At 43.5% G+C, this 72,089-nt stretch overlaps 3 protein-coding genes and 2 long non-coding RNA genes across 5 annotated transcripts; 1 reads left to right on the top strand and 4 right to left on the bottom strand.

Annotated features, from left to right (window-relative positions):
- Nucleotides 1-14,899: 14,899 nt before the first annotated feature.
- LOC148341682 (uncharacterized) lies at nucleotides 14,900-61,268 on the bottom strand (the record flags this gene model as incomplete). Its single annotated transcript, XM_088287918.1, has 2 exons — nucleotides 14,900-15,991; nucleotides 60,728-61,268. Coding segments are annotated over 2 exons (1,251 nt in total), but the record flags the coding sequence as incomplete, so codon positions are not given.
- On the top strand, nucleotides 23,407-32,266 carry LOC148341685 (uncharacterized). Its single transcript, XM_088283468.1, has 2 exons — nucleotides 23,407-23,413; nucleotides 30,821-32,266. Exons 1-2 carry the CDS (start codon nucleotides 23,407-23,409, stop codon nucleotides 32,116-32,118), a joined length of 1,305 nt encoding a protein of 434 aa, XP_088139594.1. The 3' UTR covers nucleotides 32,119-32,266.
- On the bottom strand, nucleotides 49,983-51,155 carry LOC148341684 (uncharacterized). The gene is made up of 2 exons (XR_015842059.1): nucleotides 50,393-51,155; nucleotides 49,983-50,060 (listed from the first exon to the last, which is right to left on the bottom strand). It is a non-coding gene; the product is annotated as an uncharacterized LOC148341684 (long non-coding RNA).
- On the bottom strand, nucleotides 56,677-57,224 carry LOC148341683 (uncharacterized). The gene is made up of 2 exons (XR_015842157.1): nucleotides 57,087-57,224; nucleotides 56,677-56,754 (listed from the first exon to the last, which is right to left on the bottom strand). It is a non-coding gene; the product is annotated as an uncharacterized LOC148341683 (long non-coding RNA).
- Nucleotides 61,269-63,445: 2,177 nt separating the features above from the next.
- On the bottom strand, nucleotides 63,446-67,742 carry LOC148341681 (uncharacterized). The gene is made up of 3 exons (XM_088287917.1): nucleotides 67,709-67,742; nucleotides 65,735-66,395; nucleotides 63,446-65,700 (listed from the first exon to the last, which is right to left on the bottom strand). The coding sequence occupies exons 1-3, from the start codon at nucleotides 67,740-67,742 to the stop codon at nucleotides 64,233-64,235; spliced, it is 2,163 nt and encodes a 720-aa protein (XP_088144043.1). The 3' UTR covers nucleotides 63,446-64,232.
- Between the last annotated feature and the right edge of the window lie 4,347 nt (nucleotides 67,743-72,089).

Below are 72,089 nucleotides of genomic sequence, written 5' to 3'. Positions count from 1 at the left end.
TATTTTTCCCTAAATTTCAATGTGAAATTGTGAGGAGACCTCCTCCAAGTGCGATTATTTTTCTCTTTCTCTCTATTTATCGACACCGAGGAACTTCTAATACACTCTACCGTGCTGTCGGTTTGAACGAGTTACGACCTAATTTCTTCTTTTTGTAACTCCCTAAACAACACGATCCGGTTTAGACGTACCGCAGGACGTTCTAATAGATACTACCGCGCTATCCGTAATGTTCAGTTGAGATGTTTAACACTGTTTAAACGAGTTACGGCCTAATACTATTTGTAACTCCTTGAATAACGCGATCCGGTTTTTTTTTCTTCTTTCTTCCTTGTCAGACGGACCGCAGAACCGCAAATCAATGCTACCATGCTCTCCGTAAGGGAGATCCAGCCTCCCGAGAAGTCCAGCTTCCCTTCAGCGCAATGAGTTATGGCCTAATTATTTTTCTAGAACTCCTTAGACGAGCACGATCCAGTTTCTTTTCTTTTCAACCGAACTACTGCAAAACGGCCGGCGCGCTTCCTTACTCAGCTTTTTCACTCCCTCACATAAATCACCCCTTACGAATTGTTTTAAAATTTAAAATGGTGGTACAAAATAATTTGAAAAACCATACCTGGCTTCCTCCGGATCCGCCTGGTCCGACAGGGAACCGACATCCGGGCAGACGGCCGCACCGGAGCTCAGAGGCCCGCTTTCAAATGGTGAAGCGCTGACGTCAGATTCGTTGGCCCCCGAAATATCCAGCGACGATCGCCCGTCCGGGTGTGGCTCCCGGGTTGACCGGCACCAATAAATGTCAGGTTTAAAAGGGTCCTGACGCCTTCATTAGACTGAATTAAAATACAGAGAACCAGAGAAGGTTTTGTCTTTTCTCCATCGCGATGGGAGGAGAAGCCAGGAGATGAAGTAGACGTCTTGCCAGTTCACTCTCCCGCACTCTCACTGACTTCTTCGCCCAACCCTTTGGACTTTTATTCAAAGGAAAACGAAACTTATGGAAAGTGAAACTTATACAAGCGTGTGGGTGTGCCAGTTGTGCGCATGTGTGCTGAAGCAATGATGTGCGTGTCTGTGAGTGTGTGTGTAATTATCATTGATACAAATAGTGTATAAAAACATGATTAAAAATACACAAACTATTTACATACTCTCACAGGAATTAGGCGATGGTGATTCACCTGGAAGTGGCTGTTCTGAATTTACACCAACTGACCGGTACAAGATCGAAGGCTCATCCTCGGATATGCTGCCATGGAGATTACGGCCCTGGATGAGGACGCACTCCACTGAAGTCATCTTCCTGCAGCACTTCTTTTGATTGACTCTCACATTATCTCATCTAACATTGTATAGCATCATCTTATGTGTCAAATGTTGCCCAGTTGGCATCCATTGCAGCCTGGAAGGGGGATTCCCCCATCTGTGGTCCCTTCTCTAGGTTTCTCACTTTTCCCCTAATGAGGTTTTTTGAGTTTTTCCTTGCCCTCCTGGGGGTTAAGATCAGTGGATGTCGATTGTGGTTATGTAAAGCCCTTTGAGACTGTCTGTGATTTAGGGCGATACAAATAAAATTGACTTGACTTGTTGCATATGCATTCCCATCACGCTAGTCTTTGGGATTTCCCTCCAAAAGTCCCCCAGAGGGAGAGCAGATGCGTCTCCCCGTTGATACGACCAGTCTACGAGTGACCACCTTAAATTACTCTCATACCCTGGAAGGTCACTGACCTGGCGAGAGAATTGCCCCCACCATAAACAATGCTCAGGCCTATTTTCTATCTCTTTTAATCAGAAAGTGAAATGTTAAATGTATGTGAGGGGATATTTGAAGACTTTGAGTTTTGTTCAATGGACCATACATATACGAGCCAGCCAAACACACCGAGAAAACCAGCGCTGACTACAGTCGCCATCAAGTTGCCAACTCCTGACATACCAAAACCTTTGAGAGAAACTGAGCCGATTTGCGTTTCTCTTTCTTGTTCTTTTTATAGTTCAACTTCTAGTTCAGATTTTCACCTTTTCACACTGCGGAATGAAGGCCAGTTGAGCAAGTGGAACAAGTGATTTTATTGATGACTGTGGAAGGTACCGATTTCATAAGCAGTTTCTTCTCACACCTTTTCCATTAAGTACGATTAAAAAGACAACTGAAAAGAATAATGTTAACAAATGTTGTTCCAGGCAAAGGCAATTAACTTTATTTACATGTTTGAAGTAAACACACAAAAAAAACTCATCATCACTCAGACACAAAGGTTCTTCTGGCAATGATCACATTGGCTTAGTGTCAATAAAAGAGCTTTGCAAAACTAAATTTATCATATTTCATTCAAAATCACATTTACATCTTACCACAAAGAGTCAGTTCCTTCAGTTTTTTGTTGACTTTTTTTTAAGCTTCAAGGATCGCTGCTTTTCTCACCAGCACAATCGTGTCTCTTAGCACTCCGTTTAGTGGAGAATTTTTTAGCACAAACGCTGCAATTGAATGGCTTGTCTCCACTGTGCGTTCTTGTGTGGCTTCGTAAACTTGACTTTACAGAGAAGAATTTTCCACAAACTGAGCAGGAAAAAGGTTTTTCACCACTGTGTGTTGTTGTGTGTTTTGTTAAACTTATCTTATGAGAGAAACTCTTGCCACAAACTGAGCAGGAAAAAGGTTTTTCTCCAGTGTGTGTTCTTGTGTGGATTGTTAAATGTGCCTTTTGAGAGAAGCTTTTGCCACAAACTGAGCAGGAAAAAGGTTTTTCACCACTGTGTGTTCTTGTGTGTCTTGTTAAAGTTGACTTATACAGGAAGCTTTGGCCACAAACTGAGCAGGTAAAAGGTTTTTCACCACTGTGTGTTCTTGTGTGTTCTGTTAAATATGTCTTTCTTGAGAAGAATTTTCCACAAACTGAGCAGGAAAAAGGTTTTTCACCACTGTGTGTTGTTGTGTGTTTTGTTAAACTTATCTTATGAGAGAAACTCTTGCCACAAACTGAGCAGGAAAAAGGTTTTTCTCCAGTGTGTGTTCTTGTGTGGATTGTTAAATGTGCCTTTTGAGAGAAGCTTTTGCCACAAACTGAGCAGGAAAAAGGTTTTTCACCACTGTGTGTTCTTCTATGTTTTGTTAAAGTTGACTTATCAAAGAAGCTTCTGCCACAAACTGAGCAGGAAAAAGGTTTTTCTCCAGTGTGTGTTCTTGTGTGCCTTACTAAAGACTTTGGAGAGAAGCATTTACTGCAAACTGAGCAAGAAAAAAGTTTTTCTCCACTGTGTGTTCTTGTGTGGTTTGTTAAATGCGACTTTTGAGAGAAACTCTTGCCACAAATTGAGCAGGAAAATGTTTTTTCTCCAGTGTGTGTTTTTGTGTGCCCTTTTAAAGACAACTTTGAAGTTAATGAGTCAGTGTGACATGCCCTTTCACCTTTGGCTTGCCCATCATCATCATCATCTTCATCATCATCATAAGTATCATCATCGTGATGAGCATCTGATAATGTGTCCTCATTATGTACTTGTGATGGTCTCCATTGGTCTTCATCACCTTCTGCTGTCACGTGACTACTTGAGATGCTGCTTGGAGGCTCCGCCCCTCTGTTGTCCTCACTCTCATCTTTGTTTTCATCTTCAGTCTTGATTGGGACACCGTTCACTGGTGACTTGTTGATCTCCTCCTCTTCCTCCTCCTTTTTGATGTGAGTCAAGTCTGGCTCCTCTTTCACAGAACAGAGATCGTATTCACTGACGTCTGTCGGACACAAAAAGACAAACACACATTTGGTTTGGTCAAGTCAAAGCTCATGCGGTGACTTTGTCTTATATTGTTTCTACTGTGCTACCTTGACTTGTGCCTGCCGCATACGGAGCAATGCGTGCGACCCCAACTTGGACCGGACTATGGGGGCATTTCACAAAATTACGTCCGACGATGTAAACCTCCTTTTAGCAGCACAACAGTGATAAACGAGCATTTAAAAAGGAAGCACGTTGCGGCTGATGCCCGATTTCATTCCTGAATTAGTCACAGACGTTTCTGGAAGCGAGCTGAAGTTAGCACACACAGGCTATTGTGTGCGTCTGATGGAACACCTGTTGTGGGACCCTAACTTATTAATGGGGGCCACTGGGGGCCATCGCAACATAATGTCATTGATAGAAAAGAAATCCTTCAAGTGAAATATGTTTACAAGTATTTCATTTTGCATTTAGAGATAGTTTCATCGTGGGTACTTTTTGCTTCCATTATAATCTGAATACCAAAAAGAATTAAAGGGGCCCTGGCATCAGAGTCGCTATTTATTGCATGATTTACGTTTGTTTGGTTTTTTTTACCCAAAATGACATTTATCCTGCTAGTACATTCCGACATTCCCCTTTTTCCTTTTTTTTAAATAAAATTTCTGTTTCTAAATCAAATTTAAAACAAAATTATGTTTGAAGAGACAAAATCCCTTCACATAAGCATTAAGCAACAACACTTTCACTCTGACTTTCATGTTGACATATTTGAATAATGACTGTTTATATTAAACTTATCCAATACATATTCAAATTAGACTAAGATACACCATAATATTATTAGAGTTCACTGAATTATTTTGTAACTGCAATGACGTATAACAGCCATAGAGTGTAAGTAATGAGTAACAAAGTAACACATCATTGTCATTTGGATAAATTACCAGGAACTTTGAGTTGTGGGGGAGATGCAAACCACCTGGGCCACAGGAACTTTATTACCAGGAACTAAATGTTCCTGGACTTGTTGGTAGAAAAGGGGGTTGTGACGTTCTCCCTTTTTAAGCCCATAGTAAGCCAAAGATGCAGATGCATTCCTTGCAGCATGCGCTTGATCACTGATGAGATCCGTGCAACCCTGGATGGATGCATTCAATGTATTTTAAATGATTGGATGGGGTAAAACTACGCACATATGCACAAAACAGTGCAGAGCCACCGGAGGTTCATTGACTCTCACCCGACGAAGCCAGTACAAAGTTAATAAATAAATAAATAAATAAGACCAATACGTACTTGATTTTTTTTTTTAAAAACTTAATATTTTGTGTTTTATCCACTAAAATTGATCAACCGCCATTGATGTTTTCGCCGCAGTGTGCACATTTTTTAGAGTCGGGCAGAATTCCTTCCGTAAGGAATTGCTTGAACAAGATATAAAAAACAGAAAATGTAAAATGTTAAACGAGTTCAAATTTTATACTGGGAAAACATGGAGTTTACCCCCACTATTGGTTATTCTTTGGCATTTATTTTCTGCACTGATTTCATTTGGCATAAACAAATGTTCAGCAAACCGACAAGTAAAAGGCAATATTTAAAAATAAAACGGCAATAACCTTGAACGCATTTCCCCAAACAACTTAATGTTGTGATGCATATTTCTGATGAAAGAAAGTCGTTCGAAACAAAACAAATGAGAGTAAGACGTGTACAAACCTGCTTTGAGTGGCACAACACGAGGCTGGTTGCAACCTTCGCCCAACAGTTGAAGACGTTGCTCGTTCTCTTCTTTTATTTCACAAAGTTCCTCTTTGTACTTGGGTGTCGTTCTTGCACACATTTTCAAATGATAATTCCAAAAAATCCGCACTCGATCTCTGCTTGGCGATGAGTCATGTGCCTCTTTTCGTTAGCGGCTAGCTAGCTAACAAGCTAAGCTAACTACGCCGAAAAGCATCAACGCGCGAAGATGAGGTTATCGGGACACAAAGACTTAATGAATTATGTCGTAGTCCTTTAGAGTAGCACTGGACATGCTTTGAGAAAATTACAGTCAGTTCCACACTAAATCAGAAGAATTTAGCGGTGGGATTTTTTGTTCCGGTGTGGACGGGTCGGTGGATGTGGTCGAAGTCCTTCGGAAGCTGCGCGCTTGCTATGACGTCATGCTTTATTAAGCGCGTATTTTTCAAATATATTTCTTTGCTTCTGTGTTTGTTTTTTACACCTGGCTGTTCTATTTTAATATATATTTTTTATATAATATTTTATTTCGGTTGATTAAAAAAATGTAACAAAATAACTAAATTCACGCCACATTGGTGAGTCATCTCTCGCGTCACTTCCGCCTATGCCCCGAGAAGCCGCCGCTGCAACAGCAGTGGGACGTTTACGATTCTCTGACCGATGCTGCGGTTCACTCGGGCTGCAAGATTGTATGAATATAATGTCTGCATATACTAGAAGTGCTTCTCAATTATTTCACACCCGCCCCTACCAAGAAGAAAAAGATTCGCTATCGCCCACCACCAATTTTTTTTCTGTCTTTGTATATTGATGTTAGATTGTCAATAAAATATCCCTTAACTAAGCTAAATTGATAAGAAATACAATTTCGAGAACGATTATCGCAAGCATCTCGAAACTCAGTACTTTGTTGTCCAAATATTGATGAGATTGTGGCGGACATTAGGACCATGCCTCTCACCCAGCAGGCATCCCGTTTGGGGGCGTATTCATGTTAATGTTTGTTGGCGCGAATTTGTGTTTGTGCGTTATTCTGTTGTTGGCAGTCTTGGAATAAAGACGTGTTCACAGTCAGTCGTGTGTGCTCATTTCAACTGCCACATTGGTGACCCCGACGCTGAGTATGTTTCAAGTCGTAGATGAAGAGGTGTCTTCCTCGGCCATGCCGCCCCAACTCCCTCATCTTGCAGCCGTCACCGCTACCGTGAGGCTACCGGAGTTCTGGCAGAGCGATCCGGCTTCGTGGTTCCAGCATGTGGAAGCGCTTTTCCACCTTCGTGGAATCACCTCCGATGACCCGAAGTACTACATGGTCGTGGCGTCCCTCGACCAACTGACTACACGTCGTGTTATGCAGCTATTGCGAGCACCTCCACATGGCGGGAAATACGATGCGCTCAAACAGCTTCTGCTGAGGAGGTTCTGTTTGTCGGACTCAGAGAGGGCAGATAGGCTCCTTTCCCTGCCCGGTTTGGGCGATGGCACGGCAGTGGATCTCATGGACAATATGCTGTCGCTCTTGGGTTCGGATGAGGGCGGTTTTATTTTCCCGCACATTTTCCTGCGACAGCTACCATCTCCGGTGCGCGCAGTGTTGGCTAACTCCGCTTGTCTGGCGACCGGCGATCATCGAGGTTTGGCTGAGGAAGCGGATCGAGTTCTGCTGGCTACGAGACGGTTCGCCGTGCAAAGTGTGGCGACCGATTCCACCCTTGGGACGACACCGGACGTGGATCCGTCAACGGTGGCCGCGGTGGTCGTTCGAAAGCGTTGTGGGAAGGTTCTCTGCTTCTTCCATCAGCGGTTTGGCGCCAGGGCTCGGCGTTGTGTTCCCCCCTGCACCTACGAAACTCCGGGAAACTCCAACGCCGGCGTTCAGTAGTGGCTGTGGGCGCCGGCAAAGAGAGCGAGCTGCTTTTCCTTACAGACTCGTCCTCTGGACGACGTTTCCTGGTGGACTGCGGGTCGCAAGTCAGCCTGCTTACACCCTCCGCCGTGGACAAGGCGGGCGGCGTTTGTGGACCACCCCTGTGTGCGGCTAACGGCTCGCCCATCATCAGCTTTGGTTCCAGGTCGGTGACTCTGTGCTTCCATGGACGTGATTTCCAGTGGAACTTTCTTGTTGCCGCAATCACGGTTCCCATTATCGGCGCGGATTTTCTGTGTGCACATGGACTGCTCGTTGATGTCGCAAACCGCCGTTTGATTGACGCTGTTTCTTTTGCTACTTTTCCGTGTGAGGCTGGGGGACTCGGGCCATTAACGCATGCGAATTATTTGGCATCGGGTGACATTTATCAGCGCCTGCTGACAGACTTTCCCTCCCTAACGACTCCAGCCTTTTCCACCGCATGCACTAAACACGGGGTGGAGCATTTCATACCCACGGTCGGCCCGCCTGTTTTTGCTCGCGCGCGTCGCCTTGACGCGGCCAAATTGGCGATAGCAAAAGGGGAGTTTGCTACAATGGAGCGTTTGGGGATTGTGAGGCGTTCTAACAGTCCGTGGGCCTCGCCTTTACACATGGTGCCTAAAAGGGATGGTTCCTGGCGGCCTTGTGGTGATTTTCGTCGCCTTAACAATGTGACTACGCATGACCGTTACCCCATTCCACACATTCAAGACTTTTCCACCCGTTTGGCGGGCACCACCATTTTTTCAAAAATGGACTTGGTCCGTGGTTACCACCAGGTGCCTGTGCAGGCGGAAGATGTGCCCAAAACCGCGGTGATAACCCCGTTCGGTCTTTTTGAATTCTTGCGCATGCCTTTTGGACTGAAGGGGGCAGCACAGACTTTTCAAAGATTGATGGACTCTGTGTTGCGCAACCTCGACTTTGTGTTTGTTTATCTTGACGATATTCTGGTGGCCAGTCCTTCACCAGAGGAACATCTGTCGCACTTAACAGAGGTTTTCAAGCGTCTTGATTCGCATGGTCTGATCGTTAACCCAGCGAAATGTCAATTTGGTCTGGCTGAGATTGATTTCTTAGGCCACCGGATTTCAGCACAGGGCGCGGTCCCCTTGCCCGCCAAGGTGAAGGCAGTGGTGGATTTCCCCCGCCCGGCCTCAATTAAGGCGCTGCAGGAGTTTTTGGGCATGGTTAATTTTTATAACCGGTTTCTCCCGCGTGCGGCCCACCTCCTGCTTCCTCTTTACAATGCCTTGAAAAATAAGAAAGCTAATGATACTGTCGAGTGGTCTGCACGGCGGGAACAGGCTTTTCAACAAACTAAGGACGCCCTGGCGAGTGCGACTCTCCTGGTCCACCCGATTGCGACTGCGCAAGTTGCCTTAACTACAGATGCTTCTGATATAGCTGTTGGGGCAGTGGTTGAGCAGCTCGTGGCAAATGTGTGGCAGCCTCTTGCGTTTTTCAGTCGTAAGCTGCGGGATAACGAACGCAAGTATAGTGTTTTCGACCGAGAGTTGTTGGCTTTGTACCTTGCGACGCGCCACTTTCGCTTCCTTCTTGAAGGACGCCGTTTCACGGCTTACGTGGATCATAAGCCACTTACGTTTGCGATGTCAAAGGTTACTGAACCATGGTCGGCCCGTCAGCAGCGGCACTTGGTGGCCGTTTCAGAGTTTACGACGGACGTTCGGCACGTGGCCGGTAAGTGTAACCCTGTGGCTGATTGTTTATCGCGCGCGATCGTGTGTCCAGTCCAGCTCGGGGTTGATTTTTCGGAAATGGCTGCCGACCAGTCCGTTGATCCTGACATCCGCAACCTCAAGGCAGTGAGTACGGCTCTTCAGCTTGAGGAGGTGGTGTTGCGGGGCGGTCGCACTGCTCTCCTCTGCGATGTGTCCACGGGCCGCCCTCGTCCTGTGGTTCCGTTGGAATGGCGTCGCCGGATTTTTGATTCGATCCACTCCCTGTCACACCCTGGCGTCCGTGCATCGGTCAAGCTGGTTGGGGCAAAGTTTGTCTGGCCCAGGCTTCGTAAGGACGTCAGGATGTGGGCAGCGGCCTGTGTAGCATGTCAGCGTGCCAAAGTCCACCGACACACCAGGTCGAGCCTTGAACCTTTTCCGATTCCGGCCAGGAGGTTCGACCATGTGCATGTGGACTTGGTAGGTCCCCTTCCCCCTTCGCAAGGTTTTACTCACCTACTCACTATGGTGGACCGGACGACTAGGTGGCCAGAGGCGGTTCCTCTGTCCTCCACGACCTCGGTGGATATAGCCCGTGCGTTTCTGTCGTCCTGGGTCGCGCGTTTCGGCACGCCGTCCGATATCACCTCGGACAGGGGCCCCCAGTTTGTATCTGAGCTCTGGTCAGCCTTGGCAGTATCGTTGGGTGTGCGCGTGCACCGCACTACTGCCTACCATCCGCAGGCTAACGGTTTGTGCGAACGTTTTCACCGGTCACTTAAAGCTGCGCTGCGAGCTGCGTTATCGGACGGTAACTGGGTCGACCGTCTGCCATGGATTTTGCTCGGCTTACGTTCAGCGCCGAAGGAGGATCTTAACGCCGCTCCTGCTGAGTTGGTGCTCGGTCAGCCGCTTCGCGTACCTGGTGAATTTCTGCCAGACGGTTTGGACGCTCCGCCCTTTTCCTTTTTGTCGGGGGGGCCCCTGAGCCCTGCACCGGTTCACCACTGTGTTCCCAAGGTATTCGTGCCGTCCGCGCTTATGTCAGCCCGTTTTGTTTTTGTGCGCCACGATGCCCACCGCTCGCCCTTGCAGCCACCGTATGACGGCCCGTTTAGGGTGCTGGAGCGCGGCAATAAGAGTTTTGTGCTTGATATGGGTGGGCGAAGGGAGTGCGTCTCGGTAGATAGGCTAAAACCAGCTCATTTGGTTGCAGGCGATGTGCTGTTGCCGGCCCACGTCCCTCGCCGCGGTCGCCCTCCAAAGTCCACGCCCTCACTTCCGCGCGACGACGTTGTGTGTCGTGCTCCCGCTCCCGTCTCGCCTGACCCCCCTGCCCACCGGGTTTCAACTGCACCACTAAAGGATGGCCTGCGTAGTCGTTGTGGCAGGCCGGTGAAGCCCCCGGTGAGGTTTTCGTTCTGAGCGACCTTCTGGGTGTTCGGGGGGGGGGCTGTGTGGCGGACATTAGGACCATGCCTCTCACCCAGCAGGCATCCCGTTTGGGGGCGTATTCATGTTAATGTTTGTTGGCGCGAATTTGTGTTTGTGCGTTATTCTGTTGTTGGCAGTCTTGGAATAAAGACGTGTTCACAGTCAGTCGTGTGTGCTCATTTCAACTGCCACAACCAAACACATTTATGAATACCAAAATCCATGCGATGCATCTAATTTGAAATACTTAGCACCTGCCATGTCACTCAGGATTTTTTCACGCTTGGGAATCTGATAATGTTCTCTTATATGAAACAAATCAGTGCCTACCTTCTGCCAGGGAGTTGTGGGAAGGTCAGCTACCAGCATTGGCTCTTTGACTTGTTTGTGTTGATGTTTTTGGCAAACTTGGCATTTTTAAATCATTTCTTCTCTGTCTTTGTTAATGCCCGGCCAGGAGATGGCTTCTCGTGCTCTTCTCTTACATTTCTCCACTCCCAGGTGTCCTTCGTGAAGACGCTGAAGCATGTCCTTGTGCATAGCTTGTGGAACTACAATCCTGTCCGTCCTCAGCAGGAGGCCGTCCGCCATGCACAACTCCGCTCTCATCGGGTAAAACTGAGGGCAGTTCCCTTTTGACCATCCATTGTTCATACATGGTGACACTTTGTTCAAGACTGGGTCCTTAGCCGTCTCTGCAACAATTTGTTGCAGCATAGCGTCAGTAGCAGGAAGCGCGGCTGTGACCATGTTGATGTGAGCCTCAGCCTCCTCCGCCGTAACGCAGTCCTTGATGTCACTGTTAGGGTGCGACGCTCGGGATAACGCATCAGCAAGCACTATGTATTTTCCAGGCGTGTATATTAGCTCAAAATCATAGCGCTGCAATGTCATCATGCGTTGAATTCTGGGCGTCATGTCAGTGAGATTTTTCTTCCTAATTGAAATCAGTGGCTTATGATCAGTCTCTGCGATGAATGTGGGCAGTCCATAAACATACGTGTGAAATTTGCCACATCCAAACACTAGACCCAGTGACTCTTTTTCGATCTGAGCAGAGCGTTTTTCAGTCTCTGACATTGACCTGGATGCATAGGCTACAGGTTGCCATGTGTCTCTCGCCTTTTGCAGCCGTACGGCACCTAGCCCATCTGTCGACGCATCCGTGGAAATTTTGGTTGGTTTTGATGGATCAAAGTAGGCAAGGACTGGCTCAGCTGTCACAGTTCTCTTTAGATCTTGCCATTCTTTGTCATGTTTTGTTGTCCACTCAAAGACTACGTTGTGATGCAGCAGCAAACTTAGGGACTGTCCTTGAAGAGAGGTTTGGAATGAACTTGCCCCGGAAGTTGATCATCCCCATTGCTCGCAGAAGTCCTTTTTTCTCAGTTCGAACTGGCATGTCCAGTATTGCTTGCACTTTGGTTCTGTCTGGCACCAATCCATCTGCTGTGAGCTTGTCTCCCAAGAATGTCAATTCTGTAACTCCAAACAGACATTTCAGAAATCAGAAATCCCTTTGTTGACATTGTACTCAACTGTGCAACGAGATTAGAGATTTCTCTCGTTTTAGTTTAAGTCCATTCATTTTAACTCTTTGTAGCAGTTCCTCGAGTCTCTCATTGTGTTCTTGTTCCGTGTTTCCCCAAACAACCAAATCATCAATGAACACACAGGTTCCTTCCAGACCTTCTATGATTGACTCCATAGCTCTGTGAAAGAACTCAGGCGCAGACTTTATGCCAAATGGCAGTCTCAGAAAACAGAAACGCCCAAATGGTGTGTTGAAGGTGGTGTACCTGCAGCTTTCGGTGTCCAGCTTCACCTGCCAAAATCCATGCGATACATCTCATTTGCTAAAGTACTTCGCACCTGCCATGTCACTCAGGATTTCTTCACGCTTGGGAATCTGATAATGTTCGTTTTTAATGTTCTCATTCAGATCTTTGGGGTCGAGGCAAACACGCAACTCTGGGGAGTTTCTCTTTTTAACACATGTGATGGAATTTACCCAGTCGGTGGGTTCTTCCACCTTCTCTATGACTCCAATCTGGGTCATTCTGCTCAGTTCCTTTTATAATCTTTCTTTGAGAGGGGCTGGAACTCTTCTCGGGGCATGTACTACAGGTTTAGCATCTTCCTTGAGCTGTATTTTGTAAGTGTAAGGTAGCGTCCCTTGTCCTTTGAAGACAGAAAAGTATATGTTCACTATACTCTTACTACCTTCACTCTGCAACATTTTGTTGTTCTTATTGACATCCTTGCTGGTGATTTGGTAAATTCTTTTTATCAATCCAAGATCTTCAGATGTCTTGTCTCCAATAATTGACTCCAGTCTACTTGGCACAATTGTGAACGTTAATTTGTGTTGTCTTCCCTTTGCTGTCACTTTTAGCCTACAACATCCCTTTGTTTTTATTGGCTGATTGTTGTCGGTTTTCAATTTCACGGCCTTGTTAGACGGTTGCGACAGCCAATCAGATCACGAGTTGGTTACAGTGAGCCTTTTCGCTGGCCTTATGCTGAGGGTGAGGAACGCGTTTTGTGATTGGATACTCACTCGTGAGGGGGCAGCGCGATGCCGAATCGACACACCCAAAAGTCGTAATTGGCGGCCGTTCGAAAATCTAAAATATATTCTTGCTTTTTTTTTAACCACAATGGCCGAAGGAGGGAAAAGTGTGGATTTAATTGCAGATACACTTGCAAAGACATTTTCAAGTCTGACCTTTCAAAGAGAAGCTATATCGTCGAACACTTACTCAGTGGTGCGTAAGTGTGTTTCTGGATATTATTTGTCCAGCCGTGGTGTCATAAATGATGGTATTTTGATGGGGATTTATTCAAGTAGGACAAAGAAGGACTTCACTGAAGGCACAGGTATGAAATGCACTGAAGTAACTTAAAAATTAAAAGTAAAAAACTTATGATTGTTTAAGAATGTGCAAGCAAGAACTCAATCTGATCGAAATGTTGTGCTTTAAGAAATGTTGATAAATAAGGATATTTTCCAGGAGGTATTTATTTCTTTGTTGTTTATTCATTCAATTCTATACTTATTTCAATATTTGAGTATTATTTTTCTTTCAATATGTCGTATATTTTGTCTTTGAAGTGTGGGTCCTTGCTGCCTTCCGGAGAGGCAGCCGAGCAAGGCTGGATTGGTGATGGAAAATAACTGGTTCGAAAAAGATTTTATTCTCGTCACATGCTGATGTCAAAAGAAGTCTCCCCAAAAACGTGCGAGCCCCCTCTCAGACATTCCCTTCTTATGGGGAAGGCCCAAATAGGACATGAATATCTAATTTTCCCTTGTTGCGTATGCATTCCCATCACGCTAGTCTTTGGGATTTCCCTCCAAAAGTCCCCCAGATGCATCTCTCCGTTGATACGACCAGTCTACTCGTGACCACCTTAAATTACTTCCATACCCTCAGAGGTCACTGACCTGGCGAGAGAATTGCCCCCACCATAAACAATGCTCAGGCCTATTTTCTCTCAGGGCAGTATCTGGAACTTCAGAACCAAGACTGGTCACTTCTGTGAGCTCCAGTCCCTTCATAGTTTCATAAAGAGAATTACTTCCCATGTCTAGATTAGGCCATTTAAAAATCGACGACTTTTTTTCATTTATTTCAATGTATATTCAAGCTTGCTTATGTAATACTACAATATTTATTCAATTATTTTAATGTTAAATTATATCAATATTAATTTAAACCTTTTTATTTCACTCTTGAATATTTCTTAACATTTTTGTTCATCTGAATATGTATGCAATTTAAATTATTCCATCCATCCAGGCATTTTGTGCCGCTCATCCGGGGTCGGGTTATTGAATTAATTAAATACATAAGTATTTTTTATATTTCAATATTTATTTCAAGAATAGGACTCTTCTCAATGAGTTCAATATTTATAAAATGTTTCTATATTTCTTATTAATTGCATTAAGTCTGTATGTCGTTGCTAATTTTACATTTTAATATTTCCCGATTTCATTATATAAGCAATCCAAAGTATAAAAAATATAATAAAGCATGAAAAAAAATATTTGGTATATTTGACAAAAGTGAGATTCTGCTTAGCAACAAACCCCAAACGCTTGATAGAACTCAACCGAGAAAGTGTATTTAGCCAGTCAGAAATTTATTCAGAAAGCGAAATATTAAATGTATCTGAGGGGATATTTGAAGAGTTTGAGTTTTGTTCAATGGACAATTCATATACGAGGCAGCCAAACACAGCGAGAAAACCAGCGCTGACTCCAGTCGCCATCAGATTGCCAACTCCTGACATTCCAAAACCTTTGAGAGAAACTGAGACGATTTGCGTTTCGCTTTCTGGTTCTTTTTATAGTTCAACTTCGAGATCTGTTTTTCACCTTTTCACACAGCGTAATGAAGGCCAGTTGAGCAAGTGGAACAAGTGATTTTATTGATGATTCTGGAAGGCACCGATTTCATAAGCACCGTTTTTTCTCACACTTTTTCCATTAGGTACGATTAAAAAGACAACTGAAAAGCATAAGGTTAACAAATGTTGTCCTAGGCAAAGGCAATTAATTTCATTGATAATGTTTGGTATAAAAACAAAAAAACTCATCATCACTCAGAGACAATGGTTATTCTGGCACTGGTCACATTGGCTTAATGTCAATAAAAAAAGGTTTTCAAAATTAAATTCATCATATTTTATTCAAAATCACATTTACATCTTACCACAAATAGTCAGTTCCTTCTGTTTTTTTTTTTGTCTTTTTTTAAGCTTCAAGGATCACAGCAGTTCTCGCCAGCACAATCGTGTCTCTCAGCTCCCTGTTTAGTGGCAAATTTTTTAGAACAAACGCTGCAACTGAATGGCTTGTCTCCAGTGTGTGTTGTTGTGTGGATTGTTAAATAATAATTTTGGGAGAAACTCTTTCCACAAACTGAGCAAGAAAAAGGTTTTTCTCCAGTGTGTGTTCTTGTGTGACAAGTTAAACTTGACTTGACAGAGAAGCTTTTGCCGCAAACTGAGCAGGAAAAAGGTTTTTCTCCACTGTGCGTTCTTGTGTGGATTGTTAAACTTGAATTTCGAGAGAAGCTTTTACCACAAACTGAGCAAGAAAAAGGGTTTTCTCCAGTGTGTGTTCTTGCGTGACAAGCTAAACTTGACTTTTCAGAGAAGCATCTACCACACACTGAGCAGGAAAAAGGTTTTTCTCCACTGTGCGTTCTTGTGTGGATTGTTAAACTTGAATTTTGAGAGAAGCTTTTACCACAAACTGAGCAAGTAAAAGGTTTTTCTCCAGTGTGTGTTCTTATGTGTTCTGTTAAATTTGCCTTTTGAGAGAAGCATTTTCCACAAACTGAGCAAGAAAAAGGGTTTTCTCCACTATGTATTCTTGTGTGCCTTACTAAATAAGACTTTCGAGAGAAGCTTTTGCCACAAACTGAGCAGGAAAAAGGTTTTTCACCACTGTGTGTTTTTCTGTGCCCTTTTAAAGACAGCTTTGAAGTGAATGAGTCAGTGTGACATGCCCTTTCACCTTTGGCTTGCCCATCATCATCATCGTCGTCATGAGCGTCTGATGTGTCCTCATTATGTGCTTGTGATGGCCCCCAGTGGTCTTCATCACCTTCTGCTGTTACGTGATGACTTGAGCTGGTGCTTGTAGGCTCCGCCCCTCTGTTGTCCTCACTCTCATCCTTGTTTTCATCTTCAGTCTTTATAGGGACAACGTTCACTGGTGACTTGTTGATCTCCTCCTCCTCCTTTTTGATGTGAGTCAAGTCTGGCTCGTCTTTCACAGAAAGGAGATCGTTTTCACTGACATCTATAGGACACAGAAAGACAAATTTGGTTTGGTCAAGTCAAACCTCAGGCGGCGACTTTGTCTTATTTTCTACCGTGCTATCTTGACTTGTGCCTGCCGCATACGGAGCAATGCGTGCAACCCCAACTTGGACCGGACCATGGGGGCATTTCACAAAATTACGTCCTCCGATGTAAACCTCCCTTTAGCAGCACAACCGTGATAAACGAGCATTTAAAAAGGAAGCACGTTGCGGCTGATGCCCGATTTTATTCCTGACATAGTCACAGACGTTTCTGGAATATGAATTCAAATTCAATTAAGATACACCATATTATTTTTTTAGAGTTCACTGAATTATTTTGGAACTGAAATGATGCTTAACAGCCATAGGGTGTCAGTAATGAGTAACAAAGTAACACAAGACCTCCCACTGATACATCATCATTGTCATTTGCATAAATTATCAAGAACTTTGAGTTGTGGGGGAGATCCAAACCACCTGGGCCACAGGAACTTTATTACCAGAAACTAAATGTTCCTGGACTTGTTGGTGGAAAAGGGGGTTGTGACGTTCTCCATTTTTAAGCCCAAAGTAAGCCAAAGATGCAGATGCATTCCTTGCAGCATGCGCTTGTTCACCGATGAGATCCGTGCAACCCTGGATGGATGCATTCAATGTATTTTAAATGTTTGGATGAGGTGAAACGATGCACACGTGCACAAAACAGTGCAGGGCCACCCGAGGTTCATTGACCAAGCCAGTACAAAGTTCATAAATAATGTACAATACGTACTTGTTTTTTTAAAAAACTTAATATTTTGTGTTTTATTCACTAAAATTCATCAACCGCCTTTAATGTTTTCGCCGCAGTGTGCACATTTTTTAGAGTCAGGCAGAATAAGTAAGGCAGTCATTAAGGAATTGCTTGAACAAGATATAAAATCCAGAAAATGTAAAATGATAAATAATCAGTTCAAATTTGATACTGGTAAAAAACACAGAGTTTACCCCCCACTATTGTTTTTTCTTTGGTATTTATTTCCTGCACTGATTTCATTGGGCATAAACAAATGTTCAGCAAACCGACAAGTAAAAGGCAACATTTAAAAATAAAATGGCAATAACCTTGAACGCATTTCCCCAAATAACTTAATGTTGTGATGCATATTTTTAACGATAGAAAGTCTTTTTTTACAAAGCAAATAAGAGTAAGACGTGTACAAACCTGCTTTGTGTAGCACAACACGAGGTTGGTTGCTAAATTCGTCCAGCAGTTGAAGATGTTGCTCGTTCTCTTCTTTTATTCCATAAAGTTCCTCTTTGTACTTGGGTGTCGTTCTTTCACACATTTTCAAATGATAATTCCAAAAAATCCGCACTCAATCTCTGCTTGGCGATGAGTCATGCGCCTCTTTTCGTTAGCGGCTAGCTAGCTAACAAGCTAAGCTAACTACGCCGAAAAGCATCAACGCGCGAAGATGAGATTATCGGGACACAAAGACTTAATAAATTATGTCGTAGTCCTTAAGAGTAGCACTGGATCTCCTGTGAGAAAATTACAGTCAGTTCTACACTAAATCAGAAGAATTTGGCAGTGGGTGTTTTTGTTCCGATGTGGACGGGTCGGTGCATGAGGTCGAGGTCCTTCGGAAGCTGCGCGCTTGCTTATGACGTCATGATTTAAAAACGTATTTTTCAAATATATTTCTTTGCCTCTGTGTTTGTTTTTACAGCTGGCTGTTCCTTTTTTTAATATATATTCTATATAATATTTTGATTCGGTTGATAATTTTTCTTTTGAACAAAATTACTGCATACCACCATGATGGCGCGTTGGCCTCTACGTCACTTCCGGCTATGCTCTGAGAAGCCTCTGCTGCTCCAGCAGTGGGACGTTTACGTTTCTCCTCCCGAACTTGCAACAATCCTGTGGTTCACTCGGGCTGAAAATTGTATGAATATAATGTCTGCATATACTAGCAGTGATTCTCAATTATTTCACTCCCGCCCCTACCAAGAAGAAAAAAGATTCACGCCCCCCCCACCACCATTTTTCCTCTTTGAATATTGATGTCAGATTGTCAATAAAATATCCCTTAACTAAGCTAAATTGATAAGAAATATAATTTTGATAACTATTGTAATGATAGACGTTATATCATTGGTCACTAGTTGGCAGTATTGCCTGATATGTGTGTTTTGGTTACCAGACGAACAAGCGTGTGTGCATATAGACGAGTATGCGAGTCAGTTAATAAAGAGACACAAGCTTGCAGCATCACGTTACCTGCGTGACTTTACAACTATTATCGTAAGAATCTCGAAACTCAGTACTCTCTGGTGCAAATATTGATGAGATGATAAATATTTACGAATACGTTTTTTGTCACAAACTTTATTAACATGAACAAACCAAACACAGTTATTAATACGTACATAATATAGAAAAGACAAAAAGAAGAGTCTGGGCGATTTTGAACAAAAATTCTATATAAATTACAAAGCCACAACTTTAGTATGTTTAACAAACATTTTTTTTTTTGATTCATGGTTACTATTTGGCAGTCGGAACAAACATGTTTCGTTCTGTTCTGTCATATGACTATACAGAATGGACGGTTCGAGCTCTTTCATTTGCTCACTGAATCTTTATTGTAACATCAACTACACGGCTCTCAAACACTACACTTCTGCCCTGCTGGCGCGGTGTCCGTCAACTAAAACAGTCCCCCTGGGAACACCCACCCACAAACTAACAATCCCATTGTTACGTCTTTTTTTTTTTTTTCTTTTAAGTCAACTTCTTTAATTGACAGCAACATATTACAGCATCGAAGACTATGAATTTAAATGTAATCACAACTAAAGAATACACGTTACTCTCATTAACTCTCACATTTTTTCCTTTTTTTTTTTTTCCTTAACTGACAAGCAACCCTAGACTCATGCAAAGTTCCAAAACAAACATCACTCCGTGAAGTCCTCCAGATATCGAGGTCTAATGACCCGACGGCCAGACCTGGTCGTCACAGCCGCTTGGTCACCAGCACGGCACAGTTCCGACCCCACCTCAGCCGTACTCTCCACAGTCTCAGCTTTTTTAGGCGAGGCCGGTGGGCAAAGGTCACGCCTGAGGTGACGTCGATTCCTCCGCAACACACCACCCGACTCCATCTCCACTTCATACGACCTGTGGCTCGCAGGTTTCAGCACCGTCGCCTTCCGCCAGACTCCATGTCGCTGAAACGGCTGAACTCTCACGGTGTCTCCTTTCTCAAGGATGTCCAGGTCTTTCGCAGTGCGGTTGTAGTATCTCTCCTGTCTCTGACTGTTCTTCCACAGGCCTTCTGCATTTTTGATCAACTCCGGCTCTAAAAGAGCGTCCCTGATTGGAAGAAGCGTCCGAGTCCGCCTACTCAGAAGTCTCTGTGCTGGGCTTGTACCCAAGCCTTGGGTCGGTGTATTTCGGTGGTCCAATATAGCCACGTATGCATCCTGGTTCGCAGCCGCCGCTTTCATCATCAGTCGCTTGGCAGTTTTCACTGCTGACTCGGCCTTCCCGTTGCTCTGGGCATATCCTGGCGACGACGTCCTATGTTCAAACTCCCACTTTTCACTAAACAGACGAAACTCTTTGGAGGAGAATTGTGGTCCGTTATCTGACACTACCACGTCCGGTATGCCCTGCCTTGCAAAATGTGCTTTCAATCTCCTAATCACAGCGCTGCTTGTCGTATCGGGCAAGTAATCCACTTCCCAAAAGTTGGAGTAGTAGTCCACTGTAATCAGGTAGTTTCTATCATGAAAGGAAAACAAGTCCATCCCTAACTTGGCCCAGGGTCTACACACCATATCATGTGGACATAGTGTCTCTTTCTGTTGCTTGGGGTCCATGGACCTACAGATGTCACACTTGGAGACAAAGGTCTTAATGTGCTCATTCATCCCTTGCCAGTACACGCACTCCCTTGCTCTCCTTAGACAACCTTCCACTCCTAAATGAGAAGAGTGTACACGGCGTGTAATGTCAGTCCCGAGTGAATCTGGTATCACAGCTCTCTCTCCTTTAAACACGATACCATTTTGGAAGCTAAGTTCCTCCTGGAATGAGTAATAGTGTTGAATGTCCGTGGGTATATCCTTTTTGCATTTTGGCCACCCTGACAGAATCATGCCAATTACTCTCTGCAGCTTCCAATCCACTGACGTAGCCTTCCTAATGGAGCTCAGTCTCTCCAGCGAAATAGGTAGGTAGTCTACCATGTTTACGGTTTCTATCTCTGACTCCATGTCCCCTTTAGTGTCCTCTGGCAAGTATGCCCTACTGAGTGTGTCAGCCAGCAACATATGACGGCCTGGTACATAGGTCACTTCCATGTTATATTTCTGTAATCGGAGTAACATCCTCTGTAGTCTCTTTGGTGCACTCAAAAGTGGCTTCTTGTGAATATTTTCCAACGGTTTGTGGTCACTCTGTACCGTCACCTGCCTGCCAAATGTGTATTGGTGAAACTTCTCCATCCCATAGACTATAGCCAAGCATTCCTTCTCTATCTGGGCATAGCCCCTTTCTGTCTGTGTCAAGGCCCGGCTCCCATATGCTACAGGCTTACCTCCTTGTGTCAGAGCAGCCCCCAGCCCAGTCTCTGATGCATCACATTGAAGTGTCAACTCCTCGTCTTGATTGTAATACTTCAAAATGGGTGCACTGGCAATTTTGTGTTTCAGTCTATTAAACGCTTCCTCCTGTGTGTCAGTCCACTCCCACACATTCTCTTTGTGTGTAAGTTGGCGTAATATTTCACAATCATCAGACAAGTGGTCATAAAACTTGGACAAGTAATTTATCATCCCAACCAGTCTCTGTACTGCCTTGACATCCGTCGGCCTCGGCATCTCTTGGATTGCACGCACCTTCTCCGGGTCTATCTGCAGTCCCTCAGCTGTCAACAAATGTCCAATATACGGCACGGCCTGTCGCCGTAGTTTTATCTTCTCAAAGTTCAATTTGATGTTTCGCATTCTACATCTGTTTAGGAAGCACCTGAGTTTGTTGTCGTGGTCTCTACTTGCTTCTTCCAGCGATGTCCCTTCACCCGTGATCAACACATCATCAGCGATGATGTATATTCCCGGTATTCCTTCTAGCGCTTGTATGAGTCTTCTTTGGAATACTTCCGGCGCTGGACTTATTCCCATCGGCATTCTCAGCCAACGGTACCGACCAAAAGGAGTGGCAAACGTGGTGAGGTAGCTTGACTCCTCCCCCAATTTAACATGCCAGAAGCCATGCTTCACATCACACACTGTGAACATTTTCGCCTTTGCCATTTCCGGAAGTATATCCTCAATCGTCGGAAGAGGGAAGTGGCTTCTTTTCAGCGCTCGATTGAGTGGTTTTGGGTCTATGCAGATTCTCGGTTTTCCATTGCGTTTCATCACTGTCACCATGCTACTTATCCAGTCAGTGCTACACTCAACCGGTGCGATAATGCCTCTTCTCTCAAGATCTTTTAATTCCTCTTTCAGTGGAGACATCAGTGAAACGGGTACTCTGCGTTTCGGCAGTTTAACAGGCGGCACTTCACTGTTTATTTCAATGTTATACTCGCCCTCCAAACAGCCATCACCAGTGAACACATCGCCAAACTCAGTCTTTATTTTCTCCAACGTTATGCAATCCTGTTGTCCTTCTTCTTTGACCTGTTCCAATTCTTTTTTCACAATGTCATCAATGGTAAGGATGTTCTCGTAGTGTACTTTAATTAGTTTCATGGCCTCACTGGCCTTCCGGCCCAATATGGGGATTTTGTCCACTTGGTCCACCACGAGAAACTCCAACCTGTACAATTTGTTGTTTCGAGGGTTTCTCACTTTAACCCTACATTTCCCCAACGGACACAACCTGGATTTATTATACATGACCAGCACTTTCTCTGTGTGCTCCAGTTGTGTGTCTGAGTTTAGGAGGTTTATTGGGATTATGTTACAGGTCGCCCCACAATCTATCTGAAAGTTCACATGTGTCCCGTTTACCAGCATCCTTGCAAAGAGTTGCTGTCCCTTGTTGAGTCGCTCATTCACTTGGTGAACTATTTCATTGTTCCCCTTGCCATTTATCACTGCAATTGTCATTATATCCTCATATGTTTCTCCATCCTCTTCCGTGACAGCATTCACTGGTTTACATTTCCCTCCTTGTCCTATTTTCGATTTGCACTTCACAGCGAAATGATTTTCTTTCCCACACTTTTTACATTTCCTTCCAAAAGCTGGGCATTTTGTCTTACTTCGCTCATGCTTTCGTCCACAAAACCTACAATCGACTACATCACCGTTGCTTTTCCTTGCATCTTGTTTCACTGTATGTATTTCCTCCACAGTGTGTCCTTCCAGTGTCCTGCTGTTTTCTTTTGACAGTTCAGCAGCTCTACATATTAGTAGGCATTTCTCCAGTGTCAGTCTATCTTCCCTGAGGAGTCTCTCTCTCATGGCTGAGCTATTGGTGCCACACACAATGCGATCTCTAATTAGCGAGTCTTTTATGTCTCCAAAGTTGCATCCATTGGCTAGCACTCTCAGGTCCGTAAAATATTTGTCAATGGTTTCATCCGTGCCTTGGTTTCGCACAAAAAACTTGTATCTCTCGACAGTCTCATTCACTTTCGGTGTGCAATGTTCATCCAGCAACCTTATCATTGCACTCACTGACCTCCTTGCCGACGAGTCGTCACCCGCCAGTGTGGCCAAAAGCTCCCTCCCACTCGCGCCGACGAGGTAATAGAAAAGCTTTGCTTTCGCTCCTTCCTCTGCGCCGGGCATGGTGAGGTCCGTGTAGAGTGTAAATTCCTCCTTCCAGCATTTCCATGTCTTGGCTAGGTCGCCGGAGTCCAACAACAACATCGACGGAGGTTTCAGTCCTTCCATCGCGACGTCCTCTGTCCGTTTAGTTCACCTGCTGCCGCGCCGTTCCGTTCACTCAGCTCGTCGGCAGCACGTACACACGGTTGTTGTCAATCCTCTCCCGCGTCCCCACTAGCGACTAGACCGCTGCCACCATGTTTCGTTCTGTTCTGTCATATGACTATACAGAATGGACGGTTAGAGCTCTTTCATTTGCTCACTGAATCTTTATTGTAACATAAACTGGATGGCTCTCATACCCTCCACTTCCGCCTTGCTGGCGCAGTGTGCGTCTACTCAAACAGTCCCCCTGGGAACACCCAACCACCAACTAACAATCCCATTGTTACAATGTCAACATATTTGCCTTTTTACAGGGTTTTTCACCAGGTTGTGATGTGATTGCGAATTTTAAATTAAAATATGTCACTCTTTTATTACTTAACTGTTATTGTGTTTGAAAATGATTTCGGTATTTATTTAAAGTACTGTAATATTTCATTATTCGTTTCAGTATTTATTAAACTACAATAATTCACTATTAATTTCAAGATTCATTGATCTGTTTTAGGAATAATTTAGTATTCAATGTTTAATAGTTACAGTATTTACTTTTTAAATTTTTGTTTCACCATTTTGTTCAATCTTAATCTTATGGAAAATTATTTTGCAAGCACCAACACAAGGTTTTTAAAGATAACGATAAAGATGTCCTTTAATAGTCCCACAATGGGGAAATTTGCAGTGTGACAGCAGCAAACATATAGATCACACCGAGGCGGCGGTGCAATGTGGCCGTTAATGTATAACATTAGCAGCAGACATTCAGAAAAAGCAAACCTATGCGAATATACACAGTTTATACGTAAATACACAAATCCCCATGTGTATGTACACACTTACATCCCACAACATTTACAAGTGTAAGGAAACACTCCGAATGTCTGTCTATGGTACAGAGGGAAAATTAATAAAATGCTGCAATGATAAAAAATACTGCTGTCATAACCCGTCTGTCTGTCTGTCATTATTTTGGTCCCCTAATAAATTGCTTAAGTTACACCTTCTCCAGCTTCCTCGCATTCTGGGTCCACCTCCTCCTCGCCGACCGGCGACCCTGACAACTGCAATGATAAGACGACTGCAATGGTAAATGAAGGATTGTATTATGATTGCTGGCATTATTTTAAACACTTACGGGACAGAAGGTCAATTATTTAATTTAGCAGGTTCATATTTACGGAATATGTTAAACATTGATGAAACAAAAAGCATTTATCAGATGAAAGTAGAAGCACGGGTCACAAGAATAACTGGGATTGTAGTCCTGTTTTCTTATTTATTATATTTTTCTCATATGCTAAATTTATAGTACTTAGTTTAAATGTGTGAAATTTATTGAAATTGTGGGTAGTGAGAACAAATTTGCGCACATAGCATTTCCATGAGCTGCATTCAGAGCACTTCATGGTCTAATACGACGAAGCACATTCTCCACATTGGCTGTAGAGATGCAAACATACCAAATTCGGCACTGGAGGACTCACGCAGACGCTATAAAAAAACACATTCTGAAAGACGGAACAATTGGAGATCAGAGCACATGCACATACGCATGCATAAACACAGACACACCCTTACACCTGCACATACACGTATACCTGCATATACATGTGCCCATACACACGCACACATGCACACCGACAAGATTCCAGAGCAATGCCAGCTGGAGAGACGGAGAGACTGCCCGCCGGAGAAGGCCAGCCTTGGCGTGCCAGTCTTGGGGACAAGACAGGAATCAACTATCCAGACGATGACTAACCTGGGGAGGACCTTCCCTTGGACGTGGACCCGTGCCGTGGGAGGGAGCGAGGACGACCGATTCAACCGATTCAACCTACATTACTCTTGACATAAAAAACTCCAATAAAAACTGAAGCTGGGCTGAAAGATGGTGCACATGTTTTGACTGTGCTCGCCCGAGTGCAGTTTCTCGTGAGATTAAGAAAAAGCCACCCAGATATCTGTCTTTGTACTATTTCCTGAACTCCAGAAATGGAAGAAACTAAATATCGGAACTCTAATCAGTTGTTGAGTCTTTATTTGACCCTTTTCTTCTTGAGTACAAAAACCGAACACGCATTGGCGTAAGTTTGGCTTTTAAAAGTTGATTTACTAAATACTTCTCATTTCCACGGTGACTCAACTCCAACAATACTAAAGCTGTTGCTTTATGTTATTCATATAGAATTTTTGTTTAAAATCCCCCTGGCTCTTCTTTTTGTCTTTTCTATATTATGTACGTATTAATAACTGTGTTTGGTTTGTTAATGTTTATAAAGTTTTTTTTACAAAAAACGTACTAGTAAATACTTATCATGTCACTGATGGTGTAGTGGTACACTCGCCTGAGTTGTGTGCAGGCAACGTGGGTTCAGTTCCCACTCAGTGACGGTGTCTATGTCTGCCCTGTGACTGGCTGGCGACCAGTTCAGGGTGTAGTGCGCCTTTCGCCCGAAGTCAGCTGGTATAGGCTCCAGTACCCTCCCGCGACCCTGTTCAGGATAAGCCGTGTGGATAATGACATGACATGCCAAATATTTGTCATCTCATCAATAATTGCACAACAGAGTACTGAGTTACGAGATCCTCGCTATAATAGTTCTCAAATTTATATTATCAATTTAGGTTAGTTAAGGGATATTTTATTGACAATCTAATATCAATCTACAAAGACAGAAAAAAAAATTGGTGGTGGTTTCTTCTTGGTAGGGGCGGGCGTGAAAAAATTGAGAAGCACTGCTAGTATGTGCAGACATTATATTCATACAATCTTGCAGCCCGAGTGAACCACAGCATTGTTGCTTCGTTCCGTAGGAGAAACGTAACCTTCCCACTGCTGTTCCAGCAGCGGCTTCTCGGGGCATAGGCGGAAGTGACGTCGGAGCTGACTCGCTTTTGTGGCGTTATTTTAATTATTTTGTTACATTTTTTTATCAACCGAATTAAAATATTATATAATATATATATTAAAATAGAACAGCCAGGGATGAAAACAAACACAGAGGCAAAGAAAGATATTTGAAAAATACGTGCTTAAAGCATGACGTCATTAGCAAGCGCGCAGCTTCCGAAGGACCTCGACCACATCCACCGAGCCGTCCACACCGGAACAAAAACACCCGCCGCTAAATTCTTCTGATTTAGTGTGGAACTGACTGTAATTTTATCAAAGGATGTCCAGTGCTACTCTAAAGGACCACGACATAATTCAGTAAGTCTTTGTGTCCGGATAACCTCATCTCGTCGTGCGTTGATGCTTTTCGGCGTAGTTAGCTTAGCTTGTTAGCTAGCTAGCAGCTAACAAAAGAGGTACATGACTCTACGTCAAGCAGAGATCGGATTTATTGGAATTATCATTTGAAAATGTGTCAAAGAACGACACCCAAGTACAAAGAGGAACTTTGTGGAATAAAAGAAGAGAACGAGCAACATCTTCAACTGCTGGACGAAGTTAGCAACCAGCCTCGTGTTGTGCCACTCAAAGCAGGTTTGTTCACGTCTTACTCTCATTTGCTTTGTAAAGAACGACTTTCGATCGTTAAAAATATGCATCACATCATTAAGTTGTTTGGGGAAATTGTTCAAGGTTATTTCCGGTTTATTTTTTAATATTGCCCTTTACTTGCCAGTTTGCTGAACATTTGTTTATGCCAAATGAAATCAGTGCAGAAAACAAATGCCAAAGAATAACCAACAGAGGAAGGTAAACTCCGTGTTTTTTTCCCAGTTTAAAATTTGAACTGATTATTTAAGATTTTACATATTCCGGTTTTTATACGTTGTGAAAGAAATTAAGTTTGTCATGTCATCATGTTTCAAAACTATGCTTACGGATTAATAGAAGGTCACAAAAACATGGACCTCTTAAACAGTGTTGGAATCTAACTCTATGAATGTACCAAAAGTTTATCGAACTGTTCGAATTAGTTATCTGACTCCATTAAATTAATCACAACCTACATTCATCCAACAATTTTGCGCGCTCGTTTTGAGAGAGAAATGACCAGGAAGCCTGCAACTTCACACGGGAGCGGATTTATTCCTAACAGGAGATCTAGTACAACAAATTCCTCAACACAGTTCTGCGCGCCCCTGTACCCAACAGAAGACCCCCACCCACGAGTTGCCCTGGATCATTTATACATTTAATCAAAAACAAAGACATCCTCCTGTCCTACTATTGGCCATGTGTCATCTGTAGTTAACTTTAGCTTTCTCTTAGTGGACGTCTTCTGCCCGCAAGGTGACGTGTCGGCTCTTCCCATGGCGCACCAATGTTGTTGTTTGTGCGCTCCACTGTCCATGAGCCACTGGATCCGTTATTCTGCTCTCACGGGCGACCGTGTGACCATCTCACACCAGCACCTGGATGTCCTTGATGTCTGGAACCTTTCCGCGTCAGCTCACCCAGTTCTCCAACGTGCGGCTCGTCCTGCACAAAACATCTGCCACCCATGCATTTCACACAGCCTGGCCTGACCTTTTCTCATGCATTGATTTAAAGCCCAATCAGTATATATCTTTATTGCATTAAACTGAATACATGTAACTTGTAGTGAATCTTATAAAATCCTTCAACAGGAAAACGTGAGTTCAGTGGTAACAGAGTTGTGTCAATGCTGGCAGTTAAGCAGGAAGCCACAAAAACAGATGCACGTCTTGAACCGTGTTTGACAGGAAACCGCTCCTCGCAAGTGACAAAGACAATCTTGGCTGGGTGATTTATTTGTGCAGACTTGTCTCGTTTTTTACAATAACTTCTCTGGCATATCTTGTTCAAGCAATTCCTTCCGGAAGGAATTCTGCCTGACTCTAAAAAATATGCACACTGCGGCGAAAACATCAATGGCGGTTGATGAATTTTAGTGGATAAAACACATCTTATTTTTTTTGAAAAATCAAGTACGTGTTGGTCTTATTTATGAAATTTTTACTGGCTCGGTCAATGAACCTCGGGTGGTCCTGCACAGTTTTGTGCACGTGTGCGTAGTTTCACCTCATCCAAACATTTAAAATACATTTAATGCATCCATCCAGGGTTGCACGGATCTCATCAGTGAACAAGCGCATGCTGCAAGGAATGCATCTGCATCTTTGTCTTACTATGGTCTCAAAAAGGCTGAACGTCACAACCCCCTTTTCTACCAACAAGGCCAGGAACATTTAGTTCCTGGTAATAAAGTTCCTGTGGCCCAGGTGGTTTGCATCTCCACTGCAACTCATAGTTCCTGGTAATTTATCCAAATGGCAATGATGACGTATCAGTGGGAGGTCTTGTGTTACTTTGTTACTCATTACTGACACCCTCTGGCTGTTATAAATCATTGCAGGTACAAAATAATCCAGTGAACTCTAATAATATTATGGTGTATCTTAGTCTAATTTGAATAAATATTGGATAACTTTAAAATATACAGTCATTATTCAAATATGTCAACATGAAAGTCAGAGTGAAAGTGTTGTTGCTTCATGCTTATGTGTAGGAATTTTTACTCTTCAAACGTAAATTTGTTTTAAAATTTATTTCAAAACAGAAATTTTATGAAAATAAAAAGGGTAATGTCGGAACTTACTCGCAGGATAAATGTCATTTTGGGTAAAAAAACCCCCAAACGTAAATCATACAATAAATAGCGACTCTGATTCCAGCGCCACTTTAATTCTTTTAGGGATCCAGATTATAATGGAAGCAAAAAGTACACACAATGAAACTATCTATAAATGTAACATGAAATACTTGAAAACATATTTCACTTGAACGATTCCTATTTTATCAATGACATTATGTTGCGATGTCCCCCAGTGGTCTGCATCAATATGTTAGCAGGGTTCGCGGTTAACTTTAAAAACTGCTTGCCCATAGGGCAAGTGCCACTAGAATTTGCCTTGCCCGAGTGGCCAAATTACTTGCCCGACTTGGGCAAGTGACAATTTTTTTCTCTAAGAATAAAATGTTTATGGTTGTAAAATGTGCGCCACAAATGTAAATAAACATATAATCTGATAAACATAAATCTTGTTTTCATCATCAACCATGAAACCCTCCTCACAACAGCATGTATCATCCTGTGCAGTTTTTGAAAATGTTAATTGTAGTTTTAATAATTAACAAATTTGCATGTTAAATTGGGAAAATGATATTACAGCAATCCAGATGATCAATTTTAAATCCAGGAGATCTTATTAATTGAGGAATCACATGAGTAAATTATGAGTGTGGGAAATTTGTGTATTCCTTTAAGACCAGTGCCTGTGGCGCTGCCTCCATAAGTTTCAAAGCATAAACAGAACACAGTCACTGACACCATGTCAGGTCACATCATGGAGCTAATGAATTAACAGCCAATAATCAAATATTACTCCCTTCCTTACTCGCAACTGAATTGTCTACTTAAAAATATTCGAGCTACTTTAGTCATGTCAGAATCCGAAATGTTCGGATTTGAACGAACTCGTCGCCACTTGTAAACATGCGCAGAAGGTAAGAAAACTTCCGGCTGTCAATTTTCGGCCGAAATATCGTAGGTTTTTGTTGTGTTTTTCAAACTTCAAATGAGGATGCAACTACAGAGAGTTCCAATACTGCGGGATTTATTGACGTCCACTTCAACTCGACATTCACTGAACTAACTGATCCCCGTAGCGCCCGCCCATTGCCCCCGATAAGGCCAATGGACCAAACCATAACATAAGGGGGTGTCTGGGTTAAACCATCACCATACAGTGCACACAAACAGATCACGTCACAGTTTTCGTCGGAATTAAAGATATTTGGCTGCTTTAAAAAATGCTTGCCCGGTCGGGCAAGTTGCCCATAATTTTACCTTGCCCGTGGCCAAATTTCACTTGCCCCGGGCAATCGGGAAGCGATTAGCCGCGATCCCTGATGTTAGGGTCCCACAACAGGTGTTCCATCAGACGCACACGATAGCCTGTGTGTGCTAACTTCAGCTCGCTCCTAGAAACGTCTGTGACCATGTCAGGAATGAAATCGGGCATCAAAAGGGAGGTTTACATCGTAGGACGTAATTTTGTGAAATGCCCTCATGGTCCGGTCCAAGTTGGGGTCCACGCATTGCTCCGTGTGCGGCAGGCACAAGTCAAGGTAGCACGGTAGAAACAATATAAGACAAAGTCGCCGCATGAGCTTTGACTTGACCAAACCAAATTTTTCTTTTTGTGTCCTGCAGACGTCAGACAAAATGATCTCTGTTCTGTGAAAGGGGAGCCAGACTTGACTCACATCAAAAAGGAGGAGGAGGAGGAGGAGATCAACAAGTCACCACTAAACGTTGTCCCTATAAAGACTGAAGATGAAAACAAGGATGAGAGTGAGGACAAGAGAGGGGCGGAGCCTCCAAGCAGCAGCTCAAGTCATCACGTGACAACAGAAGGTGATGAAGACCACCGGGGGCCATCACAAGCACAAAATGAGGACACATTATCAGATGCTCATGATGATGATGATGATGATAATGAGCAAACTAAAGGTGAAAGGGCATGTCACACTGACTCATTATCTTCAAAGTTGTCTTTAAAAGGGCACAGAAAAACACACAGTGGTGAAAAACCTTTTTCATGCTCAGTTTGTGGAAAAAGTTTCTCTCAAAAGACACATTTAACAAGCCACACAAGAACACACAGTGGAGAAAAACCTTTTTCTTGCTCAGTTTGTGGCAAAAGCTTTTCTTTTAAGCAAAATTTAAAAACACATACACGATTACACACTGGAGAAAAACCTTTTTCATGCTCAGTTTGTGGAAAAAGCTTCTCTCAAAAGACACATTTAACAAGCCACGCAACAACACACAGTGGAGAAAAACCTTTTTCCTGCCCAGTTTGTGGCAAGAGTTTCTCTCGAAGTTCTCATTTAATAATTCACTCAAGAACACACAGTGGTGAAAACCCCTTTTCATGCTCAGTTTGTGGAAAATGCTTCTCTCAAAAGGCAAGTTTAACAGAACACACAAGAAAACACACGGGAGAAAAACCTTTTTCCTGCTCAGTTTGTGGCAAGGGTTTCTCTCGAAGGTCTCATTTAACAAGCCACTCAGGAACACACAGTGGAGAAAAACCTTTTTCCTGCTCAGTTTGTGGCAAGGGTTTCTCTCGAAGGTCTCGTTTAACAAGCCACTCAGGAACACACAGTGGAGAAAAACCTTTTTCCTGCTCAGTTTGTGGCAAGAGTTTCTCTCGAAGGTCTCATTTAACAAGCCACTCAAGAACACACAGTGGTGAAAACCCTTTTTCATGCTCAGTTTGTGGAAAATGCTTCTCTCAAAAGGCAAGTTTAACAGTACACGCAAGAAAACACACTGGAGAAAAACCTTTTTCATGCTCAGTTTGTGGAAAATGCTTCTCTCAAAAGGCAAGTTTAACAGAACACACAAGAAAACACACTGGAGAAAAACCTTTTTCTTGCTCAGTTTGTGGCAAAAGATTTTCTTTTAAGTCAAGTTTAAAAAAACATACACGATTACACACTGGAGAAAAACCTTTTTCATGCTCAGTTTGTGGAAAAAGCTTCTCTCGAAAGACACATTTAACAAGCCACACAAGAAAGCACAGTGGAGAAAAACCATTTTCCTGCTCAGTTTGTAGGAAAGGTTTCACTCAAAAATCAACTTTAACAAATCATACAAGAACACACAGTGCAGAAAAACCCTTTTCCTGCTCAGTTTGTGGAAAGAGTTTCTATCGTAAGTCGCTTTTAACGAGCCACACAAGAACACACACTGGAGACAAGCCATTCAGTTGCAGCGTTTGTGCTAAAAAATTCTTTTCTAAAATCGGTGCTGAGAGTCACAATTGTGCTGGCGAGAAAAGCAGCGATCCTTGAAGCTTAAAAAAAAGAAAACAAAAAACTGAAGGAACTGACTCTTTGTGGTAAGATGTAAATTTTGATTTTGAATAAAATATGATATTGAATTTTGCAAAGCTTTTTTATTGACATAAAGCCAATGTGATCTGTGCCAGAAGAAGCAATGTGTCTGAGTGATGATGATTTGTTTTGGTGTTTACATCAAACATGTCAATAAAATAAATTGCCTTTGCCTGGAATAAAATTTTTTAACATTATGCTTTTCAGTTGTCTTTTTAATCGTACTTAATGGAAAAAGTGTGAGAAGAAACGGTGCTTATGGAATCGCTGCCTTCCACAATCATCATTAAAATCACTTGTTCCACTTGCTCAACTGGCTTTCATTACGCTGTGAAAAGGTGAAAAACTGAACTAGAAGTTGAACTATAAAAAGAACCAGAAAGACAAACGCAAATCGGCTCAGTTTCTCTCAAAGGTTTTAGGATGTCAGGAGTTGGCAACTTGATGGCGACTGGAGTCAGCGCTGGTTTTCTCGCTGTGTTTGGCTGGCTCGTATATGTATGGTCCATTGAACAAAACTCAAACTCTTCAAATATGCCCTCCCATACATTTAATATTTCACTTTCTGAATAAATTTCTGACTGGCTAAAACCTCTTTCTAGGTTGAGCTCTATCAAGTGTTTGGGGTTTGTTGCTAAGCAGAATCTCACTTCGGAAAAAAACTATCATTTTGTCAAAAACAGTGAAACCCCGCTACTTCGCGGTTCACCTTTCGCGGGTTCAGTGCTTCGCGGGTCTAAAAAATAATCGGGGGCATTGTAGTTTCGCCGAGCGGCACAAGGGGGCGCTGAAGCGGTTAGACGGCCGGCGTGCGCCGAAGAGGAGAGTGGACGAAGAAGAGAGTAGACGAAGAAGAGCAGGTTCCCCCGGACACAATTGATGGCGACGTTTCGCGCGGTTCGGACCGTATCAGAGCTCCGGCCGGCGTGCGTGGCAGTTAAGCCGTAGATGAGCACCTTCCCCGGGCACGGGCGGTGCCAAGCGGGCCCTAAGTTTAACCGAATGGAAGCTCCCGAGGAGGAGGGCATGCTCGCGTCACAGTAAGCCGAAGAGGAGCACCTTCCGCCCGGGCACCGGCGGAGCGCGAGGCTGTCAGTTATGAATGAATAAATAAATAAATGAAGAATGCCACCTATCATTTCACTGTCATGATCTGTGCCTGTCATGCCGCGTGTTTTTGTTTTTTCAGCTGTGTGGGCATTCCTCCAGCGATCGTCTCGCGCCATGCCGTCAGCTGCTGCGAAACGCGCTGATTACACTGACTATATAATGATTATAATAAATATCTTTGTATCACCACCTTTTTTCCCGGGTCTGCGTTTGGAGAGTCCTGTTCAATCCTCCAGCTCTGCTGGAGGATCATAACATTCACAGGGCACACCGGACGGCGTACCACCAGGTAAAAGTCGAAGTAATTAAATAAATACAAAAAGAAGTAATTGAATAAATACAAAAATAATGGCTGGGGAATAAAAAAATAATAAGTTTTAATAATAATTTTTTTTGTTATAACATGAATTTCACTCTCTCTCTCGCTACCAGTGTGTGTATATATATATATATATATATATAATTTTTTTTTTAAGCATTTTTGAAGGTGTGCTGCTACTTCGCACCTATATATATTTATATATATATATATTTATATATATATATAGAAGTATTTATATACAGTGTTTTTTTTTTTTTTTTTGAAGGTGCGACGCTACTTCGCGGATTTTCAGTTTTCGCGGGTGGTCTCGGTCCCCATTAACCGCGATAACCGGGGGTTCACTGTATACAGTCATAATTCAAATATGTCAACATGAAAGTCAGAGTGAAAGTGTTGTTGCTTAATGCTTATGTGTAGGGATTTTGTCTCTTCAAACCTAATTTTGTTTTAAATTGTATTTAGAAAGATAAATTTTAGTAAAAAGGGGAATGTTGGAACGTACTAGCAGGCTAAAAGTCAATTTGGGGGAAAAAAAACAAAAACGTAAATCATGCAATAAATAGTGACTATGATGCCAGGGCCCCTTTAATTCTGTTTGGTATCCAGATTATAATGGAAGCAAAAAGTACCCACGATGAAACTATCTCGAAATGCAAAAAGAAATACTTGTAAACATATTTCTCGAAAAGGATTTCTATTCTATTAATGACATGTTGCGATGGCCCCCATCAATATGTTCGGGTCCCACAAGAGGTGTTCCATCAGACGCACACAATAGCCTGTGTGTGCTAACTTCAGCTCGCTTCCGGAAACATCTGTGACCATGTCAGGAATGAAATCGGGCATTAGCCGCAGCGTGCTTCCTTTTTAAATGCTTCTTTTATCACTGTTGTGCTGCTAGGAAAGGGAGGTTTACTGCGTCTGACGTAATTTTGTGAAATGCCCCCATGGTCTGGTCCAAATCGGGGTCGCACGCATTGCTCCGTGTGCGGCAGGCACAATTCAAGGTAGCACTGTCGAAACAATATAAGACAAAGTCGCCGCATGAGGTTTGACTTGACCAAACAAAATGTGTGTTTGTCTTTTTGTGTCCTGCAGACGTCAGTGAATACTCTCTCCGTTCTGTGAAAGAGGAGCCAGACTTGACTCACATCAAAAAGGAGGAGGAGGAGGAGATCAACAAGTCACGAGTGAATGTTGTCCCTATAAAGACTGAAGATGAAAACATGGGTGAGGGTGAGGACAACAGAGGGGCGGAGCCGACAAGCAGCAGCTCAAGTCATCACGTGACAACAGAAGGTGATGAAGACCACTGGGGGCCATCACAAGCACATAGTGAGGACACATTATCAGATGCTCTTGACGATGATGATACTAATGATGATGATGGGCATGGCAAAGGTGAAAGGGCATGTCACACTGACAATTGGGTATGTTCTCAGTGTGGGAAATCATCAACTTCAAAGTTGTCTTTAAAACGGCACACAAGAACACACAGTGGAGAAAAAACTTTTTCATGCTCAGTTTGCGGTAAATGCTTCACTCAAAAGTCTCATTTAGTAAGGCACACAAGAACACACAGTGGAGAAAAACCCTTTTCATGCTCAGTTTGTGGCAAAAGCTTCTCTCGAAAGTTTGATGTAACAATCCACACAAGAACACGCAGTGGAGAAAAACCTCTTTCCTGCTCAATTTGCGGTAAATGCTTCACTCAAAAGTCTCTAGTAAGGCACACAAGAACACACAGTGGAGAAAAACCCTTTTCATGCTCAGTTTGTGGCAAATGCTTCTCTCGAAAGTCTCATTTAGTAAGGCACACAAGAACGCACACTGGAGAAAAACCTTTTTCTTGCTCAGTTTGTGGCAAAAGCTTCTCTCGAAAGTTTGAGATAACAATCCACACAAGAACGCACAGTGGAGAAAAACCTTTTTCTTGCTCAGTTTGTGGAAAATGCTTCTCTCAAAAGGCACATTTAACAGAACACGCAAGAACCCATCGTGGAGAAAAACCTTTTTCCTGCTCAGTTTGTAGGAAAAGTTTCACTCAAAAATCAACTTTAACAAGGCACGCAAGAACGCACGGTGGCGAAAAACCCTTTTCCTGCTCAGTTTGTGGAAAGAGTTTCTATCGTAAGTCGTATTTAACGAGCCACACAAGAACACACACTGGAGACAAGCCATTCAGTTGCAGGGTTTGTGCTAAAAAATTATTTTCTAAAAATGGTGCTGAGAGTCACAATTGTGCTGGTGAGAATTGCAGCAATCCTTGAAGCTTAAAAAAAGACAACAAAAAACTGAAGGAACTGACTCTTTGTGGTAAGATGTAAATGTGATTTTGAATAAAATACGATATATTGAATTTTGCAAAGCTTTTTTATTGACATTAAGCCAATGTGATCAGTGTCAGAAGAACCATTGTGTCTGAGTGATGATGAGTTTTTTGTGTGTTTACATCAAACATGTAAATGAAATTAATTGCCTTTGCCTGGAACAACATTTGTTAACATTATGCTTTTCAGTTTTCTTTTTAATCGTACTTAATGGAAAAGGTGTGAGAAGAAACTCTGCTTATGAAATCGTTGCCTTCCACAATCATCAATAAAATCACTTGTTCCACTTGATCAACTGGCTTTCATGACACTGTGTGAAAAGGTGAAAAACTGAACTAGAAGTTGAACTATAAAAAGAACCAGAAAGAGAAACGCAAATAGTCTCAGTTTCTCTCAAAGGTTTTGGAATGTCAGGAGTTGGCAACTTGATGGCGACTGGAATCAGTGCTGGTTTTCTCGCTGTGTTTGGCTGGCTCGTATATGTATGGTTCATTGAACATAACTCAAACTCTTCAAATATGCCCTCACATACATTTAATATTTCACTTTCTGAATAAATTTCTGACTTGCTAAAACCACTTTCTAGATTGAGCTCTATCAAGCGTTTGGGGTTTGTTGCTAAGCAGGATCTCACTTCGGAAAAAACGTATAATTTTGTCAAATATACCAAATATTTTTTTCATGCAATATTATATTTTTTATACATTGGATTACCGTATTTTCGCAGTCATCAGGCGCACTTTAAAGTCCAGAAACTCGTCCAAGAAAGCCAGGGCGCCTTTTGAGGTGGAGCGCCCATTATGTGGACCAAGTGCAACAAGTGCACTGCTGGGCTGACTGCAAACATTTACTGCATGCACACCGCTTATATAGAGAGAGAAGGCGGGCGTGGCTAACGACAGCAGGGGGCGTGAGAGGGGAACGATGGGCGTGAACGACAACAGGCGGATATGAGAGGGGAGATGGGCGTGAATGACAATGCAAAGGCACGCCCCCAGTGCAAAGCAGCCCCAATGCCCCAATATATACCAGGTGCAACACGTTGCTCAGGCAATTAATCAGCAAAAATGGCATCAATGAAGAGACACTCTTACGAAGCACAGTTCAAGCTACAAGCTATCAGCTACGTAAATGTTCATGGGAATCGAGCAGCTGCGAGGGAATTAAAAATCAACGAATCCATGGTTCGCAAGTCAAGAAAACTACACTGAGTTTTCGTGGAAGCAAGGCAAGATGGCCCGTGTTGGAAGACCAGCTCGAGCAATGGATTGCTTCTCACAGAACAGCTGGGAGAAGCGTATCTACCATCACCATTCGACAGAAGGCAGTAACGCTTGCTGGCGAATTGAACATCGAACATTTCCAAGGAGGGGCGTCTTGGTATTTTCGTTTTATGAAACGGCGCCATCTATCCATCCGGGCAAAGACGACCGTCGCGCAGCAACTCCCAGAGGATTACAAGGAGAAGATGGTCGCCTTCCGCTCTTACTGCAGCAAAAAGATTGCCGACAAACGTATCCAGCCCAGCCACATCACCAATATGGACGAGGTGCCGCTGACTTTCGACATCCCGGCGAGCCGCACTGTGGAGAAGAAGGGGCTCAGCACGGTAGCAATCCGCACAACGGGACACGAGAAGTCGGCTTTTACTGTTGTGCTAGCTTGCCATGCTAACGGACAAAAATTGCCACCTATGGTGATTTTTAAGCGGAAGACGCTGCCTAAAGAGAAGTTTCCTGCCGGCGTTATCATCAAGGCCAATCAAAAGGGCTGGATGGACGAGGACAAAATGAGAGAGTGGCTGAGTGAGGTGTACGTAAAGAGACCCGTTGGTTTTTTCCACGCGTCACCGTCGCTGTTGGTCTGTGACTCCATGCGTACCCATCTGACAGCCGCTGTGAAAAACCAAGTCACGCATATGAACTCAGAGCTTGCCATCATCCCGGGAGGCTTGACAAAGGAACTCCAACCACTCGACATTAGTATAAACAGGGCGTTCAAAGTGAAGTTGCGTGCTGCGTGGGAGCGATGGATGGCGGAGTGCGAACACAGCTTCACAAAGACTGGGAGACAGCGAAGAGCAAGTTATGCCACAATTTGCGAGTGGATTGTAGGTGCTTGGACGAACGTGTCTGCTAGCTCTATTGTAAGAGCTTTCGCGAAAGCCGGCATTACATCCGAGGAGCCGCTCAGCAGCGACACAGAATCGGACAATGACGAGAGGGAACCTGGCGTGTTTGTGGGAGAACTTGCCCAACTGTTTGTATCTGATACGGAAGAATCTGATTTTGAAGGATTTGTGGATGACTGATCAATATTAATGTGAGTACCTTGTTAAATAAAATACAACCAAACTCAGTTTTGCTCCTGTTGCCTTTTTAAAAACAGCTAGCCACGCTAGCCATGCTATCTTCTGTTTTAGTGTGCATGCATGTAAACTAAGGTATTGTATGGTAGGCTGGGAGGCGGAATTTTGCTGGGCCTACACTCTTATGCTATTCAGTTGATTTGGGGTGATAGTTTTAGTTTTGATGTAACACCGTGACCGCACATCGTTTGTTGATTAGTGATTTGCTCACACCGGCATTGTGTCGGCATCCCATCTGAGGGGCTGCGCCGCAGCGAGACGGCGAGGCAGACTGATAATGACTCTCGTGTTTAGTGGCGAAGTGTCCAACTGTTTATCTTGGATACAGAAGACAAGGACTTGGTGCATTTTTGGATGAGGACAACTTCAGCACGTTGTTAAAAGCTAAAATAAAGTACCACTGAACTCCCGCTGCCATTTTAAAAACACGCTAGCGTGACTGAGCAGCCAGCGCGACTGCTCGGTTCTGTTAGCGCCCAATGAGACGGCGTGTTCTATCTATGTAACAAATACAGAAATAGCACCCTCCACTGGTACTGCGCCCTTTGACTCGGCGCGTCTTTTGGGTGTGAAAATACGGTAATTTAAATTGGCCAACTTGTAAAATGGAAAAGAAAATTCTAAATTATGCACAAAAAGCATGAACGCGTTGAGCAGAAGAAAAAAAAAAATGAGAAAGCAGTAAGTCTTGTTCCAAACATTAACTTTTCAGGACGAGTTGTGGTAGCAACGGAGGATCACGTGACATAAAAAACAAACATAAAAGTGTGTGTAGAAGGAGTTCTACATCAACATGCGTTTTACTTATTAGGCTGTGATACTGATACAATTAGACTTTAATATCAGAATCAATAAGCAAGGGCGAATTTACACAAACATCAAAACTTTAAACGGGCGCATTATCAGTGATAAAAAAAAAAAGATATTGCCAGACCACTTTTCTGTAAACTCCTTCCTTGGGACGCCTCGGTGACCCCAATTAAATCCATGACCCTTCATAGATAAAGTTGAGGCCCAGTGCCTCTCAGGGCTGTAATTTATGTGGCAGAGAAAGGTCCAACAAGCCTTGGTTATCTTTAAAACAACGGTATCGTCATGGCCATGGAATGGGTCGTGTATGTTGGACTTTGAGAAGATACCTACAAGATTGTATTAACAAAGCCTCTTAACACTACCAAATTATTATTATAAGCCATTTGAGCAGTGATTGCAAAAAATGCTTTTATGACCTTGTTTGGCTGCAGACACACAGGGCTCATGAAATCATTTGCATGTTAATCACAACAATTGGATTTCCGTGTGTTTGAGCAGGCCTCACCGCTGCTTTAATAGTTGAAAATAAAAAAAATAAAATGACATTCCATCACACAACATCCACATTGCACGGCGACTTAATTGTAACAGGGACATTACACTGATAAGGTGCGATGCATTTCAGCCCAGCGTCATTCTGTTTTTCCGCACCAGTAGAAGGCATCACACAAATTGTGGATGCCGCTCCAAAATTAACACCAAAACCATGACTTGACCTTTTTGACATTTTTTCCTTCCTCCCGACTGGAGGAGCTAAGATTGGTGAGACACAGACCAGGTGCGCTTTCAGACTGATAAGAAGTAAAAGTGTCTGAGAACCAAGGTTGCAGGAAGAAATCACACTGACTTTTATGCGATGGGAGTATTAGTAGTGTGATACCAACAGATAACTTGTAAAAGAGAGGAATTGTTAGGATAAGCAGGAAGAGCGTAGGCGGTTGTGAGCTAATAAAAATTTGGGGTTTCCCATCCTGTATGAGCTGTATGGGTACAATGTGGACTGACAGTCAAGATAAATGTTTATGTGTTCTGTCGACATTGGGCAAACAGCGCTTTAAAAAAATCACAGATGAAAGAAAAATTGTGCATAAAGCACGTCTAAATAAGTATTTGTAAATGCAAAATTTTCGGAACAGAAAATGACACGATTATGATTGAATAAAGGCTGGAGCCAAGCCATAATCCCAAAGTCGGCATAGCACAAGAGTGGTAATGAACACACACACACACAGTGGCCGTGTCCAAATTAACAGGCTGCGACCTCCGAAGGCCAGTTCGCAGGCTGGGTCCTCGAAGCCTAAGAAGGCTCCTCCTCATGTAGCCTTATATGGACCGCATAACCCGTGGTGAATTTGGACAAGCTCGATAGCTACGTACAAATAATTAGGCTGCGTCCTTCGATGTCTAATATGGCGGACAGAAGACGTCACTTCCGGTGCGACAAGGACGCTTCCGCCGGTGTCCAAATTCACGCGGCCTCCGAGTACTGGCCTTATAATCTGTCCTCGTTTCCGTGGAAACTCCATGGAAACGGGCCCTGAGTGAAGGCTACGAGCATGCAACCTTAAAAGCCTCGCTCTTCTTCTCCGCCGTTCTACACTCGCAAGATGCAAACTACCGAAGCCACGTGTTCCGCCTCACCCGAGTGCACTTTCAGATGTAAGTATAAGTTCTTTATATGCAATATTAAAACATCACCCATGAGAAATATTGGGCAGCAATGTTTGGATATTTAGCTCCATCTTAAGATAATTTTGTTAGTTGCGAAATCGGCCAAATATAACTAAGGTAGCTCTAAGAACTATTGCATAGGAGGTACGGCTGAAACATTTGAATTGTCTTATTTCTGCATGTTAGCATTATTTTATTTAATCTTTTCCTTATGTTTTAGGGAGCAAGGAGATGACCGCGCTGATCAAGCTGTGCGGGGAGTACGACAGCCTCTTTACAGGGGCCAAGTTCTCCGCAGCCACAGCATGGAGGTAAAAATACAATTACAATCGGGAAAAATATTTGACGGGTTATTGTCTTATTTATTTCCATCCATTTAAACTCAAAATATCAAAAAGAAAACGCATAAGAATGGTGAGACCCACTCTAGCAATTTTATTCCATTCATCAGCCATCTGTGTTTGAATTAGATTTGCGCTAACTGTTTATCCTAGCACAGAATGTGCCCTGTATAAATTCCATGTACCTCCTGCAATGTGCTCCCCAATTACTGATATTAATGAATAATATACGAATCACCCTCCACATTAACATGATAAAACGCACTGAAAAGTTCAAGAACTAATGTACTGAAGTGCATAAATCTGCATGTTACCCATAACACCAGGATTTCTGACTAATGTTTGCATCTTTTTTTACCCTTTTTTTCATCCTTTATTTTTGCATGCATTTTTATTTATTTAATACAGGACCATCGTGAAAAAACTTGAGCTGCAGGGCAAAGTGACGCCCCTGCAGGCAAAAAAAAATGGGATAATTTAAAAATGAAGTATAAAGTATGGAAGTCCACATTTTTTTTCTTGTGTGTGAAAATGAAGATATAATTGTTTTATCTTTTTGCTTCTTTTCAGATAAAGGATTGCAAAAACCCAGGGATTGGCGAAGGGTGGCAGGGAGAGCTACTGCCGATACTTGGCCCTGGTTCGAACTTATGGATGGAGTGCTCGGACAGAGTTCATCACCCCCCCTGTCCTAATTGCCTCATTCCCTGAGGAAAGACCAGGGCCAAGTCAGGCCATCCCTGAAGAAATACCAGGGCCAAGTCGGGCCAGGGTGATGCAAGAGGCGGAGGAGGAGGAGGAAGAAGAAGAAGAAGAAGAAGTAGAAGAAGAAGAAGAGCGAGGCCAACAGCCGGAGCAACGACAGAGAGGGAGAAAGCGAAGGAGAGAGGATGAAATTATCAGACTTTACAGACTCGATTTAGCAATGCGGAGACAGGAATTGGAGAGACAGAGGTTGGCAGAGGAGGGAAGGGCAACTGAGAGGAGGGAGACGAAGGTTTTTCAGTTTAATGAAAAAAATGATTGATCAAAATAAAAATCAATGCTTGGTGTTCAAGACTAAAATTTAGATAACATTCATTTAAAATTAAACAAAAACCGGGATACTTTCAAAACAGATGAACTAGTTTGTATCCCAGTCACACCTTGAGATCAGCTTCTTCAGACAAAAGTGAAAAAGCCCAGGTTTTTGAAAGACCAAAACCTTTACAATAATATGAAGACTCCACCATGTCTGTTTTGTTTACAAACTATTAATTCATTGAAAAACTGGTGGACAAACAAGGCATAAATTAAGTACATTATAATTCACAGTAACTATTCACAGTAAATAAAAAGCATTCCCCAGTTCATAACTGTTGCAGGATAAACCTGAGTGTGTCAGTGCAGTTTTGCCAATTCTCGCCTGAGCAGGGACTCATTTGGAGCATGGATGGAACCTTTCTTCCAGGACCCATGACATGGATGGGGCACGAGCAAGAGTCCTGATCTTCCTCTCGTGACTTGAAGTGGGGCATCATACCAGTTGCAGTGTCCACTACATCATCCATTACGTGGGGGTTTGCAGGGATGGTTGGGGCAATAGATGGCTGCCATGTCACTACAAAAGATGGGATAGATTTATTAACCATTCATTACATTGTATATGAATCTATTTTTCCATCTACTGATATTTTGCCATGTTTGTGTGGCTGTGCTGTTTGATGATTCAGTTAAAGATTATTTTGTGGCATATTTGATGGGATGATTGCTCAAATACCATTGTGCAGTTAAAAGTATTTAAATACCTAAATATACTCGTGGTCCTCTGGTACCTCCTCCAGGGCAGACACCTGAGCAGACAGGTGGTCCCTCCACTGCACTCCAGCGACTGTGTCAGCCACCTCTTCCACAGCAGCCTCCTCTTCCCCTTCGTCCTCCGAGGCCATGAGGTCTCCCACCCCAAGGCAGATGTTGTGGAGGACGGCACAGGCAGCGATGACCTAAAAGAAATAAAAAGGAAATGCTGTATATTAGCTATATTTGATAGTTATTGCACTGAACAGGACATGATTTGATCCTGAATAAAGAGCAACATATTGAAAGTATAAGTGTTGAGGATTCGACCTCTGAACTGGTTATTTGGACTATTGACCACTACAGGGGCTCCGGTAAGAGAGCACAGAGTCTTCAGTAGAACTCAGCACTTTATTCAGCTTCACTGTGCAGATGTGCATAAATGTATACGCACAATTATATATATATAAAGTATCTGAAACAATGAGAGAAAGAAACCCCATCAACATACAGTTGGAATAAACAACTAAATGTTTCTACTATCTAACAGTCAGCAACACTCTCAACACAAGTAAACTGACATATATAGACATTAAAATGTTGTCTTTTCCAGTCTATATTATCTGTACTAGCAAGTTGCCAATGGCTACCTATTGCACAAGTTAGCTAAACACTGTTGACTAACGAATGTAAACATGAGAATAAAACGAGTGTATAAATAATATAAACACACGCATTATTTTACTGAATAAAGCAAGAAGAGTATGCTATCAATATTAATCAGAATGAACTAGAACAAGTACTCACATCGTCATTGACTACTGCACCGCTCTGAGCTGAATGACGAACGAGAACGCTAAACAGGAAACGGAAATACGAAGCGCCCTTCAAAATAAAAGATCCGCCTATCAGAATAAGACAATGAAACGTCACCTATTAAACGACTTGAAGAATTCTTAACAGCCGCCCCCACATTTGCCTAGTAAATGTGAAAACCCCCAGATAATTCTTCAAGAGTCTTTCGCGGTGTCGTCGTCGGGCTGGAGGACAGGAAGTTTGATCAGACGTGAAACTGGTCTCGTATAAGTCTTGCTGTTGACGAGAACATCTGCCGTTCTTACATGTCCATCCTGACTGGTGATTGTCTTGATCACTTTGCCAACAGGCCACTGACCTCTCGGAAGCGTTGGATCAACAATCAGAACAACTGAGTTCACTGTCAAGTTTTCATTTGACGTCCTCCACTTGTGCCGTGTCTGTAGATTTGGCAGATAGTTCCTTGTGAATTGACGCCAAAAATGATCCACCAGTGTTTGACAATGGCGCCATCTTCGTCGGCCGATACTTGCTGGAGCATAGACAGCTTGAGGGAGTGTAGCATCTAGCCGCCCCATGAGAAGAAGATTTGGCGTAACGGGGTCAGGGTCCGCTACATCGGCTGATACATAGCCCAGGGGCTTGGAGTTTAAGATCCCTTCCACTTCCACCAAGATTGTGTAGAAGACATCCTCTGAGACAGATTGAGACCCCACTGCAACTCGAAGACCAGCCTTGATTGAACGCACCTCTCTCTCCCATACGCCTCCAAAGTGAGGGGCATTTGGTGGATTGAACCTGAACTGGATTTGGTAGTCTGCTAACTGCTCCTTCAGTTGGGGTTCCATAGCTGCAAAGGCCTCCCGTAACTCTCGCTCTGCGCCACGGAAGTTGGTACCACAATCAGAAAGCACTTCTTTAGGTCTGCCCCGTCTAGCCATGAAACGGCGAAGAGCAAGAAGAAATGCGTCCACATCCAGGGAGTTCAAAAGTTCTATATGAACTGCTCGTGTGGTGAGACACTTGAAAAGAATGCCCCGACGTTTCTCCGTCCTCCTGCCAATCTTCACAATGTACGGCCCAAAGCAGTCGACCCCTGTTGAGTAAAAGGGGGGCGAGACAAGTCTCAGACGTTGCGGAGGTAAGTCCGCCATCGGTGGAACCTTTGGCCGAGCTCTCCAATGCTGACAGGTTGGACAGTTAAGTTGGTGATATCGGATGGCTTGTCGTCCTCTCAGGATCCAGAATTGTCTTCGTACTTCAGCATAGACTCGTTCCGAGCCCGGGTGTAGCAGACGCTCATCCATGTCTTTGATAAGAAGTTTCACCGCTGGGTGCTTTGGATCAAGCACAATGGGATGAATCTCCCCGACACTTGGATCTCGTACTCTGCGTAATCTACCTCCGACACGGATGAGTAATGATGCTGCATCCCACTCTGGAGAGAGGCTAGCCAACCGACTGTGATCGTGCACAGATTTCTGTGCCCTTAGCGCAGCAACTTCTTCTGGGAAGCTCTGCATTTGACACCTTCTCAAGAGCAAGACCTCAGCCTCCCGATGACTGATAGGTGGGTCATGCCCCATAACCACGGCCGCCCCATGCGCTTGTCTCGTCGCATCCAATAACTCCCTCCAAGAGTTGAACTGTGTGGCGTCAGGGATGTTTTCAGTTGGCTTAGTTGAAACCAAACAGCAAAAGGTGATAGATTTCAGCTCGGATGAACTTTCTTTCGAGGCTTGTACGGGCCTCTTTGGCCAGCACTCCACATCATGGGTGAGGAACTGTGGTCCTTGATTCCAGCGACTGGACTCTGTTAGATCTAGCAAAGATTTTCCCCTAGTTATGTCATCTGCTGGGTTATTCTGACTGTCAACATTGCGCCAAGCCTGACGGTCTGTTAGTTCTTGAATCTCTGATACGCGGGTTCCAACGAACACCTTAAATCGACAGGAGTCCGATTGTAGCCATTCTAGAACGGTAGTTGAGTCAGACCACAGGGTAGTTTGCTGTATGTGGAGCGTCATTTCAGTCTCGAGGAGCTTGGCAAGTTGGGCTCCTGCCAGGGCTGCGCATAGTTCAAGGCGAGGTATCGATTGTTGTCTTTTGGGGGCAACTCTTGACCTAGCCATAACGAAGGATGTGTGAATGATATTCTTTGCTTGGACTGTAAGATAGGCTACTGCTCCATAGGCCCGTTCTGAAGCATCGCAAAAGATATGGAGATTGTACTCCAAATCGTCGTCTTGTAGAGAACTTGGGGAGTAACATCGAGGAAGGAACACGCCGTTGAGATGTTTCAACTCATCTTCCCATGTTTGCCAGGCTTGTCGAAGGTGAAGAGGTAAATCCGGGTCATCCCAGCTTCTTTGTTTAGACCAGAGTTGTTGAATGAGGACTTTGGCGCGGGTAGTATAAGGCACCATAAATCCCAGAGGATCATACTGGCTTGCCAGCACTTGGTAAGCTGCCCTCATTGTCAATGTCGAGTATTCGATGATTCGATACTGGTAGCCGAGAGTATCAGCCGCGCAGTTCCATCTCAAGCCTAGAGTGGGTTCAAGTGGATCGGTGCGGCTCTGGTTTAGCCATTGTTCGGCAGAAGGTGACTTGGCCTTGGTGGGAAGATGGGCTATTACTGCAGGCTGGTTAGTTGCCCACTGTCGGAGATCAAATCCTCCATCGGCCAACAAAGTGCGCAACTGGTCTACTCTCTGTTTTGCGGTCCAGATGTCGGGGAAGCTTTCGAGGCAGTTGTCAACATAAAAGCTCTGCTGAACTGACTGCAGTACCTCGGGATGGCTCTCCTTATAATTGCGAGCATGACGTTGAAGAGCAAATACTGCACAGCAGGGGCTACTTGTCGTGCCGAAGGGTAACACTTGCCATTCATATACATCTGGGGGTTCTTCACAACGCATGTCTCTCCAGAGGAACCGCAAGAGTGGTCTGTCCTCTGGAAGTAAGCGAATTTGGTGAAACATTGCACGGATATCTCCACTCACTGCCACTTGATGCTGCCGAAATCGAATGAGGACACCTACTAAAGATGGACTCAGTGTAGGCCCAGGTAGAAGTTGGTCGTTCATGGAGACTCCTTGATGTCGAAACGAACAGTTGAAAACCAATCGTGGTTTATTGTTATGACACACGAGATGGTGTGGAAGATACCATGCTTCTGCGGACTGGTTTACTTCTTCACGGTTAAGTATTTTTGCATATCCAGCTGCAATAAGCTTGTCGATCTCAGCTGAGTAGATAGTGGCCTTCTCTGCATCCCTTTTCAATCGTTTCTCTGTAGCTCTGAGCTGAGTTATGACTGAATGTGGAGAACTGTTGAGCTTCGGAGCTCCAGTCTTCCTCAATAGAGGTGTTGCATATCGGTTGACTCCTCCAACTTCGAGACGCTGGGTTTTCTTCTCCAGCAGATTCATGGCCTCTTGATCCTCGCGTGAACGGACGACCACTTTCTCGTTCCGAAAAGGTAAGATATCAAGCTGCCATAGCCTTGCAACATTTTGGTACAGAAGATCCTCTGGACTAGTTAATGAAGTGAGAAGGCACTGTTGTGTTGGGGTCTGTCCATCATTACATCCTTGTGCCCCTTGCAGCGCCCAACCGAGGGCAGTTCGAACAGCAATGGGACCACCATTGACGCCTCGACGAATTGGCGCCGTAGCTGTGATTAGATGTACATGATCTGAGCCGAGAAGCAACACTGGGCGTGCGTTACGGAATGATTTCAGGGGTATTCCTTTCAGATGGGAGTAACGTTTCTGAAGCAACTTAACTGGGTAAGTTTGCTCCATCAGATCAAGCCCTGCTGCGGTAAATGCTCCTTGCACATGGTACCTCTTCTGTGGGTTGTCTTGGGGAGAGATTTCAAAGCTAACTGTAACCCCTTGGAGGTGCGTAACATCTGGCCGTACGGTACGCAAAGCTAGAGTCTCTGATTCACCCCTCAATCGGAGATGCTTGACGGCCGATGTTAAGATCATTGTCCGTTGAGCTCCATCATCTAATACTGCAAATGTTTCCAGTGAGTTGGATTTGTGGTGTAACACGACAGGAACTACCTTCAAAAGCACTTGCGCTGTCCTTACAGTAGGCGTCAAATACACACGGCTCTCTGTGGTCCTTGAAGGTGAGCCAGTGAAGCGATATTGAGCAGCGTCGTGAAGCACTTGGAGATGAATACTGCCACAGTCACTACAAGGTTTTTTCAAGTTACAGGACTCAGGTGTGTGACTACGTGCACACTTCCAGCAGCGTTTTCCTTCTGTTATCCACTTGTTTACATCCATTGCAGATTGCTCTCTTATGGTGGGGCAACGACTAATGTAATGTTCTTTACTGTTGCAAAAGAGGCAGTGGATTGTGGGCTGTCTCTTGCCACTGGATGACTTGGACGCGCTAGGTTGCTGGGGCTCAGAGCCATGGTACACAGCTACGCTACGGCCTTTCCTTTTGGATGAAACCTCTTTTCCGTCATTTGTCGGTTTCTCCATCTGATAGCGTTGTACTAATCGACTTGAAAGGCGCTGTTGCTGGGCTTTCCCTTGGAGCCATCCATTCAGGTCTTGCAGGTTATAGGGGTTGAGACTCATGGTGTTGAGCTTCCCTTGTAGCTGAAGATATTCAATGAACCCATCTCTATGGTACCTTGGTAGCTTACTTAGCAAGCGATCGACATGGGAACAGCAGTTTAATTCCATCCCTTTAGGCCCCTCCAAGGAGAGCAGCATGCTGACTAAGAGGTGGACTCTGAGAGCGAAGCTTTGAAAAGTTCGTGCGTCACCAGATTTCACGTCTGACATAGTCAGGATGGCAGCTATTTCACTTTGTGCTAGTTGGTGAGGCTGTCCATACTGTAGCTGTAGGGCTTGCATGGTTGCGGAGTATGGAAATGGATCATGACGGCACGACTGACCAATCATTTGTGCTTCCGGGAGTTCAAGATGCTCCAATAGAACATGGTATTTGTACTTTTCCGTGAGTTCGGGATAGGGCTCCAGCAGATTATCCAAGGCCAACTTGAGGTTAGCAAACTCCCTCTCACTATCTGTAGTGAAATGGGGAATTTTGGGTTTAGGCACGCCATATATTGACCGTGTTTGCAAATCAAAGTCTCGTGGAGTCATAATGTGACTCGTTGGTTGTTGTGGCTGGGCCGCTTGATTGCTGTGACTCACTGCTGGGATTGATGGAACAAATGGTTTGGGTGCAGGCACATAGTTATATGGATTGTGAGACGAAGAAGCCTGCGGTGGAGGATCGCTCAACCGTGCTGAATAGCTAGGATAAGAAGCCATTGGCTGAGACTGCTGCAGGGACTGATGTATGGGGACAAACTCATCCTTTCTGTGAAATTGCTCTGTCATCTGTGGCTGAGATGGGACAGGTGGGATATGGTGTTGCTGGACCACGTTTGGTGACACCATACCAGATGAAATGGCTGAACGAGGAGAGGTGGGAGTTGCTAGAGAAACTGGCTGTATTGTTCGAAACGCAGAATTTTCCATGTTATATGCTGCTGCAGTAGCGTCACCTTTGTGCTTATCCACTCCCTCCGACTTGGAAGTAATGCTTACTGATGTGTCTCCCTCCGCCTGAGCTGTCATGCCAAGCACTGGTAGTGGAGGGTGGACGTGTGAAGGGAGCTGAAGCGAGGACTGTATCTGTGGCGGCTGTGCCCTAGTCTTTGTCATGTTGTGGTCATCATCTTCCTCTTCTCTTGTGAGGAACGCATTAATGTGTTCCAATAGCTCTTGGCGGCGACGTTGCTTTGCTTCATACTGGACGAGTTTGTTAGTGAGTTGTGTAATTTCCATCCTATCCTCCCTCTCACTCCTGGACATGGATTCAACAAGTCGTCTTAGTGCTGTGGTGCTTAGTGGGTCACCTGAACTGGGACTAGGTGTAGCTCTACTGTGGGCAGAGTAAACACTCACATCTGCTCTTCCACCATCTGCTGCGGTCGCTGCTCCTCTCTGCTCCTCTTGAACCCTCTCGTTGGGTTGGGAGGAAAGTGCAGACCTTTGTGGATGGTAGGAAACGATGTAGTCCTCGAGATGCTTAGGTGTATGCAGTTGTCTCTCATGTTGCTGTTGCACATCAGGACGAGGGTGAGATGGCGAGTCCTCCGCTGAAGACATGTCTTGTAGGAGTCAATTTATCCGGCTCGAAGGACCGTTGTTGAGGATTCGACCTCTGAACTGGTTATTTGGACTATTGACCACTACAGGGGCTCCGGTAAGAGAGCACAGAGTCTTCAGTAGAACTCAGCACTTTATTCAGCTTCACTGTGCAGATGTGCATAAATGTATACGCACAATTATATATATATAAAGTATCTGAAACAATGAGAGAAAGAAACCCCATCAACATACAGTTGGAATAAACAACTAAATGTTTCTACTATCTAACAGTCAGCAACACTCTCAACACAAGTAAACTGACATATATAGACATTAAAATGTTGTCTTTTCCAGTCTATATTATCTGTACTAGCAAGTTGCCAATGGCTACCTATTGCACAAGTTAGCTAAACACTGTTGACTAACGAATGTAAACATGAGAATAAAACGAGTGTATAAATAATATAAACACACGCATTATTTTACTGAATAAAGCAAGAAGAGTATGCTATCAATATTAATCAGAATGAACTAGAACAAGTACTCACATCGTCATTGACTACTGCACCGCTCTGAGCTGAATGACGAACGAGAACGCTAAACAGGAAACGGAAATACGAAGCGCCCTTCAAAATAAAAGATCCGCCTATCAGAATAAGACAATGAAACGTCACCTATTAAACGACTTGAAGAATTCTTAACAGCCGCCCCCACATTTGCCTAGTAAATGTGAAAACCCCCAGATAATTCTTCAAGAGTCTTTCGCGGTGTCGTCGTCGGGCTGGAGGACAGGAAGTTTGATCAGACGTGAAACTGGTCTCGTATAAGTCTTGCTGTTGACGAGAACATCTGCCGTTCTTACATGTCCATCCTGACTGGTGATTGTCTTGATCACTTTGCCAACAGGCCACTGACCTCTCGGAAGCGTTGGATCAACAATCAGAACAACTGAGTTCACTGTCAAGTTTTCATTTGACGTCCTCCACTTGTGCCGTGTCTGTAGATTTGGCAGATAGTTCCTTGTGAATTGACGCCAAAAATGATCCACCAGTGTTTGACAATGGCGCCATCTTCGTCGGCCGATACTTGCTGGAGCATAGACAGCTTGAGGGAGTGTAGCATCTAGCCGCCCCATGAGAAGAAGATTTGGCGTAACGGGGTCAGGGTCCGCTACATCGGCTGATACATAGCCCAGGGGCTTGGAGTTTAAGATCCCTTCCACTTCCACCAAGATTGTGTAGAAGACATCCTCTGAGACAGATTGAGACCCCACTGCAACTCGAAGACCAGCCTTGATTGAACGCACCTCTCTCTCCCATACGCCTCCAAAGTGAGGGGCATTTGGTGGATTGAACCTGAACTGGATTTGGTAGTCTGCTAACTGCTCCTTCAGTTGGGGTTCCATAGCTGCAAAGGCCTCCCGTAACTCTCGCTCTGCGCCACGGAAGTTGGTACCACAATCAGAAAGCACTTCTTTAGGTCTGCCCCGTCTAGCCATGAAACGGCGAAGAGCAAGAAGAAATGCGTCCACATCCAGGGAGTTCAAAAGTTCTATATGAACTGCTCGTGTGGTGAGACACTTGAAAAGACAGCCCCAACGTTTCTCCGTCCTCCTGCCAATCTTCACAATGTACGGCCCAAAGCAGTCGACCCCTGTTGAGTAAAAGGGGGGCGAGACAAGTCTCAGACGTTGCGGAGGTAAGTCCGCCATCGGTGGAACCTTTGGCCGAGCTCTCCAATGCTGACAGGTTGGACAGTTAAGTTGGTGATATCGGATGGCTTGTCGTCCTCTCAGGATCCAGAATTGTCTTCGTACTTCAGCATAGACTCGTTCCGAGCCCGGGTGTAGCAGACGCTCATCCATGTCTTTGATAAGAAGTTTCACCGCTGGGTGCTTTGGATCAAGCACAATGGGATGAATCTCCCCGACACTTGGATCTCGTACTCTGCGTAATCTACCTCCGACACGGATGAGTAATGATGCTGCATCCCACTCTGGAGAGAGGCTAGCCAACCGACTGTGATCGTGCACAGATTTCTGTGCCCTTAGCGCAGCAACTTCTTCTGGGAAGCTCTGCATTTGACACCTTCTCAAGAGCAAGACCTCAGCCTCCCGATGACTGATAGGTGGGTCATGCCCCATAACCACGGCCGCCCCATGCGCTTGTCTCGTCGCATCCAATAACTCCCTCCAAGAGTTGAACTGTGTGGCGTCAGGGATGTTTTCAGTTGGCTTAGTTGAAACCAAACAGCAAAAGGTGATAGATTTCAGCTCGGATGAACTTTCTTTCGAGGCTTGTACGGGCCTCTTTGGCCAGCACTCCACATCATGGGTGAGGAACTGTGGTCCTTGATTCCAGCGACTGGACTCTGTTAGATCTAGCAAAGATTTTCCCCTAGTTATGTCATCTGCTGGGTTATTCTGACTGTCAACATTGCGCCAAGCCTGACGGTCTGTTAGTTCTTGAATCTCTGATACGCGGGTTCCAACGAACACCTTAAATCGACAGGAGTCCGATTGTAGCCATTCTAGAACGGTAGTTGAGTCAGACCACAGGGTAGTTTGCTGTATGTGGAGCGTCATTTCAGTCTCGAGGAGCTTGGCAAGTTGGGCTCCTGCCAGGGCTGCGCATAGTTCAAGGCGAGGTATCGATTGTTGTCTTTTGGGGGCAACTCTTGACCTAGCCATAACGAAGGATGTGTGAATGATATTCTTTGCTTGGACTGTAAGATAGGCTACTGCTCCATAGGCCCGTTCTGAAGCAACGCAAAAGATATGGAGATTGTACTCCAAATCGTCGTCTTGTAGAGAACTTGGGGAGTAACATCGAGGAAGGAACACGCCGTTGAGATGTTTCAACTCATCTTCCCATGTTTGCCAGGCTTGTCGAAGGTGAAGAGGTAAATCCGGGTCATCCCAGCTTCTTTGTTTAGACCAGAGTTGTTGAATGAGGACTTTGGCGCGGGTAGTATAAGGCACCATAAATCCCAGAGGATCATACTGGCTTGCCAGCACTTGGTAAGCTGCCCTCATTGTCAATGTCGAGTATTCGATGATTCGATACTGGTAGCCGAGAGTATCAGCCGCGCAGTTCCATCTCAAGCCTAGAGTGGGTTCAAGTGGATCGGTGCGGCTCTGGTTTAGCCATTGTTCGGCAGAAGGTGACTTGGCCTTGGTGGGAAGATGGGCTATTACTGCAGGCTGGTTAGTTGCCCACTGTCGGAGATCAAATCCTCCATCGGCCAACAAAGTGCGCAACTGGTCTACTCTCTGTTTTGCGGTCCAGATGTCGGGGAAGCTTTCGAGGCAGTTGTCAACATAAAAGCTCTGCTGAACTGACTGCAGTACCTCGGGATGGCTCTCCTTATAATTGCGAGCATGACGTTGAAGAGCAAATACTGCACAGCAGGGGCTACTTGTCGTGCCGAAGGGTAACACTTGCCATTCATATACATCTGGGGGTTCTTCACAACGCATGTCTCTCCAGAGGAACCGCAAGAGTGGTCTGTCCTCTGGAAGTAAGCGAATTTGGTGAAACATTGCACGGATATCTCCACTCACTGCCACTTGATGCTGCCGAAATCGAATGAGGACACCTACTAAAGATGGACTCAGTGTAGGCCCAGGTAGAAGTTGGTCGTTCATGGAGACTCCTTGATGTCGAAACGAACAGTTGAAAACCAATCGTGGTTTATTGTTATGACACACGAGATGGTGTGGAAGATACCATGCTTCTGCGGACTGGTTTACTTCTTCACGGTTAAGTATTTTTGCATATCCAGCTGCAATAAGCTTGTCGATCTCAGCTGAGTAGATAGTGGCCTTCTCTGCATCCCTTTTCAATCGTTTCTCTGTAGCTCTGAGCTGAGTTATGACTGAATGTGGAGAACTGTTGAGCTTCGGAGCTCCAGTCTTCCTCAATAGAGGTGTTGCATATCGGTTGACTCCTCCAACTTCGAGACGCTGGGTTTTCTTCTCCAGCAGATTCATGGCCTCTTGATCCTCGCGTGAACGGACGACCACTTTCTCGTTCCGAAAAGGTAAGATATCAAGCTGCCATAGCCTTGCAACATTTTGGTACAGAAGATCCTCTGGACTAGTTAATGAAGTGAGAAGGCACTGTTGTGTTGGGGTCTGTCCATCATTACATCCTTGTGCCCCTTGCAGCGCCCAACCGAGGGCAGTTCGAACAGCAATGGGACCACCATTGACGCCTCGACGAATTGGCGCCGTAGCTGTGATTAGATGTACATGATCTGAGCCGAGAAGCAACACTGGGCGTGCGTTACGGAATGATTTCAGGGGTATTCCTTTCAGATGGGAGTAACGTTTCTGAAGCAACTTAACTGGGTAAGTTTGCTCCATCAGATCAAGCCCTGCTGCGGTAAATGCTCCTTGCACATGGTACCTCTTCTGTGGGTTGTCTTGGGGAGAGATTTCAAAGCTAACTGTAACCCCTTGGAGGTGCGTAACATCTGGCCGTACGGTACGCAAAGCTAGAGTCTCTGATTCACCCCTCAATCGGAGATGCTTGACGGCCGATGTTAAGATCATTGTCCGTTGAGCTCCATCATCTAATACTGCAAATGTTTCCAGTGAGTTGGATTTGTGGTGTAACACGACAGGAACTACCTTCAAAAGCACTTGCGCTGTCCTTACAGTAGGCGTCAAATACACACGGCTCTCTGTGGTCCTTGAAGGTGAGCCAGTGAAGCGATATTGAGCAGCGTCGTGAAGCACTTGGAGATGAATACTGCCACAGTCACTACAAGGTTTTTTCAAGTTACAGGACTCAGGTGTGTGACTACGTGCACACTTCCAGCAGCGTTTTCCTTCTGTTATCCACTTGTTTACATCCATTGCAGATTGCTCTCTTATGGTGGGGCAACGACTAATGTAATGTTCTTTACTGTTGCAAAAGAGGCAGTGGATTGTGGGCTGTCTCTTGCCACTGGATGACTTGGACGCGCTAGGTTGCTGGGGCTCAGAGCCATGGTACACAGCTACGCTACGGCCTTTCCTTTTGGATGAAACCTCTTTTCCGTCATTTGTCGGTTTCTCCATCTGATAGCGTTGTACTAATCGACTTGAAAGGCGCTGTTGCTGGGCTTTCCCTTGGAGCCATCCATTCAGGTCTTGCAGGTTATAGGGGTTGAGACTCATGGTGTTGAGCTTCCCTTGTAGCTGAAGATATTCAATGAACCCATCTCTATGGTACCTTGGTAGCTTACTTAGCAAGCGATCGACATGGGAACAGCAGTTTAATTCCATCCCTTTAGGCCCCTCCAAGGAGAGCAGCATGCTGACTAAGAGGTGGACTCTGAGAGCGAAGCTTTGAAAAGTTCGTGCGTCACCAGATTTCACGTCTGACATAGTCAGGATGGCAGCTATTTCACTTTGTGCTAGTTGGTGAGGCTGTCCATACTGTAGCTGTAGGGCTTGCATGGTTGCGGAGTATGGAAATGGATCATGACGGCACGACTGACCAATCATTTGTGCTTCCGGGAGTTCAAGATGCTCCAATAGAACATGGTATTTGTACTTTTCCGTGAGTTCGGGATAGGGCTCCAGCAGATTATCCAAGGCCAACTTGAGGTTAGCAAACTCCCTCTCACTATCTGTAGTGAAATGGGGAATTTTGGGTTTAGGCACGCCATATATTGACCGTGTTTGCAAATCAAAGTCTCGTGGAGTCATAATCTGACTCGTTGGTTGTTGTGGCTGGGCCGCTTGATTGCTGTGACTCACTGCTGGGATTGATGGAACAAATGGTTTGGGTGCAGGCACATAGTTATATGGATTGTGAGACGAAGAAGCCTGCGGTGGAGGATCGCTCAACCGTGCTGAATAGCTAGGATAAGAAGCCATTGGCTGAGACTGCTGCAGGGACTGATGTATGGGGACAAACTCATCCTTTCTGTGAAATTGCTCTGTCATCTGTGGCTGAGATGGGACAGGTGGGATATGGTGTTGCTGGACCACGTTTGGTGACACCATACCAGATGAAATGGCTGAACGAGGAGAGGTGGGAGTTGCTAGAGAAACTGGCTGTATTGTTCGAAACGCAGAATTTTCCATGTTATATGCTGCTGCAGTAGCGTCACCTTTGTGCTTATCCACTCCCTCCGACTTGGAAGTAATGCTTACTGATGTGTCTCCCTCCGCCTGAGCTGTCATGCCAAGCACTGGTAGTGGAGGGTGGACGTGTGAAGGGAGCTGAAGCGAGGACTGTATCTGTGGCGGCTGTGCCCTAGTCTTTGTCATGTTGTGGTCATCATCTTCCTCTTCTCTTGTGAGGAACGCATTAATGTGTTCCAATAGCTCTTGGCGGCGACGTTGCTTTGCTTCATACTGGACGAGTTTGTTAGTGAGTTGTGTAATTTCCATCCTATCCTCCCTCTCACTCCTGGACATGGATTCAACAAGTCGTCTTAGTGCTGTGGTGCTTAGTGGGTCACCTGAACTGGGACTAGGTGTAGCTCTACTGTGGGCAGAGTAAACACTCACATCTGCTCTTCCACCATCTGCTGCGGTCGCTGCTCCTCTCTGCTCCTCTTGAACCCTCTCGTTGGGTTGGGAGGAAAGTGCAGACCTTTGTGGATGGTAGGAAACGATGTAGTCCTCGAGATGCTTAGGTGTATGCAGTTGTCTCTCATGTCGCTGTTGCACATCAGGACGAGGGTGAGATGGCGAGTCCTCCGCTGAAGACATGTCTTGTAGGAGTCAATTTATCCGGCTCGAAGGACCGTTGTTGAGGATTCGACCTCTGAACTGGTTATTTGGACTATTGACCACTACAGGGGCTCCGGTAAGAGAGCACAGAGTCTTCAGTAGAACTCAGCACTTTATTCAGCTTCACTGTGCAGATGTGCATAAATGTATACGCACAATTATATATATATAAAGTATCTGAAACAATGAGAGAAAGAAACCCCATCAACATACAGTTGGAATAAACAACTAAATGTTTCTACTATCTAACAGTCAGCAACACTCTCAACACAAGTAAACTGACATATATAGACATTAAAATGTTGTCTTTTCCAGTCTATATTATCTGTACTAGCAAGTTGCCAATGGCTACCTATTGCACAAGTTAGCTAAACACTGTTGACTAACGAATGTAAACATGAGAATAAAACGAGTGTATAAATAATATAAACACACGCATTATTTTACTGAATAAAGCAAGAAGAGTATGCTATCAATATTAATCAGAATGAACTAGAACAAGTACTCACATCGTCATTGACTACTGCACCGCTCTGAGCTGAATGACGAACGAGAACGCTAAACAGGAAACGGAAATACGAAGCGCCCTTCAAAATAAAAGATCCGCCTATCAGAATAAGACAATGAAACGTCACCTATTAAACGACTTGAAGAATTCTTAACAATAAGTATCAATTATACTTTTTTTTTTTATTTACTTACATGTGTTGCAAAGGTGTGGTGCACCTCCAGGGCGTGGAAAAAGATGGCCCGGAATCTCACCTTCATCATTCCAAAGTGAATGTCACTACAAAAGATGAGATAGATTTATTAACCATTCATTACATTGTATTTGAATCTATTTTTCCATCTTCTGATATTTTGCCATGTTTGTGTGGCTGTGCTCAATAATTGTGCTGTCAATTATTGAGCGTGCCTTGGAATGATGAACGTTGAAGCGCCGGGCCCCCACGCCCTGCACCGGCCGCTTGTAAGGAGTGATGAGGGGGAGTGGTCGCTGGAGGCACGGATACCCTCCATCTGCCAAGATGAAGTGCCCTGGAGGAGGATACAGCCCTCTTTGGTAAAGAGGGCTGTGCCGGAGGACCCTGGAGTCGTGGACTGATCCAGGCCAACCCAAGAATATGTCCAGAAAGCGACCCTGATGGTCACACACAGCTTGCATGATTATGCTGCTGAAAAGCTTGCGGTTCTTGTAGTCATGACCATCAGGGCCACTTGGAGGCTTGATTCGGACATGACAACCATCTATTGCTCCAGCAGCTCTTGCAAATGCATGGTGTCTCGCCAGCCCTGCAAATCCCTGGGTCACTGCCTGAAGGTCTCCTGCAGTGTTGGGGAAGTGGATGACTCTGTGGCGAAGAGCCACCACTTCCCCAGTGACCCGGTGGATGATGTAGTGGACGGTGAACCGCGGCATCCCAAATGCTCGTGCCACCACCCGATATGATGCCCCACTCGCCAGCCAGAAGAGAAAGACAAGGACCTCTATCTCGACACCCCATCCATGTCGTCGGTCTTGGTCCAGGAGGTTCAGCAACACTCTGAATAAGTCCCTGCTCAGGCGAAAGTCTGTTTGGAGATCCTCTCCATTGAAAAAACAATCCAACACTGGCACACCCAGGTTTATCCTGCAGTATGGACTTCTTGGCTGTTAATGTTTTGAATAAAAAAAAACAAAACATGAACGCATTAATTATTGTACTTGTTTCGTTTGCTTGCATCATTCCTACAGTATCACCAACTTAATTTTAATAACTCTGGCCCTAAACTCTCTAGTGGTATTCTGGTGTTTTGCCATATGTACAAACTAATCACGGGGACAATAAAGCCGTCACAAGTATCTAAATTCATAAAAACTCTTTCAGAATGTATATAATTACATCATTTCCATTCGATATTTGTTCTATTATGAAGTTAACACATGTACTATTGAAGTTGTACTACTGATGTTTTTAGCTCATCTGTAACCATCACGTTATAACCCTATTGACCTGTCAATGTTGGTAATAGTGTGAAAATGCTGATAGACGGATTTAGAACTTACTTCATTCCTTCGATAAAGGACAACTCTGCGATGGGAAAGCGTGATCCTCCTCTCCTCAAGAACAAAATGGAAATAAACCAAAAAGTGAAATAAAATGAAGAAAAGTTCGGGTTCCATCGTTTAAAATTAAATGATACAAATGTTTTGCTAAGCCGATGCCTTCGGTCTGGCGCTCGTCGCAGATTATCCATTGATTATCCAAGCCGTTCATAAATCCACCACAAATACGTATCACCTGCGTCGAACAGAGGAGCAAAGTACATGGGGGCGTAACGTAAATGTTGCGCCAAGCGGCCTTGGCTCCATGGAAACGAAGACCAATTCCAAGGCCGGATTCGAAGGTCGCACGTGACAGCGTGAATTTGGACACCACGCCCGCGCGGTCGTGTCGCGCCGAAAGTGACGTCATGCGGCCGAAAAAGCAGCCTTCGGAGGTCGCAGCCTGTTAATTTGGACACGGCCATATTCTTGCTTTTTTTAAACCACAATGGCCGAAGGAGGGAAAAGTGTGGATTTAATTTCAGATCCACTTGCAAGGACATTTTCAAGTCGGACCTTTCAAGAGAAGCTATATCGTCCAACACTCACTCAGTGGTGCGGAAGTGTGTTTCTGGATATTATTTGTCCAGCTGTGGTGTCATAAATGATGGTATTTTGATGCGGATTCATTCAAGTAGGACAGAGTAGGACTTCACTGAAGGCACCTTAAATGACTCTCATACCCTGGAAGGTCACTGACCTGGCGAGAGAATTGCCCCCACCATAAACAATGCTCAGGCCTATTTTCTCTCAGGGCAGTATCTGGTTACATCGGAACTTCAGAACCAAGACTGGTCACTTCTGTGAGCTCCAGTCCCTTCATAGTTTCATAAAGAGAATTACTTCCCAGATCTATATTAGGCCATTTAAAAATACATGACTTTTTTTTATTTCAATGTATATTTAAGCTTGCTGATGTAATACTACAATATTTATTCAATTTAAATTATTCCATCCATCCAGCCATTTTCTGCCGCTCATCCGGGGTCGGGTTATTGAATTAATTTTTTAAGTATTTTTTATAATTCAATATTTATTTCAAGATCAGGACTCTTCTCAAATAGTTCAATATTTATAAAATGTTTCTATATTTGTTATTAATTGAATTAAGTCTGTATGTGATTCCCCATTTTACATTTTAATATTTTCCCATTTCACTATAAAAATAATCCAATGTATAAAAAATATAATACAGCATGAAAAAAAATATTTGGTTATATTTGACAAAATGATAGTTTTCCCGAAGTGAGATTCTGCTTCGCAACAAACCCCAAACGATTGATAGAGCTCAACCTAGAAAGTGTATTTGGGCAGTCAGAAATTTATTCAGAAAGCGAAATATTAAATGTATCTGAGGGGATATTTGAAGAGTTTGAGTTTTGTTCAATGGACCATACATATACGAGCCAGCCAAACACAGCGAGAAAACCAGCGCTGACTCCAGTCGCCATCAAGTTGCCAACTCCTGACATACCAAAACCTTTAAGAGAAACTGAGACTATTTGCGTTTCTCTTTCGTGTTCTTTTTATAGTTCAACTTCTAGTTCAGTTTTTCACCTTTTCACACAGCGTAATGAAGGCCAGCTGAGCAAGTGGAACAAGTGATTTTATAAATGATTGTGGAAGGCACCGATTTCATAAGCACCGTTTCTTCTCACACCTTTTCCATTAGGTACGATTAAAAAGACAACTGAAAAGCATAACGTTAACAAATGTTGTTCCAGGCAAAGGCAATTAATTTCCTTTACATGTTTGATGTAAACACACAAAACAAATCATGATCACTCAGACACATTGCTTCTTCTGGCACAGATCACATTGGCTTAATGTCAATAAAAAAGCTTTGCAAAATTCAATATATCATATTTTATTAAAAATCAAAATTTACATCTTACCACAAAGAGTCAGTTCCTTCAGTTATTTGTTTTCTTTTTTTTAAGCTTCAAGGATTGCTGCTTTTCTCACCAGCACAATTGTGACTCTCCGCATATTGTTTAGTGGAGAATTTTTTAGCACAAACGCTGCAACTGAATGTCTTGTCTCCACTGTGCTTTCTTGTGTGACTTGTTAAATTTGATTTTCGAGAAAAGCTTTTACCACAAACCAAGCAGGAAAATGGTTTTTCTACAGTGTGTGTTCTTGTGTGAATTATTAAATGAGACTTTTGAGAGAAGCTTTTGCCACAAACTGAGCAGGAAAAAGGTTTTTCTCCACTGTGTGTTCTTGTGTGGATTGTTAAATCAAACTTTTGAGAGAAGCTTTTACCACAAACCAAGCAGGAAAATGTTTTTTCTCCAGTGTGTGTTCTTGTGTGGATTGTTAAATTTGCCTTATGAGAGAAGCATTTTCCACAAACTGAGCAGGAAAGAGGTTTTTCTCCAGTGTGCGTTCTTGTGTGGATTGTTAAACTTGAATTTTGAGAGAAGCATTTTCCACAAACTGAGCAGGAAAAAGGTTTTTCTCCACTGTGCGTTCTTGTGTGGATTGTTAAACTTGAATTTTGAGAGAAGCTTTTACCACAAACCAAGCAGGAAAATGTTTTTTCTCCAGTGTGTGTTCTTGTGTGAATTATTAAATATGACTTTCGAGAGTAACTTTTGCCACAAACTGAGCAGGAAAAAGGTTTTTCTCCAGTGTGCGTTCTTGTGTGGATTGTTAAACTTGAATTTTGAGAGAAGCATTTTCCACAAACTGAGCAGGAAAAAGGTTTTTTCTCCAGTGTGCGTTCTTGTGTGGATTGTTAAACTTGAATTTTGAGGGAAGCTTTTACCACAAACTGAGCAGGAAAAAGGTTTTTCTCCACTGTGCGTTCTTACGTGCCCTTTTAAAGACAGCTTTGAAGTGAATGAGTCAGTGTGACATGCCCTTTCACCTTTGGCTTGCCCATCATCATCATCATCATCGTCATGATCGTCTGATAATGTGTCCTCATTATGTACTTGTGATGGCCCCCAGTGGTCTTCATCACCTTCTGTTGTCACATGATGACTTGAGCTGATGCTTGTCGGCTCCGCCCCTCTCTTGTCCTCACTCTCATCCTTGTTTTCATCTTCAGTCTTTATAGAGACAATGTTCACTGGTGACTTGTTGATCTCCTCCTCCTCCTTCTCCTCCTCCTTTTTAATGTGAGTCAAGTCTGGCTCCTCTTTCACAGAACGGAGATCGTTTTCACTGACGTCTGTAGGACACAAAAAGACAAATTTGGTTTGGTCAAATCAAAGGTCAGGCGGCGACTTTGTTTTATATTGTTTCTACCGTGCTACCTTGACTTGTGCCTGCCGCACACGGAGCAATGCGTGCGACCCCAACTTGGACCGGACCATGGGGGCATTTCACAAAATTACGTCCTACGATGTAAACCTCCTTTTAGCCGCACAACTGTGATAAACGAGCATTTAAAAAGGAAGCACGTTGCGGCTGATGCCCGATTTCATTCCTGACATAGTCACAGACGTTTCTGGAACCCCTCTCCCATCAGAAAAGTGCAAGAAATACCTGAAAACACAAATAGCACAAGAAGACTGTATCAGCATGCCAGACACAGAGGTTCAGGCACAGGAACCCGTCGAGGCGCATCAACAGATCCACACTAATGCTCGACAGTGGGTGACAGAAATATGTGAGGAGATCAGGTCACTTGCCATGGCTGAGGGGGACAGGGATAACATCCACTTCCTCCCTGAGATTATTCCCCACATCATCAGACTGGGAAGTTACTTACCACTCTGGACAGGAGTAATGGTCCCTCTCTTCCGGAGTACCAGCATCACTGCAAGTTCGGCAGCTGTTGAAGCAGAGTTCAAAAACATAAAAAATGGGCTTTTCAAGCATGAAAGCCTTCTCAATCGTGTTGACCGTTTCGTTGCTCATCATCATGCCTTCATTGAGGGAAACGTGGAATTCTGCTGCAAAACAAAAAAGCTGATGTAGGTTATGTCTTAAGACCTGACGATGCCTCTACTACTTCTCATACTGAGGAAAAAATATATTAAAAAATTATGTTGACCTCTGTGATGAGTCTGATGTTGCTACAGTATTCATACTACTGAAGTTGAGAAATGGAGAGGCTTAGTGGATTGACACCGACCTAGGTATGAGTTGAACAGAAGTTGCCCTGCTGGAAATTCCCAGAAGTCTGATGCTGACAGTTTACTTTTAGAGCAGTCATATCATCTCGAAGAGGATTCTCTAGGACATTATGTGGCATATTGCAGGAGGGCTGCTTTTGACTGGGAGATGCACAATGACCTGGAAAGTAGAGTGAAAGCAGCATCAGAAAAGACAAAGAGCTTCACAAAGCAGTGATTGCTTAATTGTTGAAATGTAAATAGTTTGGGGTTTTGTTTGTTGCTGTTTTCTTTACACATAAAGCTATCGTTTCACCCAAGGTTTCTCTGCAGGCTCTCATCAATTACACACGGACTGTTTTTATATTAATTCAGTTGTTCTCAAATGAGGGAATGCTTCATCGAGGGGTGTCTTTAAGTTGTTTTTATTTCAAAAAGTTCAACGGATATGTTTCAGCCTCACGTCTACTATAATTTTAAGAAATAATCACATAGCTTTAATGACTACTGATGAAATAAATGAATGAGCAGTAGAACAACACTATTAAAAGAAATAAGACCGAATTTAAAGTAATTTACAGCAGTGAAAACAGGAAGGTTTTAAGATTACTGTATGCTAGCAAAAAAGCTACAACAGTGAGTGTGACATGTTTACCTGAAGTTCGTCCGGCAACAGTTGCTTTCCAGGATCATGAAGAATGTAAAATGCGCAAAAACATACAAAACATCAGTTCATTCCAGGAACTAGTTTATAACCTGGAATTAATAACAAATACGAGTGATTCAAGTGATTGACTGAACGCGGTAGCGCGATACAGAGCTCCTTGTTCGACAGCAAAACAAAACAAACTGACGCTGGCGTGTTCCTGTTTGTGACGTCACCGCGTGAATTAAAACGTGTAATATCTTTCGAACCGGAGCAGCACAAACGAAAATTTTAACAGCACAAACGGGCACAAACGTAGCACAAACGAATGGCACCATTCCCAAGTCAATCGGATGAAAATGGGGGGCTGGGTGACGTCACACTCGAAATAAAACAAAGTGTAATATCTTTCGAACCGAAGCAGCACAAACGAAAATTTTAACAGCACAAACGGGCACAAACGCAGCACAAACGAAACAAACTATTTCCACCTATTTTTGCAACAAATGGGGGGCCAACTTCACGCAGGTCTGTGGAAGGCACCGATTTCATAAGCACCGTTTCTTCTCACACCTTTTCCATTAAGTACGATTAAAAAGACAACTGAAAAGCATAACGTTAACAAATGTTGTTCTAGGCAAAGGCAATTAATTTCATTTATAATGTTTGATATGAAAACAAAAAAAAACGATCATCATCACTCAGACACAATGGTTCTTCTGGCACTGATCACATTGGCATTAAGTCAATAAAAGAGCTTTGAAAAATTCAATTTTTCATATTTTATTCAAAATCAAAATTTACATCTTACCACAAAGAGTCAGTTCCTTCAGTTTTTTTTGTCTTTTTTTAAGCTTCAAGGATCGCAGCAATTCTCGCCAGCACAATCGTGTCTCTCAGCTTCCGGTTTCGTGGCAAATGTTTTAGAACAAACGCTGCAACTGAATGGCTTGTCTCCATTGTGTGTTCTTGTGTGGCTTCGTAAACTTGACCTCACAGAGAAGCCTTTGCCACAAACTGAGCAGGAAAAAGGGTTTTCTCCAGTGTGTGTTGTTGTGTGGATTGTTAAATGAGAATTTTGGGAGAAACTCTTGCCACAAACTGAGCAAGAAAAAGGTTTTTCTCCAGTGTGTGTTCTTGTGTGACAAGTTAAATTTGACTTTACAGAGAAGCGTCTTCCACAAACTGAGCAGGAAAAAGGTTTTTCTCCACTGTGCGTTCTTGTGTGGATTGTTAAACTTGAATTTTTAGAGAAGCTTTTACCACAAACTGAGCAAGAAAAAGGGTTTTCTCCAGTGTGTGTTCTTGTGTGACAAGTTAAATTTGACTTTTCAGAGAAGCGTCTACCACAAACTGAGCAGGAAAAAGGTTTTTCTCCACTGTGCGTTCTTGTGTGGATTGTTAAACTTGAATTTTGAGAGAAGCTTTTACCACAAACTGAGCAAGTAAAAGGTTTTTCTCCAGTGTGTGTTCTTGCGTGTTCTGTTAAATTTGCCTTTTGAGAGAAGCATTTTCCACAAACTGAGCAAGAAAAAGGGTTTTCTCCACTATGTATTCTTGTGTGACTTGTTAAATTTGACTTAAAAGAGAAGCTTTTGCCACAAACTGAGCAAGAAAAAGGTTTTTCTCCACTATGTGTTGCTGTGTGTTTTCTTAAATTAGACTTTCCAGAGAAGCTTTTGCCACAAACTGAGCAGGAAAAAGGGTTTTCTCCAGTGTGTGTTGTTGTGTGGATTGTTAAATGAGAATTTTGGGAGAAACTCTTGCCACAAACCGAGCAAGAAAAAGGTTTTTCTCCAGTGTGTGTTCTTGTGTGACAAGTTAAATTTGACTTTACAGAGAAGCGTCTTCCACAAACTGAGCAGGAAAATGGTTTTTCTCCACTGTGCATTCTTGTGTGGATTGTTAAACTCGAATTTTTAGAGAAACTTTTACCACAAACTGAGCAAGAAAAAGAGTTTTCTCCAGTGTGTGTTCTTGTGTGACAAGTTAAATTTGACTTTTCAGAGAAGCGTCTACCACAAACTGAGCAGGAAAAAGGTTTTTCTCCACTGTGCGTTCTTGTGTGGATTGTTAAACTTGAATTTTGAGAGAAGCTTTTACCACAAACTGAGCAAGTAAAAGGTTTTTCTCCAGTGTGTGTTCTTGCGTGTTCTGTTAAATTTGCCTTTTGAGAGAAGCATTTTCCACAAACTGAGCAAGAAAAAGGGTTTTCTCCACTATGTATTCTTGTGTGACTTGTTAAATTTGACTTAAAAGAGAAGCTTTTGCCACAAACTGAGCAAGAAAAAGGTTTTTCTCCACTATGTGTTGCTGTGTGTTTTCTTAAATTAGACTTTCCAGAGAAGCTTTTGCCACAAACTGAGTTGGGAGAAACTCTTGCCACAAACCGAGCAAGAAAAAGGTTTTTCTCCAGTGTGTGTTCTTGTGTGACAAGTTAAATTTGACTTTACAGAGAAGCGTCTTCCACAAACTGAGCAGGAAAATGGTTTTTCTCCACTGTGCATTCTTGTGTGGATTGTTAAACTTGAATTTTGAGAGAGACTTTTACCACAAACTGAGCAAGAAAAAGAGTTTTCTCCAGTGTGTGTTCTTGTGTGACAAGTTAAATTTGACTTTTCAGAGAAGCGTCTACCACAAACTGAGCAGGAAAAAGGTTTTTCTCCACTGTGCGTTCTTGTGTGGATTGTTAAACTTGAATTTTGAGAGAAGCTTTTACCACAAACTGAGCAAGTAAAAGGTTTTTCTCCAGTGTGTGTTCTTGCGTGCTCTGTTAAATTTGCCTTTTGAGAGAAGCATTTTCCACAAACTGAGCAAGAAAAAGGTTTTTCACCACTGTGTGTTTTTCTGTGCCCTTTTAAAGACAGCTTTGAAGTGAATGAGTCAGTGTGACATGCCCTTTCACCTTTGGCTTGCCCATCATCATCATCATCATCATCATTAGTATCATCATCGTCATGAGCGTCTGATAATGTGTCCTCATTATGTGCTTGTGATGGCCCCCAGTGGTCTTCATCACCTTCTGTTGTCACGTGATGACTTGAGCTGCTGCTTGTAGGCTCCGCCCCTCTGTTGTCCTCACTCTCATTCTTGTTTTCATCTTCAGTCTTTATAGGGAGAACGTTCACTGGTGACTTGTTGATCTCCTCCTCCTCCTCCTCCTCCTCCTTTTTGATGTGAGTCAAGTCTGGCTCCTCTTTCACAGAACGGAGACCGTTTTCACTGACGTCTGGAGAAAGACAAATTTGGTTTGGTCAAGTCAAACCTCAGGCGGCGACTTTGTCTTATTTTCTACCGTGCTATCTTGACTTGTGCCTGCCGCATACGGAGCAATGCGTGCGACCTGAACTTGGACCCGACTATGGGGGCATTTCACAAAATTACGTCCTACAATGTAAACCTCCCTTTAGCAGCACAACAGTGATAAACGAGCATTTAAAAAGGAAGCACGTTGCGGCTGATGCCCGATTTCATTCCTGACATAGTCACAGACGTTTCTGGAATATGTATTCTAATTCAACTAATATACACCAAAATATTTTTTTAGAGTTCACTGAATTATTTTGGAACTGCAATGATGCTTAACAGCCATAGGGTGTAAGTAATGAGTAACAAAGTAACACAAGACCTCCCACTGATACATCATCATTGTCATTTGGATAAATTACCAGGAACTAGGAGTTGTGGGGGAGATGCAAACCACCTGGGCCACAGGAACTTTATTACCAGGAACTAAATGTTCCTGGACTTGTTTGTAGAAAAGGGGGTTGTGACGTTCTCCCTTTTTAAGCCCATTGTAAGCCAAAGATGCAGATGCATTCCAATGTGCATTCTTGTGTGGATTGTTAAACTTGAATTTTGAGAGAAGCTTTTACCACAAACTGAGCAAGAAAAGGGGTTTTCTTGCCCATTATCATCATCATTGTCATGAGCGTCTGATAATGTGTCCTCACTGTGTGCTTGTGATGGCCCCCAGTGGTCTTCATCACCTTTTGTTTTCACGTGATGACTTGAACTGCTGCTTGGAGGCTCCGCCCCTCTCTTGTCCTCACCCTCATCCTTGTTTTCATCTTCAGTCTTTATAGGGACTACGTTCACTGGTAACTTGTTGATCTCCTCCTCCTCCTCCTCCTTTTTGATGTGACTCAAGTCTGGCTCCTCTTTCACAAAACGGAGATCGTTTTTACTGACCTCTGTCGGGCACAATAAGACACACACATTTGGTTTGGTCAAGTCAAACGTCGACTTTGTCTTATATTGTTTCTACCGTGCTACCTTGACTTGTGCCTGCCGCACACGGAGCAATGCGTGCGACCCCGATTTGGACCGGACCATGGGTGCATTTCACAAAGTTACGTCCAACCATGTAAACCTCCCTTTAGCAGCACAACAGTGATAAACGAGCATTTAAAAAGGAAGCATGTTGCGGCTGATGCCCGATTTAATTCCTGAATTAGTCACAGACGTTTCTGGAAGCGAGCTTAAGTTAGCACACACAGGCTATTGTGTGGGTGTGATGGAACACCTGTTGTGGGACCCCAACATATTGATGCAGACCACTGGGGGCCATCGCAACATAATGACATCGATAAAATAGGAATCCTTCAAGTTAAATATGTTTACAAGTTTTTCATTTTGCAAGTGAAATATGTTTACAAGTTTTTCATTTTGCATTTAGAGATAGTTTCATCGTGGGTACTTTTTGCTTCCATTCTAATCTGTATGCCTAAAAGAATTAAAGGGGCCCTGGTAGGGCTGGGCGATGTGACCTCAAAACCATATCGCGATTAATTGAGCAATTTTACCTCGATAACGATAAATGCACGATAAATTTCCAGTGGGCTAAAATCAAAATAAATGCAGGAAATGCGTACTGACTGTCTTTTTTATTGACCAACTGGTACACATTACTTTCAATGAAAAACAAAAGTCCAAAAATCATTTGTATAAACATTCGAAATAGCTTGCTTTGCATGACTTGAACAATGTCACAAAGAAAAAGGGTACCTCTTGCAAAATCTTTTTCTGCAAATACCTTGCGCCAAGATGCTGTCATGGTGCAAATAATGCCAAACAAAAAAATGGTAAATAAAATGAAAGAAAATGTCAATGCAAGACAAATAAACAAGTGTGCATCATCGGGGAAAATGTGCCGTCTCGAGTACTCTGGTGCGCAGTCGCCACTTGTCATCTATGTAATGCACAGTTAGGCTCAATCAGGGATCCATGTTGCGACCCGACCACAAGTCGGATGTAGATGCAAAATGCTTGACATGTCTAAGCTTCCGGCCCGATGTTGTCCATATCGGGAAATATGGCTTCCATGGAGCGTTTAAATCCTGTGCGCGCCACTGGAACTAGAGGAGCTTTATCTTTAGCTATGTGCTAGGCTATTGCGTCCTCCTCTGAGACGTTCTCTCGTATGGTGTTGCCTCCGTTAACGGGCTGTTGTCACTTGTCGAACCTTGCTTCTCACTTTGAACTTTCAGCACAGCATGGTTGTGTTGTGGGTGGTGAAAAAGCTTCTGGATGTGATTCGCCAGCTTCGACAGCGACGTCTGTTTTCTTTCTCGATCAGGCGGGTGGAGTCACGTGACTAGAGGCGCTGTAGCGGTTTTAAAGGGGCATGAACAATGCCGCAGACAGAAAAGGCTTTTCTTTTTTTTTAAACACCGAATTTACCGACATGGGCAAAATGATTTCGGTCATAGTAATAAATTTCGGTAACGGTAAATTTTCGGTTTATCGCCCAGCCCTAGGCCCTGGCATCATAGTCGCTATTTATTGCATGATTTATGTTTGTTTTTTGTTTGTTTTTTTTCCCAAACTGACATTTAGCCTGCTAGTACGTTCCAACATTCCCCCCTTTTTTTTTTTTTTTTTTATAAAATTTTTGTTTCTAAATAAATTTTAAAACAAAATTACGTGTGAAGAATCAAAATCCCTACACATAAATTAAGCAACAACACTTTCACTCTGACTTTCCCCAAACAACTTAATGTTGTGATGCATATTTTTAACGATAGAAAGTCATTCTTTACAAAGCAAATGAGAGTAAAACGTGTACAAACCTGCTTTGTGTAGCACAACACGAGGCTGCTCGCAACCTTCGCCCAGAAGGAAAAGATGTTGCTCGTTCTCTTCTTTTATTCCACAAAGTTCCTCTTTGTTCTTGGGTGTTGTTCTTTCACACATTTTCAAATGATAATTCCAAAAAATCCGCCCTTGATCTCTGCTTGGCGATGAGTCATGTGCCTCTTTTCGTTAGCGGCTAGCTAGCTAACAAGCTAAGCGAACTACGCCGAAAAGCATCAACGCGCGAAGATGAGGTTATCGGCACACAAAGACTTAATGAATTATGTCGTGGTACTTTAGAGTAGCACTGGACATTCTGTGAGAAAATTACAGTCAGTTCCACACTAAATCAGAAGAATTTAGCGGTGGTTGTTTTTGTTCCGGTGTGGACGGGTCGGTGGATGTGGTCGAGGTCCTTCGGAAGCTGCGCGCTTGCTAATGACGTCATGCTTTAAGCACGTATTTTTCAAATATATTTCTTTGCCTCTGTGTTTGTTTTTACCCCTGGCTGTTCTATTTCAAAATATATTTTATATCATATTTTAAATCGGTTGATAAAAAAAAATAACAAAATAACTAAATTAACGCCACATTGGCGAGTCGGCTCGTACGTCACTTCCGCCGATGCCTCGAGAAGCCGCTGCTGCAACAGCAGTGGGACGTTTACGTTTCTCCTACCGAACGAAGCAACAATGCTGTGGTTCACTCGGGCTGCAAGATTGTATGAATATGATGTCTGCATATACTAGCAGTGCCTCTCAATTATTTCACGCCCGCCCCTTCCAAGAAGAAAAAGATTCGCGCCCCACCACCACCAATTTTTTTCTGTCTTTGTATATTGATGTTAGATTGTCAATAAAATATCCATAAACTAAGCTAAATTGATAAGAAATATAATTTTGAGAACTATTATTGTGAGGATCTCGAAAGTCGGTACTCTGTTTTGCAAATATTGATGAGATGATAAATATTTACTCATAGTTTTTTGTATAAACTTTATTGACATTTGCAAACCAAACACAGCTATTAATACGTACATAATATAGAAAAGACAAAAAGAAGAGCCAGGGGGATTTTAAACAAAAATTGTTTGTAAATAACATAAAGCAACAGCTTTAGTATGTTTACGATACGTTTTTTTAAAAAACAATTTTATGGTTACTATACGTTTTTTTTTAATGGTTACTGTAATGTTCCGTCTTCTATCTTAAGAAGTCACGCTGGTACAGTGATGCTGCAGGCTTGTGTCTCTTTATTTATTGACTTGCATTCTCGTCTATGTGCGGACACACGAGTTCGTCTGGTAACCACACACACATCAGGCAATACTGCCAACTAGTGGCCAATGATATAACTGCTATCATTACATCTCCCTTTCAAACGTTAAACAATGCCTATGCCTTTTTTTAATAAACCTTTTTTATTTTATAATTATTATTATAATTTTGTTTTGTTCGCAATTATTTTCACTTCTTTTCAATATCTACCCATTTGTTTTTTCTGACAACAAGCAGCTCTACAACAATTTTAGCAACAATCACACAACATTAAACATTTTCAATCAGCCTGTCCGGTTGTCGTCTAACTCTTGTTGATCTTCGAAGAGGTTCAGTACTCCCAGAAATTGCTGGTGGTTGAGGTCTGTGCTCCTTCGATGTATCCGCCTGCTTTGCAGCCTCAGCCGCATCAGAAGATTTCTTACAGTCCTCGGGAACCTTCAGAAGACTCCTCCTGTTCCTCCTCACTCTTTGTCCATCCTTTGTTTCCACAATGTAAGATCTCGGTCCAGCTTCGATAAGGACAGTCACTTTTCTGTCCCAACAATTAGGTCCCTCGATCCTTGCAGTGTCTTTCTCAGAAAGAGGTTCCAGATGTTTTGTAGCTCTGTCATATGCAATTTTCTGTTTGAGTTTGAGCATTCTCTTATTTTCAATCCAAATGTTGTTGTCATGTGTAACACCTCTAGAGTGATTACAGTTAATTATAGACCAGTACTAGGTTCGACTATTAAGATATAGATATAGATAATATTAACAACCAAATAAAGGACCACAGACAATAGAATAAGTTAGAACTGCCGGCGTAATTTAGTAAATAACAGTTGTAGACATAGAAATGACATACAATTACACACAATTGACATACAATTTACACACAGTTGACCCAAAGGAAAAAGGGTTTCCCCTTTCTTTCAAGTGAATTTTTCTTTATCAATATCCTTTTCTGTTCAACTATTATTTAGTTTGGAAAATATAATTTCAACCCGGGTTGTTGTTTAATAAAGTCTAATTTTATGTTCAAATCTTACCTAATCTATACTCAATTACCTTACCTCACTTTGTTGAATAAAGTTCAGTAAGAAGTAAGTATTTTGTTTGATCAGTTAAGTCTAACTTCAATTTTCAACCATTTCACTGGATGTGGTTCACACAGTCAACATTTCAATAATACCGTTACAGCATTATCATGCATGGTTTACAAAAATAAATGTGACACAATGTACAAAACTCAAAAACAATTCAGCAAAAGACTGAATCGATCCCAATGTCCAAGTGTCTTGTTTGAATATTTGTGTTCCTCTAGTTGTCCTGAATAGTCAATCCTGTGTTCCGGGAATCCACTGCAGTGTAGCAGAGTA

Source organism: Idiotropiscis lumnitzeri, chromosome 2, assembly GCF_059441095.1.
Source record: "Idiotropiscis lumnitzeri isolate Australia: NSW breed Sydney's pygmy pipehorse chromosome 2, RoL_Ilum_1.0, whole genome shotgun sequence".
Taxonomy (NCBI): Eukaryota; Metazoa; Chordata; class Actinopteri; order Syngnathiformes; family Syngnathidae; genus Idiotropiscis; species Idiotropiscis lumnitzeri.
This window is presented reverse-complemented; position numbering and strand designations above follow the sequence as displayed.

Bases quoted from the DNA above. Each gene is read 5' to 3' on its own strand.
- LOC148341681 (XM_088287917.1), bottom strand. From the start codon at position 67,742: ATGGTTGGACGTAACTTTGTGAAATGCACCCATG. The intron at 66,396-67,708 runs GTCCGGTCCAAA...TGACAACAGAAG, and splicing joins CTTTGTGAAATGCACCCATG to GTGATGAAGACCACTGGGGG. The intron at 65,701-65,734 runs GTGGCAAAAGCT...GTCTAATTTAAG, and splicing joins AGTTTCTCCCAACTCAGTTT to AAAACACACAGCAACACATA.